General features: G+C 45.5%; 2 protein-coding genes across 3 annotated transcripts; one reads left to right on the top strand and one right to left on the bottom strand.

Moving 5' to 3' along the window:
- The first annotated feature begins 15,359 nt into the window (after positions 1-15,359).
- Positions 15,360-38,156, top strand: ston2 (stonin 2). 2 transcript variants are annotated; one of them, XM_030356782.1, is made up of 10 exons: positions 15,361-15,494; positions 16,258-16,376; positions 18,375-18,605; positions 19,987-20,127; positions 24,291-24,452; positions 28,001-29,349; positions 30,486-30,806; positions 31,914-32,166; positions 35,887-36,089; positions 37,000-38,156. In XM_030356782.1, exons 3-10 carry the CDS (start codon positions 18,512-18,514, stop codon positions 37,081-37,083), a joined length of 2,607 nt encoding a protein of 868 aa, XP_030212642.1. In that variant the 5' UTR covers positions 15,361-15,494; positions 16,258-16,376; positions 18,375-18,511; the 3' UTR covers positions 37,084-38,156. The 2 variants fall into 2 exon arrangements, with proteins under 2 accessions (XP_030212641.1, XP_030212642.1); XM_030356781.1 differs by lacking the exon at positions 16,258-16,376 and having other exon boundaries at positions 15,360-15,494.
- Positions 38,157-43,056: 4,900 nt separating this feature from the next.
- LOC115544030 (thyrotropin receptor-like) lies at positions 43,057-49,744 on the bottom strand. Its single transcript, XM_030356780.1, has 11 exons — positions 49,535-49,744; positions 49,318-49,389; positions 48,995-49,069; positions 48,476-48,550; positions 48,167-48,241; positions 47,994-48,071; positions 47,804-47,872; positions 47,619-47,696; positions 47,228-47,416; positions 45,936-47,022; positions 43,057-43,614 (listed from the first exon to the last, which is right to left on the bottom strand). Exons 1-11 carry the CDS (start codon positions 49,690-49,692, stop codon positions 43,474-43,476), a joined length of 2,097 nt encoding a protein of 698 aa, XP_030212640.1. The 5' UTR covers positions 49,693-49,744; the 3' UTR covers positions 43,057-43,473.
- Between the last annotated feature and the right edge of the window lie 22,345 nt (positions 49,745-72,089).

The following is a 72,089-nucleotide window of genomic DNA, read 5'->3' as shown; positions in this document are numbered from 1 at the left end:
AGAAACCACATTGATTGCAAGAGAAGGGCATGTTCAAGGTGGCTTATGGTAAATGAAAGCAACTGTTGTGCCTAACTGATGCACTGTGCATTTTTGCATTGGTTACCACTATTGATTTGCTGCTGGCTTTGTTAGCTTCGCAAATTAGCACGAATAAGAGATTCATTAACAGGCTAACATTGCGGCAGTTTGGAGATGGCAATGGTTGTTGGTCTTTCTTAAAACTTGTCTGTTTATATGAGTACATTTATTATATAACAATTTTTTAACCTCAAATCAAAACACCTGTATTTTGGAATGTCAAACATGGCAGTCGTGTCAAAAGTAGTGATGTTTATTTCCTGTTAAGGAAAGAAAAAAGGAAAGTAAGCACATCCTGGTTTCCAACACTTTTGAACTGCTTTTGTATTTGAAGCATCAAGGATGTGAAAAATTGTTAACGGTTAACCTGCCTCCATTATGTGGTTGAGCTTGGACGTGCTTCCCTTAAAGTAAAAACAAAAAAAAGTATAGTTTAATAATGATTCTCCTTATCTACCACCCCTATTTCAGTCAAAACCTTATTTCAGTTTACTTTTACTACAACAGAAATTAAGCTGGTCAGTATGTCATTGGCAGCATGCCCCACTTTGACCAACTTATCCCAAAGGTGAATACAAATATTGAAAACACCTATACACTTAATTGGAGTTTCAAATGGCAAACTAGATATCACAAATAGTACATGTGGATGTGTAAAAATTAAGGTTTTCATTTTAGGGTTATCCTCTGATTTGACTTTGTCTTAAATATTTTTTGTCTTCCATGAAATCCAATTTTGCTATTGTGTTTTTGTACTTCCTGGACAGTATACACCATACAAATGGACTGATTTGCCAAGTAATTGAACATCGGCCACGTTTTCTAGTTCTATCCATTTTTAAGGCGGTCGTCGAGCTAAGCCGTGTCACGTGCTCAAGCATGACGTGTTTAATGACGTGTTTAATGAAAGTCTACAGTATTTGTTGCACACTGTGTGGTGCACTATATGTCTGTTGCGCTGCCAAATCATTGTGTTTTCTCCTATGTCAAAAACACTTGTCCTGATGACATGACCTTCCAAATTCTCTTTCAATAATGGAGACATACGTTCTGTATCTTCCTTGCTCAGCGATCATATTGCCAAAGACAAACAACCCTTATTATTAAATGTAATTATCATCACTTCATCACTCTGGACGTAGGTTTGTTTCTTTGAGTTTTGTCTCCCTGTGTTTCCCCCCCCCAGACAAAAAATCAACCATATACTTTCTGTGCTGTTTTGTCTTCCAGTTGCAATAAAAACGGAACATGTGGTCTCTCTCTCCTCACTCATTGTTTTTGTTTTCAGTTGAATGGGAGCCATCACACTCTTCTAGTTTCTGATATAGGAGTGCTGCTTCTTACGCCTTCAACTCTGTCTAACTTGCCATGGTGGTGGTGACCACCAGCACCATCAGCATTTCCTTCAACACCACCCACCACCAGCACCACCTTCAGCACCACCACCAGCACCACCACTTCCAGCACCAGCACCACCCCTACCCCCTTCAGCACCACCGCTGCACCAAATCAGTTCGGCGCCCGTACACTTTCAGCGTCGCATGTTTCAGATGCTGGAAGGATGGGCAGGTGCAGTGTGTTACGCAGATGACATACTTGTGTATGGCGAGAACAAGACCCAGCAGGATGAGAGACTGCGTCAGGTCCTAAGAAAACTCAAGGAAGAGGGGCCGACACTAAATGGGGAAAAATGTGAGTTTGCAAAAGACAGCATGATGTTTCTAGGCCACAGTGTCACTGTGGACGGGGTGACACCTGCCCCAGGGAAGATTAAAGCAATAAAAGAGATGCCTGCACCAACAGATATCGAAGGGGTGAGTGATGGGAATGGCCAAATACCTCAGTAAGTTTTTGCCCCATCTTGCATCCTACCCACGACTGATCAAAGACCTGCTATGTGGAAAGAACGAGTGGTGTTGGGAAGAGCCACAGAAAGAGGCCTTTCAAAGGCTCAAAGCAGAACTGAGTTTCACACAGGTGTTGGCTGCATACTAACCGACAGCTGAAACGTGCGTGTCGGCGGACGCCTCATCGTTTGGACTAGGGGGGGTCCTAACTCAACAGCAGCCAGATAGAACATGGAGGCCCATTGTGTTCATCTCGAGAGGTATGTCTGATACCGAAAAACACTATGCACAAATAGAGAAAGAAGCTCTGGCAGCTACGTGGGCATGTGAGCGTTTGTCCTCCTATCTCATGGGACTGAAATTCAGATTAGAGACAGACCACAAGCCACTAATGCCATTGCTAAGCACCAAGGCTCTCAACAAACTTCCCCAGAGAGTGCTGAGATTTAGACTGAGGCTGCTGAGGTTTACTTATGACATTGTGCATGTGCCGGGTAAAAGCTTGATAACTGCTGACACATTGTCAAGGGCCCCTATAGAGCATACATACACAGGAGGAAAGAAAGAACGAGGCTGCGGTCACCGTGTTCGTGGATGCGGTCACTCAGTCTTCCTGCCACAGAGCCCAGATTGGAAGAAATTATAGAGAGACAGAAAACGGACCCGGTCTGTGTGAAACTGATCCGGTACTGTGAGATGGGGTGGCCAGAAAGACATATGCTCCCCCCAGAGCTGGCCTGAAAAGAGTAACATCACCCTGACTGGACAGCTACTTCTCAGAGGCCAAAGGATTGTGATCCCACGTGACATGAGATTCTTCATAATTTCCACTGTGGGCACCAAGGGATCGTAAAATGCAGAGCGAGGGCCCGCCAGTCAGTCTGGTGGCCAGGACGGTCTGTCCAAATCAGTCAGATGGTGGGAAACTGCAGCACGTGCTCACAGCATAGGGCAGAACCACGAGAAACGTTGCTGACCACACCTGTGCAAGATAGACCCTGGAAACATGTCGGCTCAGACTTGTTTTTCTGGGAAAATGAGACATATCTTCTTGTAGTGGACTATTTTTTACGGTACGTAGAGGTAGCCCGCCTCAAGGTAGCTTCAGCTGCGACTGTTGTAGCTGCCCTCAATGATGTTTTCTGTCGCCATGGACCACCAGAGACTGTCGTTTCTGACAATGGGCCGCAATACAGTTGTTCACTGTTCCGAGTCCTTTTCCATGGAGTAAGGGTTTACTCATGTGATGTCAGGAGTAGCCCCAGATACCCCCAGGCTAACGGAGAGGCGGAGCGGGCGCTGGCCACAGTTAAAGGATTGTGGAAAGGAGGAGGTGACAAAGCAAAAACGCTACTGACATATCGGGCTACACCGCTGGAGAGTGGCTACTCCCCACCACAACTTCTTATGGGAAGACAAATTCGCTCCGATGTACCACAACATCCAACAACGCTACGTCCTCGGTGGCCGAACATCAAGGGCTTCAGAAGGTCTGAAAAGCAGGCGAAGGAGGACCAACAACGCCGTTACAACTTGCGTCACAGTGTTCGCTCCCTGCCGCAGCTGCAGCCAGGTCGTGTGGCTGACAAGAGAGGAAGCAGGGCACTGTCATTCAGAAGGCGGTAACACCTAGGTCCTACCTCATTCACACTGATGAAGGACAGCTCAGGCGTAATCGCACCCACATGCGCGCAGTAAGAAAATACCAAGCCCCAGACAACACCAGACAGACGAAACACCTGATACAAGCCAAAATCCAGGTAACATAGACACACCCGCTGGCACTACTAGGGAATCAAAGAGGCACACACATACAGAGGCAAATAACACATATGTGACCTCTTCAGGTCGTGTCTCACGCCCGGCGGGGCGTCTGGATCTCTGAGGACTGTTGGACTGTGGTATGAGCTGGGGCGTCTGGATCTCTGAGGACTGTTGGACTGTGGTATGAGCTGGATCTCTGAGGACTGTTGGACTGTGGTAGAGCTGGATCTCTGAGGACTGTTGGACTGTGGTATGAGCTGGGGCGTCTGGATCTCTGAGGACTGTTGGACTGTGGCATGAGCTGGGGCGTCTGGATCTCTGAGGACTGTTGGACTGTGGCATGAGCTGGGGCGTCTGGATCTCTGAGGACTGTTGGACTGTGGTAGAGCTGGATCTCTGAGGACTGTTGGACTGTGGCATGAGCTGGGGCGTCTGGATCTCTGAGGACTGTTGGACTGTGGCATGAGCTGGGGCGTCTGGATCTCTGAGGACTGTTGGACTGTGGTATGAGCGGGGGCGTCTGGATCTCTGAGGACTGTTGGACTGTGGTATGAGCTGGGGCGTCTGGATCTCTGAGGACTGTGGTATGAGCTGGGGCGTCTGGATCTCTGAGGACTGTTGGACTGTGGTATGAGCTGGGGAAGAGAAGAAACAGTGAAAGGTTGTGCACTTTTTAGGTTTAAGTTCTGTTTATGTTTACAGCTTTATGTGATACCTGTAAGAGGGTTTAAGTTCTGTTTATGTTTACACTTTTATGCTTTATGTGATACCTGTAAGCGGGTTTAAGTTCTCTTTATGTTTACAGCTTTATGCTTTATGTGATGCCTGTAAGAGGGTTTAAGTTCTGTTTATGGTTACAGCTTTATACTTTATGTGATACCTGTAAGAGCGTTTAAGTTCTGTTTATGTTTACAGCAAGGGAGTCTCCATAGAACATTGGTATGGCACAAAATAACCCCCCCCCCACAGACCCCTCAGTCGCTATGCATCAGCAGTAAAGAAAAGGCAAAGACAAGCATTAATCTATCCAATGTAACAGCAGTGCCTTAAACAAATATAACTGTTTTCCTTTATCACACCCTGCTGTAATGAGGGCTTGCTATGAAACGTACACATTTATATATTATTAAAGTGTGCTCAGTGTGGCTCACCAACAGAGCAAGAAGAACTAAAATACAAGATGTTTGTGCATTATATTGTGGATTTCCCCAAATCAATTATAGGACAAAATCTACAGAAACAACAGATGATGATGGAGTCGGGGTCTACTTCTCTAGGGTTCTCGCCCAGGTTCTTGATCTGCCTCAGGTCAGCTCTGATGTCTCCTGACCCAAATCCTCCTGCAGCCCGTTGCCAGGGAAACGACCAGGTCTAGGTCAGCCTATAATTACAGCGGATTAAAGGCTATTAGTTACAGTGAACAAACACAATATCATTTAAACCCCTTTGCAGCGATATTTGCCAAAATGTAATTCATGTAGATCTCATGTTTATATTCACATTTTCCATTACTATTATGATAAAAAAAAAAAAATAGGAATAATTTTTACCTATATATTTTTAGGGCAGCATGTTGGACTGGCTGTGTCAGGAGCCGTTTTAAATTAAAGGCATTCCAGTTGGTAAATAAAACATGTTGAGCCATCATTAAGGTAGAACGGAGTTTGATCATATATGTATAAGTTGAACAAGAATTATGCATGGATAACTTTGTAAAGTGGCTTTATTCAGTATTGTGGTTTTCTTGCATGTTAATTACCTGAGCAATGCACAGAAGCCCAGCTGCTGATTGCCAAATTTATAGGTCAATATTTAAAGAATCTTGAAGAATGAAGGTAGGGCATTGTTGGAGAAGCAGGGGTTGACAGGAAAGGGCCGGTTATAGTAATGATGTAGAAGGGGTGGATGGAGGTATACAGGTACAGGACGATTAAACTGCAAAGCAATTATTGGGTGAACTGTAAGGATAGACGACTATAAAGAGGATAGGTGAAGGAGGATGAGAGGGAGACGCAAGTTAGCATGGGTCTTTCTTAATTCCTCATTCTACCTGTGAGGGCCCAAATATGTTAGGCATGAGACACACAAAACCCTAGGTAACAAACAATTAAGAGAAAAACAGAAGGCAAAGTTTGCACATTGAGCATTATGTTTGATCGTTTATTCCAATGCGTGTGTCTCCTGTGTGCCCTCACTTAAAAATATATTGCCGTTTTCACTAATATGGGGGGTTGAAAAGAATGGTCTAGAGTAGTCTTTGACTGTATAGAACTTGCCCCTTCTGAAGCACATTATTCAATCATTACTTCAAGGGTAATTAATTACAAGGGCTAAACCATACACTATTACCAGCTTCCAGCCTAGTAATTAGAAAATATACTCAATTTACAATGCTGATTGTTTGTAGCAAATGCCTCAGCGAGGCAGTCAGACCAGCTCTTACCAAGGCTTCGGCTGGCTTCGGTCGTTCCACACAAACTTCTCTCAAAGATATGTCTGCAGTTACTCAGCCCAGAAGGACATCCATCCATCTAGAGAAGGAGAGCTTTAGGAGGGAAATGATTTCCATCTCACTTAATTAACTTAAACATGGATTAGGTCAATTACTTTTTTATTTGCGTCTTCTTTTATTGACAGTGACTGGCCAGTCCACCACAGCAGGAAGAAACATATCTAAATAATCGAATGGAACAGTGTTTGACCAGAGGCCGAGGCAGAATGGGGACAGCTACATTAGCACAGGTGAATCCATTGCAGAGCATGAGGCGGTCATCATGTCATGTATTAAAAGAATGAAAACAACATTTTAACTGATGATCTGCAAAGATGCAGGAATATATTAGGGGCCCCATCTTGCACGGATCCTAAAACATTCCCAGTGCTAAACCCTTTGTCTTAGTGCTGTCTTGACTCATGCTATAATTTGTCCAACGCTGTCTTAACCCACCTGTGAGGTGTGGAGGAGGGTCAAGAGGTGTGCTCCAAATGTCCGTCCAAATACAGACAGGTCAGCAGCACACATACAGAAACGTCCCCGCCCTCTCTCCCTACACGTCTCCACCATTGAGATGGGTTTCATTTCATACAGATGTGATTGACGGGCAAGATGGACTCCCAGAACCAATCATGGAGGAGAGGTGCAGTTTACTCACTAACTACATATTCTCACAGCGCATTTCACTCACTAATAGCTGACAGATGGCTAGGTCATTTTTAACTAATTGCACCCAAATAAAAGCTCTTCAATCTTACCTACATCCCCTTTGAAGACAAGTAATGGAAGTAGGCCTGATTCAACAGTGATACTGCAAACCAACTCCACTACGGGAGCAGAACTCTGGCGAGTGTTTTAGTCTATGTCACACCCCGCCTCGGGTTAAGGTAATGTAACCTTAATACACCGGACTTTCAAACCCAAAGGATGGCAAGTCACACAGCTGCAAATAGGTTTTTAACATTTATTCCCCCAAAGTGTCAGATAAGTGCCAAACATAGAAAATAAATATCTGAAAATAGTAAAATAAAAACATATTCAAAACCAATTCCAAAATCAAATAATTCAATCAATTCAAATATTCAAATGATCAATAATCAAATATTCTCTAATAAATCAATCATATTCAAAATCAAATACCGGTACTTCAAATAATCAATGTCAATAAAACACATTAAACCATTAAGAAAATCAATGCAAATTAAACTCAATCACTGAGTGCATATAACCATACTTTACAACATAATGGAATAATCACCTCAGTAGTTATTTCGCATCTCGCACACAGCATACAGCAGACTGTAAGAAGGACAGCAGCTCACTCTTTTTATACCCCATGCCCCCTCCCACTGGACAGGCTCAATCAACAGGGGGATTATAATACTGTGGCCTTTTGCAACTCAACCATGAATAAACTCATCAAATATACAGCATGCATGTTAAAGTTCCTATCATCTTTTAGATCATTGATTTTCACTTGTGCATTTAGGCTTGTCGCTCATTAATGTCCAATGTCAATGATTGAAGAATTCAGTGTCCTCCTTTGTCTCAAGGGAAAATGGTTTTGCCCAATTTGGGCCAATCAGTGGCAGCAGGTGGTTCCTGACACCATATTTAAAGCCCTCAGCCCCACCCTGACTCGTTTAGTCTGCAGTACCGAGCCATGGTGAGAGGGAGAGATTGTTTGTGAGTTTGTTACTTGAATGAAGAGCTTGTATGTATATTGTATGCTGGAAGGTTTGCTGTTCATGCACTATCCATCAATGTGCGCTATTGATGGGCAGTTAAACAGACTGGGACAGTGGTCAAACTGTCAGTCTATCATAAAGCTTACTATGGAGAAGCTCTCTGCACTTTGATGCACCGGAAAGGCACAGCGTGGCAGACTGACTCCTCTGAGCCTCACACCAGCGCTGCTCAATATGGACTCCAACGCTCTGTACGAAGGCAGCGTGTTGACACCTGAGGGCTCTCAGACAGACTGTTGGCAGAGGGGCTTGGCCTCAATGCTGGGGTCAGATGCTATAGCTCTATAAAGAACACAGTATGATGCTATAGCTCTATAAAGAACAGACAGTATGATGCTATAGCTCTATAAAGATTATACAGTAGATAAGGGGCTATAGCTCTATGAAGAACATACAGTATAATAATTCATTGAATTTATTTAGCGCTTTTCTAGACACTCAAAGACGCCTACAGTGAAGGGGGGGGGGGGGGGACCTCACTAACCACCACCAGTATGTAGCACCCATTTGGGTGATGCACGGCAGCCAATCGGCGCCAGAACGCTCACCACACACCAGCTTGAGGTGGAGAGTGAGGGATGAGGTGGAGAGAGGGAAAGGAACATTTAAACACTATCGACCATAATTAAACACTAACGATCACATTTAAACACTATCGACCACAGTCCACATGCAAACACTATCGACCATATTTAAACACTATGGACCACATGTAAACCCTATCGACCACATGTGAACACTATCGCCCACATTTAAACACTATGGACCACATGTAAACCCTATCGACCACATGTAAACACTATCGCCCACATTTAAACACTATGGACCACATGTAAACCCTATCGACCACATTTAAACACTATCGCCCACATTTAAACACTATCGCCCACATTTAAACACTATCGCCCACATGTAAACCCTATCGACCACATGTAAACCCTATCGACCATGTTATGTATAGTATGATGCTATAGCTCTACAAAGAACAGACAGTATGATGCTATAGCTCTATAAAGATTATACAGTAGATAAGGGGCTATAGCTCTATAAAGAACAGACAGTATGATGCTATAGCTCTATAAAGAACAGACAGTAGATAAGATGCTATAGCTCTATAAAGAACAGACAGTATGATGCTATAGCTCTATAAAGAACAGACAGTATGATGTTATAGCTCTATAAAGACTATACAGTAGATAAGGGGCTATAGCTCTACAAAGAACATACAGTATGATGCTATAGCTCTATAAAGAACAGACAGTATGATGCTATAGCTCTATAAAGATTATACAGTAGATAAGGGGCTATAGCTCTATAAAGAACAGACAGTATGATGCTATAGCTCTATAAAGATTATACAGTAGATAAGGGGCTATAGCTCTATAGTGACTACGATTTCCTTGTCCTTGTTCCTGGTGTAGATCACTCTGGTGCTGACTGGTTATATGAAAGACGCTTGATGTCTTGCACAAAAAAAAGCAATGTCGAGATTTATTCATGAGTCGCTTCTAATTCTAATTCAAACAAATTCAAAGTAAAAATTATTGTTGAAATCATAACGTGACATGTGAGATCTGCAAGGTCTAAAACAGTATTCCAGCCAGCCCTGCCCAGGCTACAGGTCCTCTCCTCTGGAGAAGGACACACACAGCAGGAGCCAATCAATTAATCAGTCATCAATTAATATCACACACACACACACACACACACACACACACACACACACACACACACACACACACACACACACACACACACACACACACACACACACACACACACACACACACACACACACACAAATGAAAACAAGCTCTATGTAGAAATTACAGCAGGCTGCTTTAGCTCTATAAAGAACATACAGTATGTTGCTTCGCATATCGGTATGCAGCACAATATTTTCAGTTCTAGAACATAAATATTTATGTATATAATTATATACACAGTATATATATATATATATATATATATATATATATATATATATATATATATATATATATATATAAATATATATCAATAAAAATACTAAAGTATGAAAATTAATATTGATTCCAAATGGATTTTGGCAGCACTTAGAATGCGACAGCTTGAATACTAAAGTCTGATGGGCAGAATCTCTTTTTCACTGTGTCTTTGTGTGCGTCTTTGTATGTGATTTTGCACATGCACATTGTATGTGTGTGATAGCAATGCGTGTGCGAGACGCAGCACATGAAACGTGTGGCACATGGAGTTGAAGAATGTGACCGAGTTGAAAGTGAGGGTAATGAAGCCGGAATCCTCTACGCAAGCTGTGCTGACAAAGCACCTGGAAACGCCAACCTGTGTGACTCTCTCTCTCTCTCTCTCTCTCTCTCTCTCTCTCTCTCTCTCTCTCTCTCTCTCTCTCTCTCTCTCTCCCTCTCTCTACCTGTGAGTGTGTCTCTCTCTCTCTCTCTCTCTCTCTCTCTCTCTCTCTCTCTCTCTCTCTCTCTCTCTCTCTCTCTCTCTCTCTCTCTCTCTACCTGTGAGTGTGTCTCTCTCTCTCTCTCTCTCTCTCTCTCCCTCTCTCTACCTGTGAGTGTCTCTCTCTCTCTCTCTCTCTCTCTCTCTCTCTCTCTCTCTCTCTCTCTCTCTCTCTCTCTCTCTCTGCCCTTCTCTCTCGCCCATTACAAATGAGCCTGCGGTAAAATTAATACGCTGTAACCGAGAGGCTAACGGCAGGTAGCCCACTTAGCTTTCCGCCCTTAATGCCCTTGATCTTTCATTAGGAGTCTACCTATGGCACCTTTGGGAGAGAGGAGGGCCCAGAAGAGAGAGAGAGAGAGAGAGAGAGAGAGAGAGAGAGAGAGAGAGAGAGAGAGAGAGAGAGAGAGAGAGAGAGAGAGAGGAGGAGAGGGGGGGGGGGGGGGGGGGGGGAGGGAGGGAGGGAGAGAGAGAGAGAGAGATGGAGGGAGGGAGGGTTGGAGAGAGAGAAAGAGAGAGAGAGAGAGAGAGAGAGAGAGGGGGGGGGGGAGAGAGAGAGGGAGAGAGAGAGAGAGTTTGAGGAGAAGGAGTTTGCCCGTGTGCCACTTTCTAAGTGTTCTCTCTCTCCAACTTTTCAGCCGCCTTGGTTGATCCAGTCTCTATAAGAGAGCTCTCCCCCAAACTTTATTTCTGTACGCTCAAATAGATATGTCTACAACATACTGTGTAACGTAAGCCTCACTCGAAAAACAGTAGACCTTTAGTATTTTTCGTCGCCAGTGCAAGAATAAAAAATGTGAGTATTCCCAATATGAAGGTATGAAGCAGACCCAGACGGCTGCGCTCTGTAGCCGGTATGATCCGGAGCTCCAGTGAGCCACCTGCAGGCAGCGCTGCAGGGAGGGGGGGAGGAGGGGAGGGGGGGAGGGGGGGTGTTCACCGCGGAGGAGTCTTGATTGGGCTGGGGCTTAATTGGGAGGTTATTTACTTGATGAGGCCGTCCCAGGGGACAGCTGGGAACAGCCACGCAGGGCAACGGCGCCAACTCATCAAAGGCCTGCTTGGAATATCAAACATCAGACGTGTGCCCGCTTTGTGTGTGTGTATATGAGAGAACCAAGATCTGGTGTTGATCCAGCTCTAAGTGTCTTTGTCTTGGTGTGGGGGGGGGGGAGATGGAGGGTTCCCGGCGAGGCCATGAAATGGGGGGTCCTGGAGTTCAATGATAGCTGATGAACTACTACGGGATGATTTAGCAGCTTGTGGAAATGTACCATGTGCCAAGTGACAAAACAGGTGTTGACCTCTTCAGCCTGCAGGTCGGGGTTCAACAGGTGTTGACCTCATCACCCTGCAGGTCGGGGGTTCAACATGTGTTGACCTCTTCACCCTGCAGGTCGGGGGTTCAACATGTGTTGACCTCATCACCCTGCAGGTCGGGGTTCAACATGTGTTGACCTCATCACCCTGCAGGTCGGGGTTCAACATGTCCACACTTGACTGCAGGATGGATTATTTTAACCCTCATTATTTGAAACTATTTTTGACTAAGTTGATGGGTGGGGGTCGTTGAAGTGCTGGTTTAAATGAGTAATAACGGTTGTGGACCTTTTGATATTACCAGAGGCCTGTTTCAGGTAGCTGGTTTAACATACTCTGAGTTTAATCCTGCGCTCTGAGTTGGTTGACTCAGAGTTCAGGGTTGAAAAGCAACTCTGGGTTTTCGGTTTCAGAAAAAGTGATCAGCGTTGGGTTAATCAACTCTGAGTATGTTCACTCTGGGTTGGGGGCGTGCCTGTTGACTATGAAGAGCCATCATCAATGGATCTCTGATAACATGATCAAACATGGACCAAAAGCGTAGATCCACTTACTTTTCCCCCACGGAATTAGAAATTATAATGAACGTGTATGCCGAGCAGTTACCCATTTTAACAAAAAAAAAGCAATTCCGCCGCGGCAGCGAGAGCGCGAGAGAGAGTAAAATAAATTAGTAAAATAAAATAAAATAAGAGGAAAGTTTAATATCTTCCACTTATTCAATATGTAAATTGTGTGTGTGTGTGCAAATGAGCAAATGAAGTACAAAAATATAGTTTAAACAGGTAAACTAATGTTTAATTGAAATCAAATCAATTGTGCTGTTTTGCCTGCTCTACCTAATTTAACAGCTATGTTCAACATGTATTATATATTTGTATACTATATTTAAGCAGTAAATGTAAGTAGTACATTTCCCAGCCACCCCAACACTGCCAATATTTAATAGGATTTAGATATATTAGAAGGCTACACCTAGGCAAAATGCATAGGTGTAGCCTGGGCGTCAAACTCGGGGTTGCCTCAAAACCAGCTACCTGAAACTGGGCTCGGAGGCCTGTTTCAGGTAGCTGGTTTTGAGGCAACCCCGAGTTTGTTCGCTCTGAGTTAGTGGAAACTCTGGATTTTCCGTTTCAGGTAGCAGGTTCAGCGCAACCGAGAGTTAGTTGCTGCGGCAACATACGCCGTGGACCTAACCTGCTCGGGAGGTGGTTAGACCTACTCTGAGTTTGTTGTCTATAAGGCTGAAGGCAGCTCTCCGACAGAAGGAAGTGTTAGAAATGGCATGTCCTTTTCTACGAGAGCCTGTGTACGTAGTAGAGGCTTCGATCCTCAGAAGGAATCTCCGTGAGGAACGATTATTAAGACCCCGGTTGGATATACTTCATTTTCCTGATAATTTTCTTCACGAGCGCTATCGTTTTTAAGCGCAATCCATCATTTATTTAGACCACCTTCTCAGCCCCCATGTTAACTGTCAAACGCACCGGGGGCATGCTTGAAGTTTAAGTTTAAGTTTTTTGACGCAATTAACGCATGAGTAGAATGATCTGCCCCGTGCATCCCACCCGCTCTGTAGGCTACTACAGTCACTTTAACGTTGTGGCTTTCCCATGATCAGAGTAGCTGACTAACCACGGACCTATAACTGCTGCAAGTCAAGAAACTCATTTTAAGAATGCAAGGCAGAAAAGTCCCTGGTACTGCTTTTAACCAGATGCTGTTCTTCTCTACACGCACATGCTCAGCATAATCGTCTGCAATGTTCACTGAAGTAAAACCCTTTGAGTAAACTGTTCAACAAAATAACTTGTCCCACCACAGCCCGTGTTCTAATAAAGACAATCTACTTTTTATGAGGATTTCTTTATTTCCTGAAAGCACAAAGTCATTCATATTGGGTATGTTTTTAGAGCAGGGAACAGTATCCCAGTTTCCACCTCACCCACCTTTAACTTATGTTCCAAAATTTGGATCTCCCAAGCATCCTTTTGCATCTTTTGAATTGTTACAATTGCATGAAGGTTGGTGTGGGCATCTGGTTCAAGTAGCCTAGGGCGATGACGCCATCAGTAACTGGAAGAAGATGATTAGACAGTGAAATTATTACTTGAGCCAGAATCCCCATCTAATTTGTAACGTGCTGTGTTGCGTGTACATATTTAATTATTTTGAATAACCAACCTCTTATAAAGGCATTTCTATCCTGGAGGGTGGGGGGGGTCAGAGGAGCTCCCCCCAGGGATGCCCTCAGCCACAGGACGCATACTCTTACATTTACTGCTTAAATATAGGCCCATCACATGTTGAAAAGCAGGCAAAACAGCACAATTGATTTGATTTCAATTAAACATTAGTTTACATTTTTTAACTATATTTTTGTACTTCATCTTCATTTGCTGCCAAATCCTCTTGGGGCAACTTGGGGTTGCGTAAATTGACACACACACACACACACACACACACACACACACACACACACACACACACACACACACACACACACACACACACACACACACACACACACACACACACACACACACACACACACACACACACACAATTTATTGAATGAGTGGAAGATATTAAACTATCCTCTTATTTTATTTAACTAATTTATTTTACACAGGCATTGACTTGTTCAGCTATTTCCTGCCAAGCAATCTCTCGCGCTCTCGCTGCCGCGGCGGTATTGTTTTTTTTTGTTTAAAGGGGTAACTGCTCGGCATACGCGTTCATTAGAATTTCCAATTCCGTGGGGAAAAGTAAGTGGATCTCCGCTTTTCGTCCATGTTTGATCATGTTATCAGAGATCCATTGATGATGGCTCTTTATAATCAACAGGCACGCCCCCAACCCAGCGTGAACACACTCCGAGTTGATTAAGCCAACGCTGATCGCCTGTTCTGAAACCGAAAACCCAGAGTTGCTTTTCAACCCTGAACTCTGAATCAACCAACTCAGAGCGCAGGATTAAACTCAGAGTATGTTAAACCAGCTACCTGAAACAGGCCTCGGGTGTAGGAAGCGAGGAGGGAATAGATAGTTATTTGGCGCCATCTTTTGGTAGTAAGTCAATAATGCAGGTTTTTGGCATATAAACATTCGTATCAACGCCCTCTATTTTAAAAGAGCTTCAGACAGACTAAACTTTTTCAGTCACTGGGGTAGATAGTGAATATAAGAAATGTCCTAAATAAATCAATTTATAGAGCCCATCTATAGACTAGTAACCCAGAGTCATAATGGTCAAGCTTGCTTCGTCTGATAGCTCATTATTTGATTCATAGCATACTTGATATATTGTAATGGATCTTATTTTAACAAACAAACAAACAAAATACGAAATAACACAACAACAACAACAACAACAACAACAACAACAACAACAACAACAACAACAACAACAACAACAACACATTGAACCAGCCAAACAGCCCACGTGGTTCATAAACAGCTGGAAGCTCGAGCGGCTCCTCGATGACTCTTTATTTGTCGTGTAAACACAGGCAAATTCCGGGAGAGCCGTCTGGCCAATCACGGGCCGGTCCGGGAGAGCCGCCTGTCCAATCCCAGGCCGGGAGACCCGCCTGGCCAATCCCAGGGCCAATCCCAGGCCGGGAGATCCGTCTGGCCAATCCCAGGCCGGTAGGAGCGGCGGTCCTTGTGGGAGCTTGTCCAGTCACGCAGTGTGTAATCGGGTCTGCGTAGCGCGCACTACACTTTAGTTGAACTATCCTCCGTGAAAAAAAGCTGTAGGAGCAACTGGAACCCGAACAACTGACCCAGGTATGTGGACGCTACTTTGTTCTCAGTTCCAGGTGTGGACATTACTTTGTTTCAGTAGCGGCGGAGAGCCGCTGATCGGAACAGAGGTTTGGTTCCAGAGCGCTTCATGTTAAACCGGGAGATACTTGGTGGTGTGTGTGTGTGTGTGTGTGTGTGTGTGTGTGTGTGTGTGTGTGTGTGTGTGTGTGTGTGTGTGTGTGTGTGTGTGTGTGTGTGTGTGTGTGTGTGTGTGTGTGTGTGTGTGTGTGTGTGTGTGTGTGTGTGTGTGTGTGTGTGCGTGCGTGAGAGACGTGCTGCGGAGCGCCCTCCAGTTAGGGATCGATTAAAATGTTCTGGACTTTCTGTCCGTTCAATGCCGTCATTGGACGGGTTCTGGACGGGTTCAGGACGGGGTTCGACCTCCGGCTCTTCGCTGAGCGCTCAGCACGAGTCCCAGTAGGGTGAAGTAAGGCTCAGGGGGTTCCGGTAAACTCTTGATCTACAGGGGGTCACTCACTGTTGGGTTACCCTCACAATGTAGGGGAACTTATAATGAAATGATAGGGGCTCGAAGGATGGCAGACAGTAAGATAAAAGAGGAACTAACCTACAATATAAAGAAATAGATCTATAGGCCTATGTGTAACAATTCCTACTTAAATCTGTGCACAGTAGATTCTCAGCCACATGTGGGACTGCGACTGTCCATATGGGTATTTGCGTTGACACGAGCTTATCTGAATTCTCCTGGTAAAATAAGCTTCACCCACTCTCTTGGTTACAGACAAACTCCTGTAGCAACACGATGGTAATTGCTTCCGCTTCCAAATACCCAGAGACAGCCGCTAACTCCCTCTGGATGATTGACGGCATTCATTTCTCCTCTGCCAAACAGCGGTCACTGTGAGTCTAGTGCTGCGATGCAGAGCACAGGGGTGTTTTGATTACGTCCACGCTTTGGCCTGCTCACTGCTCCCAGGCCAACCCGCCCTGGGGGGGGGGGGGGGGGGGGGAGGGAGAGAGAGAGAGAGAGATTTTTTATCTCATCGAACTCTACTACACACAATTGTTTTACTAATAAAACTTATTTTGTCCTCCTCACTCGCTCCCTCTTGTTATTTCCTCTCTACACAGTTGGGACAATATGACGTTTGGTACCTCTTTGGCTATAGGAACACACCATGACAGTGTGTCTGACGGTGTGTGTGACGGTGTGTGTGCTATCATACAGTGGCAGCATGTCTTCCCATTTGGAGAACAAATGTTTCCTGTAGAATTTCTTGCTGATGCTCTTCCTCTTATCTCCCCCCACCATCTGCCACAACCGTTTGTCTAGTGGATGACACATGGATGTACCGCCGTGTGGATCTGACGGCTCCATCATCTGCCTGATTTAAACACAACTCTGGATTTGGTTTTTGAACAAAATATGCAAAACCATTTACTTCTATAAATATAGAGGTATATGATAGTAACCATCTCATATGATAGTAACCATCTCATAAGATAGTAAAGTCTCATATGATAGTAACGTCTCATATGATAGTAACGTCTCATATGATAGTAACGTCTCATATGATAGTAACCGTCTCATATGATAGTAACGTCTCATATGATAGTAACGTCTCATATGATAGTAACGTCTCATATGATAGTAACGTCTCATATGATAGTAACCGTCTCATATGATAGTAACGTCTCATATGATAGTAACTGTCTCATATGATAGTAACGTCTCATATGATAGTAACGTCTCATATGATAGTAACCGTCTCATATGATAGTAACGTCTCATATAATAGTAACGTCTCATATGATAGTAACCGTCTCATATGATAGTAACGTCTCATATGATAGTAACGTCTCATATGATAGTAACGTCTCATATGATAGAAACCGTCTCATATGATAGTAACCGTCTCATATGATAGTAACGTCTCATATGATAGTAACCGTCTCATATGATAGTAACCGTCTCATATGATAGTAACCGTCTCATATGATAGTAACCATGCTATAATATGATATTGTTCTGGTTGTCCTGGTCCTCTTCGTCTTCCTCTCTGTGCTCCTGGTTCCTCCTCGTCTTCCTCTATGTGCTCCTGGTTCCTCTTCGTCTTCCTCTCTGTGCTCCTGGTTCCTCATCGTCTTCCTCTCTGTGCTCCTGGTTCCTCCTCGTCTTCCTCTCGGGGCTCCTGGTTCCTCCTCGTCTTCCTCTCTGTGCTCCTGGTTCCTCCTCGTCTTCCTCTCTGTGCTCCTGGTTCCTCCTCGTCTTCCTCTCTGTGCTCCTGGTTCCTCTTCGTCTTTCTCTCTGTGCTCCTGGTTCCTTCTCGTCTTCCTCTCTGGGCTCCTGGTTCCTCTTCGTCTTCCTCTCTGGGCTCCTGGTTCCTCTTCGTCTTCCTCTCTGGGCTCCTGGTTGCTCCTCGTCTTCCTCTCTGTGCTCCTGGTTCCTCCTCGTCTTCCTCTCTGTGCTCCTGGTTCCTCCTCGTCTTCCTCCTGGCGGACAGCATTCCCTACGTGCTGGAAGGCGCCAGCAATTGCCACACCTTTGTAGCGTTTTGAGCTGCACCTGACAGCAGGATTCCAGATTGCAGCAGAAGCAATTATCGCCATTCTTATCACTAGTACCTGGGAATAGGGTACCAGTGAATAGATTGGCATCTGTTCACTAGTACCTGGGAATAGGGGACCAGTGAATAGATTGGCATCTGTTCACTGTGCCAATCTAGTGAATGGATTGGCATCTGTTTCCCGGGAATAGATTGGCATCAATGCCGCTCTGGAGGGCCAGCCGTACTATGAACCCAGCCTTACTGTGGGCGTGTGTTGTGTAGAGGAGACGGTTTAATTACTTTTCTGTGCACCTAAACAAGTTTGTACTTTTTCTTTTGTCTCCTCCAGAGATATGAGTGGAATCTGCTGAGCATGTGGGTATTCGGTGTTCAAGCACTTCCAGCACAGACACGCACACACACGCACACACACAGACACGCACACACACGCACACACACAGACACGCACACACACACAGCCTGATCATGGCGACAGCGGCCGACGGCTGTCCTCCGGACCGGCGGGGCTGGGTGGAGTTCGTGGAGAACGCCTCGGGACCCCGGACGGAGCCCCCAGCAGGTACAGCCTCCCTAACGCCAGCCCCACGTCACCATGGAGTCAGGTTATTGGGTCCACACAAGCACTTACCCCGACTAGGGATGGACAGCTCATTTCCATACACATATTATCCAACTGTACAAGAAGTTACGTCAAACTTTCAAAATAATTTGGATGTACTATTTATAAGTACATCCACAACGGAAGGTCAAAATATTTGATGACATTAACTGGCAGGCTTAATATCTGAACAGTGCATTTACAACAAACACAACGTCTTGTTTCTTTCTCATTAAAGCAAGACTAACGGGCGTACACTCGCCGAGGTGTGGGGTCAAATCCTGTTCCAGGCTCCTGTGTTGCTTCCTGCATGTTGAACACACACACAGGCCTTCTCCATGGGAGTGAGACGGGTGGTGGCAGTTGCATCTTCAGCTGCCAGTATTTTGATGTCTACTTTAAAGAGGGAGAGAAAACATTAGTCTGATCTGGTGTCTGATCTGGTGTCTGATCTGTTGTCTCAACAGGTGTCTGATCTGGTGTCTGATCTGGTGTCTGATCTGGTGTCTGATCTGGTGTCTGATCTGGTGTCTGAACTGGTGTCTGAACTGGTGTCTGATCTGGTGTCTGATCTGGTGTCTGAACTGCTGTCTGATCTGGTGTCTGAACAGGTGTCTTAACAGGTGTCTGATCTGGTGTCTGAACTGGTGTCTGATCTGGTGTCTGATCTTGTGTCTGAACTGGTGTCTGAACTGGTGTCTGATCTGGTGTCTGATCTGGTGTCTGAACAGGTGTCTGAACTGATGTCTGATCTGGTGTCTGATCTGGTGTCTGAACTGGTGTCTGAACTGGTGTCTGATCTAGTGTCTGATCTGGTGTCTGATCTGGTGTCTGAACTGGTGTCTGATCTGGTGTCGGATCTGGTGTCTGATCTGGTGTCTGATCTGGTGTCTGATATGGTGTCTGATCTGGTGTCTGAACTGGTGTCTGATGAAGAGCAGGCTGGGCTAAGGGATCATCTACGTCCAGAACCATGGAGCCCTCTCTGGCAGCTTCAGACTCCTTAAACTCGTTAAAAGGCGGGGTTGTGGTACGCTGTTGAATAGCAGGCAGGATTTACATGCCACAGACGTGTATCTCGAGGCTTTGATAACTAATACATAGTATAGTTAAACTGTTTTTTGTCATGTCTTTCGATGGGCATACACACACAATTTTGTAAACAAAACTGAACGTTCGACCTCCAATCCATATATGCACATATTACAACCCTAATTGAACTTAACCATGGAATACACCCTATCTTACAAACTTGTAAAATAAAACATGGAAATGTATTTCCTTTGCCACATAGCAGCCATTCACAGCCGTCTGAACTGATCGTATTGTGCATTATTTTCAGTGGCTCATGGATTCTTGGAGTCTAGCTCCGCCCCTGCTGATCCTTCATCAGCTGGCTTGGCTCCGCCGGCACCGCAGAACGCCTGGGTTCTGTTCGATGAGAACCCCTGGGCCTCCCCTCCACCTCCACCTCAGGTAAAAGGTACGGCACGAACCCCCCTCCCTCCCTGTCACTCAGCCGTCACCGTCGGCACAGCCTCCCCCCGTACAGGAGAAATGAGACACCACAACATGGTGCCTTGCATGAAGGAGACAATGCAGTGCGCTGGTTAATGAAGCTTTCACATCACTCAGCCTTACCTCACACCTCATGGCCTCACTACAGGTGACCATCTGAAAGGCTTTCAGCAAGGGAGCCGTCTTTAAGGAAGCTTGTGCCCTAAAACAATTTTTTTATGTTTCTCACTATTGTTGCAGAGACAACTCTGCAGCAATAGTGGCATCTGAATGACATATAAGATAGATATAATTACACCAACCTGTTTGATGCACTCAGCTGAAGTCAGCTGGCACAGCATTGGCCTAACCCAAATTTAAAGTGCATTGGAATCAGATGTAATACTGAATGCACTTGCACGCTATCAAACCCTTGCTTTGCCTTCCATTGCTGTTCTCTAGTAAAACACATTTCACAAGACTGTTCACAACCACCAACGAGACCTGCAATGCTTTCCTAGGATGCACCGTTTAGCCGTGGGAATGCATTCCTTCTAGTTTACCCAACAAACCTACTGCGTCACTTACTGTATTAATATAAGTGATAGTTCGTAGTAAGTCCAAACCACCAAACACCATCCCAACAGGTCATTTCACGCCCATCGGTGGGATTGTTATGAGATCATTGATTATTGGCATGCGTGTTTCATGGGGCGGCAGCCTGCTGGGCAGTCAGTGTGAACAGGAACACCGACGTGATAGCGAAAAATGCGCGTCGATTCGAAAAACCCAAAACAAAGATGGCGGCGCCGGAGCGTAGTAGCAACGTGAGTTGCTCCCCAGACTTTCATAAGTGCCAGGCGCCACGCACTCGTTCCTCTAAAGTATGGGAATTCTTTAATGTAGAAGGAAACGATTCTGTGATATGTCGTATTTGCAAAATGGAGATGGCTTTCCATTCTAGCACCAATAAACATTTTATTGCAATGTTAAGGAATTCATGTTATTTTCATTCAGATATGTAAATCAACATGTATAAATTGCTATCAGTCAATTAATGTGGAGATAAGCGATAATCGAATCGAAATCGAATCGGACTGAAAAAATGAATCGTTAGATTAATCGATAAAAAATAATGGTTTATCCCAGCCCTAATCTGAAACCCCCCCGATGACCCCTCGGACCTTTGTCCATGGGACACCGTTGGTTTAGTGGCAGAACCAGCAGGAACTGGAATCCACTGGGGTGGGGTGGGAGATCAGAGTGGTGTCCTGGGAGCCCCCTGAATACGAGAGGGGGGATGGTCATGATTTCAGCATGAATGAAATACTGGTCACGGTGTCGGCGCTGAAGCAGGAGGTCGCTCACACGCTGAGTTGTGTATGTGTGTGCATGTGCTTTGTCGGATGATGACACCTTTTTTTCCATAGTCTGCAGGGGGGGGGGGGGGGGTGAACTAATTGTGTGCGAAAGCCTCTTCAAACTGGCTACTTGAAACAGTATCACTGTAAATGGTATTTTGATGCTGTAGGATGTTTCTTCACAGTGGATGTGTATCAGACATGTCCGCCGCATTTTGTCAGTATTTTTACATCAGGAGATTAGATCCTGAGGGTGATTCCCACCTGATGCTTTATATGCGGACATCGGTGTCGTTCAGACATCAGGAGAATCGATGCTGGGTTTAGGGGGGTCGGCTTGCAAGGGGCAGGGATATGCCGTAAGACAGGGATGGGCAACTTTCATGATAAAGAGGGCCACTGTTTCACCATAACCATCAGAGGACAAGACTGCGCACTTCAACTAAACGTAAGCTGAGAGAAGCTAGAACATTTTGAATTTGGCAGATATGCTTTCCTGTATTCTGGTGCATTTTGGGGATTGCCACTACCTAAAAAATCTTCCAGAATCATAACCTATGTACGGTATGTTATTTGAACCAACATACATTAATTTCATGATTTTCATGCTCAAACAGCCACATGATTGGTTAGTATTTTTATCATTGCAAAGGGCTCACATACATCCTCATTCAATGATGTCACAAAACTGAGAAACCGTGGCCCAACATTAAGTGCAACAACTCAATGAACTCAAACCCAACCCGCATGATATTCACTTCAGGCTAGTTGTAGTAGTTGTAGTGGCGACTTAAGTGGAAATCTTTCATGACTGATATAGTTTCTAAGCAATCTAGATGCATGGGTTTGGCTTTGAATTCTATGAACAGATACTCTGATTTGCATCTTTTTTTTAATATAATTATGTGCAGGCCTGACTGAACGAGGCCGTGGGCCGTATGCGGACCGCGGGCCCCCAGTTGCCCATCCCTGCCATAAGGTCTAAATTCGCAAGAGGCAGGATAAGTGTGGCTGCTGTCACTCTAGTTTGTTTTGGTTTGACCGCAGACAGCACGGAAGCAGAACGGGCAGAACTCATCGCGATCATCTTATATGTTATGATATAATAATATTTTTTTTCAGGACAATTTCAGGGTACAAATCTCAGGATATGTTGCTGTCAGGAGAATATCAGGAGATTATCAGGATTCACACGTTTGTCTGAAAGCAGCATTTGTTTCGTGATTTGAAATGGGATTCTGCATCTGCCGTTTGCACTTGTTCCATTGATTACAACAGGGACCACAATGGAAATAAGTCCATGTTCTTATTGTTTTTCCTTTAATTAATGTGTCAGTATGTTTATGATGAAGGCTCCAGTAAGTTAGTAGTCTTGGATATACCAGTCCTACTGTGTTATAGTGTTGTGGGGGCTCGGAGCCTGGACTGGACAGAGTTAGCCTTAGTCCTTTGATGGTTTGGGAGATATTCTCCTGAGGCACACATTAACGTGGATTCAATTGGAATGAGAATGTGATTCGATTATGTGTATTCATACACAGTGTTGTTTTGATCCTTTTTTCAGCGCTTCGACTGAAAAAAGATTTAATTTTAGACATTTAGGAGCCGGTGTGACCGAGTCGTTTTTTTATACGGCCTGATAATGGCCAGACAGAAGGACATCCCGGTCGTTATTAAACCGTCCATTTATGGACGTAGAAAGAGGGAGTTGGAGATTAAACTTACCACGGCTTCCCAAGTTTTTGTGCCAATAACGTGTTTACTAATCAACAAAAAATGGTCTAATCAATGGAAATGAAAGACTGCAACACCCTGTCACCCAGAGTTGAGCTTATCTGCCATCAGACTTTAATTTGTGAGACTACCAATAAATATACTAAACAAAGCTTTAAGTTCTTGTCCAAGGTCAAGGGACTTAAAGCTTAGATGAACCCTTACAAATTGCGCAGACCCTTCTAGATTCCAGTTGGGACACAAGGCGTGGTTTGAGGCCACCTCCTGGTTCGGCTTTGTCTTTGTGAAGACTCCAGCCGGGTTCAGGACATCCTAGTGCTTCACACGCTCCCAGCTTCATTCCCGTTAGTTAACGTTGGATGTGTCCATCTCTTAACCTTTGTTACTCATAGCTCTCAACTTGTTGTTTTCCTAGAGATAAGAGTCAAGGCGCTTCTACTGATGATTAAAAGGTTTCATTTTAGACATTTAGGACCCGGTGTGATGACTCGTTTTTATACGGCCTGATAACGGCCAGACAGAAGGACGTCCCCGTCGTTATTAAACCGTCCATTTATGGACGTAGAAAGAGGGAGTTGGAGATTAAACTAAAGACACCAAGACATGGGGGATTTAGGGTAAAATGAAAGTGGATAAAGAGATGGATGGATGATGGCAGGAATACCTGAAAAGTCCTCCCTATTCTGAGTAGGCAAGCTGTCTCAGGAGAAAGAAATTAATCCTGCATTTGGTTTAAGAAGTGAGATGTGTTTATTGATATGGTTGGCATAGTTCCAGTTGTTAAATGCTGCCATGGAGCTCTGACCTTCTGTTCTTTAACAACCATAGCATTATGTATAATGTATTATGTATAATGTATTGTATTAGCCAACGTTACATACCTAAGTTAAGGGCAAACTGTTAAATCAAAGCACATAAAATAAGGCAGGGAGTTAAATATACCACAGCTTTCACATGTTATACACAACTGTGTTTGGGCGTTCTCTAAGTGTGTGTGTGTGTGTGTGTGTGTGTGTGTGTGTGTGTGTGTGTATGTGCGCGTGTGCGTGTGCAGCCCGCCACAGTGTTTGCTCAACGGCCAGCTTCTGGAGCACTGCACCCACTTCAGAGAGCAGTTGGACCGGCCAATCGGAGCAGAGCTTGGCCAGCAGTGGGGCGTCGCCCTGTGACCTCAGCTCTGTGGACCCCGGCCCAGAGGAGCCGTCACTCACAAGCGGTAGGTGGAGCCTGGCCCAGAGGAGCCGTCACTCACAAGCGGTAGGTGGAGCCTGGCCCAGAGGAGCCGTCACTCACAAGCGGTAGGTGGAGCCTGGCCCAGAGGATCCGTCACTCACAAGCGGTAGGTGGAGCCTGGCCCAGAGGAGCCGGTAGGTGGAGCCGGTAGGTGGAGCCGGTAGGTGGATAGTGGAGCCGGTAGGTGGAGCCGGCAGGTGGAGCCTGGCCCAGAGGAGCCGGTAGGTGGAACCTCAGACCAACGGCACAAAGCTAGAAGATCGTAAAGTGTCATTCGCAAAGATCTCTTCCCCTTCATCGATTAATATCCCGAGAGGAGCAGTTTGTGACGCGTTCTCCATCCCAGATTGGTTTCAGGAGAGCGGTGGTAACGCGGCTAGCGCACAGTCTTCAGGCTGGCGGCGGATGGCTTCTCTCCATCTTTGCCAAGGGGCCGTAACGCAGCTCTGTGAGATTGCCACTTTAGGAGTATGTCAGTATCAGCCGTAATATTAATGGTCAGACAGAAACAAAGGGTTTTTATCTGTAAATGTCACGCAGTAATGGGTATTTCAAGTAAGATAACGATAGAAGTTTCCTCTCCTTTTGTGTCCGAGGGCGATGTTGGATGGGTGGATACCGGACTCCCAGAGGACGAGATTAGATAGCACAGTGTACGTGCGTGTGTGCTTGCATGTGTGTGTTGTTCTCAAGATTTATCCGTGCTCTTTCTATTCTGTCAAAGACACAAACGTCAAGGCTAGGAGTCAAAACTGTGGGTTCAGACTTTTGGTTTAATGTGTTCTAATAAGTATGCCATTTGTTTTAAACAAATGGCATACGGAAAAGACTAAGGAGGGACTGCTCTTTCTTTCTAAGATAAGCTCAGCTACTATTGATCCATAGGAGGGATGTGGGTGTTCAAGGCGTTGCCCGCGTAGCTCACAGCGGCAGCGGGGCCAGCCTCGAGGCGTCGGGTTGGCAGCAGCTACCAGCAGAACCAGACCAGCTGTGCATTGAGACCAGAAGACGTGAGGCTTGGCCAGGGCTCCCCTCATGCTGCTGGGGACACACTGACACGCGTGGCGTGGTCTCCATTGATATGTTCAGGGTCACCAAACTGTGATCCAGCAGCCAGATCCACACTTTGACAGCACCCTCCCAGGACTGTCCCAAACCAAACGTCGTGTTTCTTCTTTCAGTGCTTGTGGAAACACGTACACACTGTATTACAGGCCCCTTCATACAAGGCCTTTGAATGTCCCAGCTCTGTTAAGAGCAGTCAGCTGTCATCCTTGCATCTGGATGAGGGCTCTATATTATATTATATTATTATTACACTATATAAGTCTAGGGAGTGTCCGAGAGTAATTGATAGCAACCATACTTTCTTTCAGTTCTATCAGATCAACAACATCTGCAGCGGTTTGAAAATAAATAGTTGTGACACGACATTAATAATATTAAACATTGTTACTGGCACGTTCATTGGAAAAAATATCAAATATCAAACAAAAGAAAGAGTTGGGAGAATTGACCCCCTCCTGTCAGCATCTTTATGTGGTTGCCTCATAAACTCTGAATAATGTGGGCAGGAATAGAGATCTGGTCAGAAAAAGATTAGGTTGTTCTTTTCTCAAACTTCCTGTTTACATCTCAATGGAAAATTTAAAGTCATAGATTTAGATGTGAAAGTAGGGTGGGAAGAGGGGGACGGCTTCAGGTCCAGACAAGCCCTACAAAGCCCTAGGATATTGGAAGGATAGCTTATGATTGGTCAGAATTACACACACACACACACACACACACACACACACACACACACACACACACACACACACACACACACACACACACACACACACACACACACACACACACACACACACACACACACACACAGCCCTAGCCTCCTTGTGTCTTTTGTAGCGTTAAGCGCACTCCCTCTCCCTGGAGCTCTGTCTGCTACTCTCTGCCTTGTCACGGTTTAGGGGGTTACTCAGTTATTGTGTTTGCATAGAAGTGATAGCCAAGGGCGGGGCGTTTGTTTCCTTCTCACTTCCTTAACACATGGTTAGAAATATGACTCGCATGAAGTCACTGAGTGTGCTGGAATCCATTTATCTGGGTTGAAATTAGGGAATGACATGGAAGGCGTGACGAAAAGGGCCTGTTGGCCAGGAAACATATATATATAAAAAATAAATTACATAGACATTTTGAAAAAGAGAGAGTTGAGGAAAACTAGAAAACCGTGATAAAACCTGAGCTTCCATAAAATCCAAGTGTGTGTTTGTGGGGGTCTTTTGAGTGTTTGTGTTTGTGTGTGGGGGGGGTCTTTTGAGTGTGTGTGTGGGGGGGTCTTTTGAGCGCGTGTGTATGTGCCCATTTTTGATTGTTGAGTCAGGGTTTCACCTCTCCGCATCGGTGTTCAGTGGCTGCCAGCTGACTGCTTCTAGAGCGTACCACATTCCCTGGAGGTGCTGAGTGCTCCCACTCCTGTTGGAGCAGGAATGAGCAGGTCTGGACTGGACCCGGTCCCGGGGCTGAGGCCCTCTCCTCTGAGCAGTTACATATGATTACCTCTTTCTGACACATTCTGTTCAAATGCGATGTAACGTGAAACACAATTTATTTCCTGCTCTTTTCATTCGTCATTTCTGATTTAAAAAATATGTTGTTTTTAAGTCTTAAGGGCAACCTCATTTTTAAAGAGGTTGAATAATCAAGCAAGTCCATTTTTTTTATTTAAATTAAGGAAAGATTGCTACGATTCACCCTGGAGAGGTGTGTGTGTGTTTGTGTGTTTGTCTGTGTGTGTGTGTGTGTGTGTGTGTCTCTGTGTTTCTGTGTGTGTGTATCTCTGTGTGTCTGTGTGTCTCTGTGTCTCTCTGTGGATTAGGTTTTTGCTTCTGTGTCTTTGTTTGGTTGTCCTTCTCTCTGGGCAATTAGTATCCCGCCCCGAAAAGCAATTACTTGCCTTCATTACAAACTCTGCTGCATTCATTCACTTCTCTGGAGCGCTCTGTTCAACATGAAGACATTGAATAAAGACAATGTGTAGGATTGGCACCGAGGGACACAGGACTGCTTCCCTCCCTTTCCTGGGTTCCCTTTCTTGAGGAATACTGCAGTGGAACAAACAGAACAGAACAGATATGAGATGAGGGTCCAATAGTCGTTACACAATGAGGCTTGTTCAGTGTTTGGTGTGAGTCCAGTTTGGTGGGCTTGACGTTCCAAGGAGATGTGCTCGGTGCTTCCCGGTATGCCGGGTTTTCAACCACATCCTTTACACTTTTTATGTTAGAGTAACACAAAACAGATCTATGTTATTAGAACCACTGCCACGCTCTGCAGACGGGTACTGTTGGTAGTGCTGTTGGGGTTCCACCCTGTCTCAGTTCCCTCCCTGCTCGTGGTGTCTTCATGTGTTGACTGAGCCGCTCATGGAGTCCTTGCACCAGGCGATCACGTGAGGCAGACACACACAGAGGTGCCGATGATCAGCATGTTTTCTGTGCACTTCCTTTTCCCGGTTCCCTTCCTCAGCCGACGCGTGCACGTTCTCCAAAGACGAGGGCATCGACGTGGACTCGCTCAGCTGCAGCTCCGGCGGCCGGCAGACGAGCAGCAGCCCGTCGGACGCGGCCGGCCGGCTGACCTCCTGGGTGACCTTCGATGACGACGCCACCGGCCCGCAGCCGCCCCTCCCTCCCCCCGGGCCGCCCCCTCCTCCCGGCCTCCAGGATGGCAACGGTAACCACGTGGTCGCCCGGGCTCGGAGCCAGAACCGGGGGCCGAACGACGGCCTCACGCAGCCCCCCCGGGACCCCCCGCTGGCGGGCGCCCAGCCTCCGGGGGACGGCAGCGCCTCCTACGCCAAGAGGAACCCGTTCATCCACGAGGCGTTCAGTGACGTCAAGCCCTCCAGCCTCAACCCCTTCAGCTCCTTCTTCGGGGGCGGGCAGGAGGTGGGGCAGGGGTCCCCAGCAGGCGGTCGCCACCCTGAGCCCGGCTCGGACTCACCCTCCCCCGCACGCCAGACACAGAACCCCCCGGCAAACCTCCCCTTAGGGGGAGGAGGAGGAGGGGGAGGGGACCTTTTCCAGGACGGCCCCATCACTAACGAGCTGCACTACCTGCGGAGCCTGCAGCCCTCTGACCCCGACGGCCCCGGTGGTGGGGGTCCCTCCGACGGAGACGAGGGCGTGGAGGAGGGCGAAGAGGCGCTGGAGCGGCCGGAGGAGGAGGAGGAGGAGCCCTACCTTCCTCCCCACATGGTCCCCCAGGACGGCTGGGCCATGCTGCTCCGCATCCCGGAGAAGAAGACCATCATGTCGTCGCGCCACTGGGGGCCCATCCACGTGCGCCTGTCGGACGACGGCTTCCTGCGGCTCTTCTACGAGCGCGGGCTGGACGCGCCCTTCAGGTCGCTGCGCCTGCTGCCGCAGCACCAGCTGTCGGAGCCCCGCCTCCAGAGCTACGAGGACGCCGGCCGCGTGCACACACTGAGCGTGGAGCTGCTGCAGTACCGGGAACGCCGGCGCTCCAAGCTGCCCGCCGCGCTGTCGCCGCTGCCCACCGTCCTCACGCCGCTGCGACAGCAGCTGGTCAAGCTGGCCACGCCCTGTTACCACGACTACCTGAGCTGCAGACACTCGCTGCTGCAGCTGCTGAGGCGGCTGCCCGGGCCCCCCCCGGGGCCCCCCGCCCCCCCGGGGCCCGCCCCCCCCCTGCCCTCCGAGGAGGAGATGCACGTGGAGGTGAGGGACGAGTTCTACGGGGCGGCGGCGGCGGCCGGCGGGCGCGTGGAGCAGCAGCTGGTCATCACCCGGGTCAGCGTGCTGGCGCTGGTCTCAGGCCAGCCGCGCTGCCAGCTGGGGCTCAACGACCTCCAGGTCAGTAGCATGGGTGGTAATGGTTAGAGGGTTCATGTTAACTAAGGTTATATATGTTAACTAGTGGTGTTCATGTTAACTAGTGGTGTTCACGTTAACTAGTGGTGTTCATGTTAACTAGTGGTGTTCATGTTAACTACGGTCTGAGTGTTCATGTTAACTAGTGGTGTTCATGTTAACTAGTGGTGTTCATGTTAACTAAGGTTATAGTGTTCATTTTAGCTAAGGTTATAGTGTTCATGTTAACTAGTTGAGTTCCTGTTAACTAAGGTTATAGTGTTCATGTTTACTAGTGGAGTTCATGTTAACTAGTGGTGTTCATGTTTACTAGTGGTGTTCATGTTAACTAGTTGTGTTCATGTTAACTAGTGGTGTTCATGTTTACTAGTGTTGTTCATGTTAACTAAGGTTATAGTGTTCATGTTTACTAGAGGAGTTCATGTTAAATAGTGGTGTTCATGTTAATTATGGTTATAGTGTTCATGTTAATGAGTGCAGTTCATGTTAACTGGTGGAGTTCATGTTTACTAGTGGAGTTCATGTTAACTAGTGGAGTTCATGTTTACTTGTGGAGTTCATGTTTATTAGTGGAGTTCATGTTAACTAGTGGAGTTCATGTTAACTAGTGGAGTTCATGTTAACCAAGGTTATAGTGTTCATGTTAACTAGTGGAGTTCATGTTTCCTAGTGGAGTTCATGTTAGCTAGTGGAGTTCATGTTAACTAGTGGTGTTCATGTTAACTAGTGGTGTTCATGTTTACTAGTGGAGCTCATGTTAACTAGTGGATCTCATGTTAACTAGTGGAGGTCATGTTAACTAAGGTTATAGAGTTCATGTTAACTAGTGGAGCTCATGTTAAATAGTGGAGCTAATGTTAACTAGTGGAGTTCATGTTAACTAAGGTTAGAGTGTATACCTAATTGAATGCGGTTGGGTTAACCCTAACTAACCCCCCTACCCGGACCTATGTTAACTCTATCTCTATGAATATGACTGTATGTCATGTACCCTGTGATGACCCCTGACCCCTGACCCCACCCCCAGGGGAAGGGGGAGGAGCTGGTGCGTTCCCTGATGTCATGTGCCCTCTGATGAACCCTGACCCCTGACCTCTGACCCCTGACCCCGCCCCCAGGTGAAGGGGAAGGAGCTGGTGTCTCGCCGGGACATCGTCCCCAACAGCACCGCCCGCTGGATCCGTCTGGACGGCCCCGAGCTGCACCCCCTCCACGCCGACTCCGCCCACTTCCTGTCCACGCGCGCCGTGACCTTCACGCCCCCGCCGCGCTGCCGCTTCGAGCTGCTCCGCTTCCGCACGCCGTTCTGCGGGCGGAGCCTGCCCTTCAGCCTGCGGACCACCGCCGCCGTGGCGGGGGCGGAGGTCGTGCTGCAGTCCTGGCTGCTGATGGCGCCCGGGGGGGAGGAGCTTAACGCCGTGCCCTGTGAGGACGTGGCGGTGAGGCGCCGCCCCTTGGTTCATTAGATATTCACTTATTTAATAACACAGAATGAATGATGCCTTCAGTATTTTGAATTAATCGCAAAAATGAACGTTTTAATTTTTAACGTTGAAAACGCTAATGTTTTCATTCATGTTAGAAACATCTAGAGCCACATCTGTATTCATTATAGATACAGTTCTAACTATATAAATGTATATCTGCATGTACAAATATCTAAATGTACAAATATCTACCTACATACATATCTATGTATAAAAATATCTACATCTATGTCTACGTATATGTATACATCTATAAATATCTACATGTACATATCTTATGTATATATATCTACATCTCTATATCTCTGTATCTCCGTGTCCTCCAGATCTTCTACCCCATCCCTGAGATCTATGTATATATATCTATATATCTACAGCTATATATCTACATCTATATCTACATCTCTACATCTACGTGTGTGTATATATCTACATCTCTATATCTACGTGTGTATATATCTACATCTCTATATCTACGTGTGTATATCTACATCTCTAAATCTACGTGTGTGTATATATCTACATCTCTATATCTACGTGTGTATATATCTATATCTATGTGTGTGTATATATCTACATCTCTATATCTACGTGTGTATATATCTACATCTCTATACCTACGTGTGTATATATCTACATCTCTATATCTACGTGTGTATATATCTACATCTCTATATCTACGTGTGTATACATCTACATCTCTATATCTACGTGTGTATATATCTACATCTCTATATCTACGTGTGTATACATCTACATCTCTATATCCACGTGTGTATATATCTACATCTCTATATCTACGTGTGTATATATCTACATCTCTATATCTACGTGTGTATATCTACATCTCTATATCTACGTGTGTATATCTACATCTCTATATCTACGTGTGTATATATCTACATCTCTATATCTACGTGTGTATATATCTACATCTCTATATCTACGTGTGTGTATATATCTACATCTCTATATCTACGTGTGTATATATCTACATCTCTATATCTGCGTGTGTATATATCTACATCTCTATATCTACGTGTGTATATATCTCTATAGATCCGGTACCCCATCCCTGAGATCTGGGCCAAGATCTTCCGGCGGGAGGGGGTGGGGGGGGAGCGCTCCCTGAAGGCGCGCTTCAACAAGGGGGCGGGGCTGGGCTGGGCCAGCCCCTCGGGGGCGGGGCTGGGCTGGGCCGGCCCCTCGGGGGCGGAGCCTGCCATGAGGGTGACGCTGGGCACGGCCAAGTACGAGGCCGCCTTCAGAGCGGTGGTGTGGAGGATCCCCCGCCTCCCCGACAAGAACTCAGGTGACTGGACCCCCGAACCCCAGAGTCCAATGACCCCCCCCCCTCCAGAGTCCAATTACCCCCCCCATAGAGTATAATGACCCCCCCCCCCTCTCTAGAGTCCAATGACCCCCCCCTAGAGTATAATGACCCCCCGCCCCTCTAGAGTCCAATTACCCCCCCCCCTAGAGTATAATGACCCCCCGCCCCTCTAGAGTCCAATGACCCCCCCCTAGAATATAATGACCCCCCCCCTCTAGAGTCCAATTACCCCCCCTAGAGTATAATGACCCCCCCCCCCTCTAGAGTCCAATGACCCCCCCCTAGAGTATAATGACCCCCCCTAGAGTATAATGACCCCCCTCTAGAGTCCAATGACCCCCCCTAGAGTATAATGACCCCCCCTAGAGTCTAATGACCCCCCCCCCAGAGTATAATGACCCCCCCCTCTAGAGTCTAATGACCCTCTTCTAGAGTCTAATGCCCCCCCCCCTCTAGAGTCTAATGACCCTCTTCTAGAGTCTAATGCCCCCCCCCTAGAGTATAATGACCCCCCCCCCCTAGAGTCTAATGCCCCCCCCCCAGAGTATAATGACCCCCCCCCTAGAGTATAATGCCCCCCCCCCCTAGAGTATAATGACCCCCCCCTCTAGAGTCCAATGACCCCCCCCCCTCTAGAGTCTACTGAGTGTCTGTTGGATCCCCCCCCCCCTACAGTCTACTGAGTGTTTACTGCCCCCCCCCCCCCCTCTAGAGTCTACTGAGTGTCTGTTGGATCCCCCCCCCCCTACAGTCTACTGAGTGTTTACTGCCCCCCCCCCCCTCTAGAGTCTACTGAGTGTCCCCCTAGAGATGCGTGGATGGGCTTTTATTTCATCCGCAACCGCACCACAAACGCACCATCCAACAACGTTTTTTGCTGATGCGAGGCTAGATATTATATATGCCAAAAAATAAATAAAATAAAAATCCTATAACTAAAAAATATAAATATCCTATAATCCTATAACCAGTGGTGCCCCCTGCTGCAGAGCGTGTTTATTGGAGTAACGCCGACAAGAGGTCCTGCGGAGAGACCGGCCCCCACTCCCGTTGGTTTCTGGGTTAACAGAGGTCTGCCCCGCCCCCCCCCCCCCCCCCTCAGGGCTCAGGGCTGCCCCCCCCCTAACTGTGGAGGTCTGCCCCCCCCCCCTCACTGTGGAGGTCTGCCCCCCCCCCCCTCAGGTCTGCCCCCCCCCCCTCAGGGCTCAGTGCTGCCCGGTGGACCGCTGCCCGCTGGGACCACACAATGCCCGGCTGTCACCATGAGTTACCCATAGCCCAGAGGAGCCACACAGCCCTCTGTGCCCCCCCCCCCCCCATTCAGCCCTTCTATTATTACACCTCCAGTGCTGCCTACTTATGCCTCTCTTTGGTTTTGCTCTCGTCAGATTTCTTGCCCTCATTCCCTCTCCATGATTCTGCTTTGTGTCCACTATGTTGTTCAGTCTAATGCTTCTCTCATCCACTAGAGTTAATGCTAAGTTAATGTTAACCATTAACACCGTTCTGTAACATTCACACATTTCCATCCCAGATTCTGTAAAGCTGACCCCCACAGTACTTAGCCTACATTTGAATATGCTTCTTTATTTGCCTTCCCTGCAAACACCGTCCCTCCACTCTTAGTGAGTCATTAGCATCACATTGAGTCATGGACCTTTTACCAGTGGGAGACAAGCAAACCACAGAGCTTAGATCGCTCTATTCATGGGGAGCGTCTGTTGTGTGTGTGTGACACCAAACTCTAATAATGAATAGAGATGAACAAATACACATGGATCAAGGGGAGGATAACATTTTCATTTAATTTGTTTGCTGACTAAACTCTATTTTGAAGCTATCTTAGCTCTATTCGGATGCTATCTTAGCTACTTTTGGATGCTATCTAAGCTCTATCTGTTTATCTAAGCTCTATCTGGTTATCTAAGGTCTATTTGGATGTTATCTAAGCTTTATCTTGTTATCTAAGCTCTATCTCAGCTCTATCCGGTTATGTAAGCTCTGTCTCAGCTCTATCTTGTTATCTCAGCTCTATCTGGTTATCTCAGCTCTATCTGGTTATCTAAGCTCTATCTGGTTATCTAAGCTCTGTCTCAGCTCTATCTGGTTATCTAAGCTCTGTCTCAGCTCTATCTGGTTATCTAAGCTCTATCTTGTTATCTCAGCTCTATCTGGTTATCTAAGCTCTGTCTCAGCTCTATCTGGTTATCTAAGCTCTTTCTCAGCTCTATCTGGTTGTCTAAGCTCTGTCTGGTTATCTAAGCTCTATCTTGTTATCTCAGCTCTATCTGGTTATTCAAGCTCTATCTGGTTATCTAAGCTCTGTCTCAGCTCTATCTGGTTATCTAAGCTCTGTCTCAGCTCTATCTGGTTGTCTAAACTCTATCTGGTTATCTAAGCTCTATCTTGTTATCTCAGCTCTATCTGGTTATCTCAGCTCTATCTGGTTATCTAAGCTCTGTCTCAGCTCTATCTGGTTGTCTAAGCTCTATCTGGTTATCTAAGATATATCTGGTTATCTAAGCTCTATCTTGTTATCTCAGCTCTATCTGGTTATCTCAGCTCTATCTGGTTATCTAAGCTCTGTCTCAGCTCTATCTGGTTGTCTAAGCTTTATCTGGTTATCTAAGCTCTATCTTGTTATCTCAGCTCTATCTGGTTATCTAAGCTCTATCTGGTTATCTAAGCTCTGTCTCAGCTCTATCTGGTTATCTAAGCTCTGTCTATGCTCTATCTGGTTGTCTAAACTCTATCTGGTTATCTAAGCTCTATCTTGTTATCTCAGCTCTATCTGGTTATCTCAGCTCTATCTGGTTATCTAAGCTCTGTCTCAGCTCTATCTGGTTGTCTAAGCTCTATCTGGTTATCTAAGCTCTATCTTGTTATCTCAGCTCTATCTGGTTATCTCAGCTCTATCTGGTTATCTAAGCTCTGTCTCAGCTCTATCTGGTTGTATAAGCTCTATCTGGTTATCTAAGCTCTATCTTGTTATCTCAGCTCTATCTGGTTATCTAAGCTCTATCTGGTTATCTAAGCTCTGTCTCAGCTCTATCTGGTTATCTAAGCTATGTCTCAGCTCTATCTGGTTATCTAAGCTCTATCTGGTTATCTAAGCTCTATCTGGTTATCTAAGCTCTGTCTCAGCTCTATCTGGTTATCTAAGCTATGTCTCAGCTCTGTCTGGTTATCTAAGCTCTATCTGGTTATCTAAGCTCTATCTGGTTATCTAAGCTATGTCTCAGCTCTATCTGGTTATCTCAGCTCTATCTGGTTATCTAAGCTCTATCTGGTTATATAAGCTCTGTCTCAGCTCTATCTGGTTATCTAAGCTATGTCTCAGCTCTATCTGGTTATCTAAGCTCTATCTGGTTATCTAAGCTATATCTGGTTATCTAAGCTCTGTCTCAGCCCTATCTGGTTATCTCAGCTCTATCTGGTTATCTCAGCTCTATCTGGTTATGTAAGCTCTGTCTCAGCTCTATCTGGTTATCTCAGCTTTATCTGGTTATGTAAGCTCTGTCTCAGCTCTATCTGATTATCTCAGCTCTATCTGGTTATGTAAGCTCTGTCTCAGCTCTATCTGGTTATGTAAGCTCTGTCTCAGCTCTATCTGGTGCTCATGAAGCCTTTCTTTGGATGCTCCCTCTTTGAAACACCAACATGTTTTAACTCGACTGCTCCTCCTCTCCTCTTCCTCAGCGCTGGGTCACCCGCACACCTTCTTCCTCCGCCTAGAGCTGGGCTCGGACCAGGAGGTGCCCCGGGTGCTGCAGCGCCATCTGGAGGTGGAGTTCGACATGCCGGCCGCCGCCGCCTCTCAGGCCACGGTGCGCTCGCTGTCCGTGGACGACCGGCCCGACGTCAGGAAGTGGATCAACTACAAGGCCCACTTCTTCTACCAGGTACACACACACACACACACACACACACACACACACACACACACACACACACACACACACACACACACACATACACATACACACACACACAGTGGTGAGTCCCAGTAGTCCTCGGTCTGCGAGCTCCTGTCCCAGCATGTCATTATCCACCTGAGCTCCTGTCATTATCAGTTCATCAGTGGAGCAGACAGGCTGGCTGTGGTCGTTCAAACACACCCCCAGCTCCCACTCACTAAGAACGCTTTGAAGCTTGTTTGTATAGGTCAGCCATATCAGAGGCGTCTAGGCTAGCTCCAACCTTTCTAACACGTTTTTTGTTTCATACATGAAATTATTTGCATTTACTTACAAGCAAACGTTTTCGGAAAATTCTTTGGTAAGTTGATTTGTCCTTTGGAATCCATATTATCCATTGAAACAAACCCAGGTGTCTTTGTCCTGTGGAGGTTTTGCTGTTGGATGTTGTATGAGTGTGGGGGACCGGTCGGGGCCCCGTGGGGCTGGAGACCCAGGGTATGGGGGGGTAACAGGCGGTGGTGGACGGGGACATCGCATTGAGATGGTGTGAGAGGAGAAACAGATGAGCAGTCCGCCGGTTATCTCCCCTGAGAAACCACAGTAAACCAAAGCACGGAGACAGTATGGAACAGTAGCTCTGGTTTGAATTTATTTTAGTTTTCTCTGTTGTTTATGAAACAAACATTCATTTGAAATGCCACTTTTAGTAGGCGTTAAACCGTAAGAAAGAATTCTACTGAGAGGTATAGATTTTCTTTCAAACACAGTGGCTCCATTGAATTACTGAAAAAAGAAATCACAAACCGAGCGTCAATCGCCACCTAGTGGTGAAACGTATTTACTGCATCACCTCAAAACAAAACTGAACATAATTATGTATTTTTTTTAACAGGTCCCCATAGAGCAGAAGAGGGAGGATATCCCGAACACAGGGAACACGCCTGCGGACCAGCCGGGAGAATGTGCACATCAGTGACGAATGGCCCAGTGGATCCACTGACTGAACTCCTTAGAGCGATGTGGTGGAAAAGAGATACAGGAAACAGAACAGGGAAACTTTTTGCACTTTGAATCAAAGCCACCTGTTTTATGGCAGGGCTTGTCTTTAGGGCCGGGTTTAGCTTTAGGGCGTGTCTTGTCTTTAGGGCGGGGCTTGTCTTTAGGGCGGGGGTTTTCTTTAGGGCGGGGCTTGTTGGTGTTACCTTCACAACGAGGTTGCTGGCGTCTTGTTTAGCACGATTTCGGCTCACATGTAATACCATAAAACGAACGGCTGTTTTTTGCCTGTTTGAGGTACATTACTAACTGATTTTGGATTATTAATCTATAGCATTATCGTCAGGGTGGAATTCTATTTTTACTTTAATGTATGTAATCTAAGGGACAAACTGAGTGGGTTAGCTGCCTATCTAATTTGCTATGTGCCATGTGAGATTACAGACACACATTTTGTACTTTTCTATCGGAGGGTTGCCCACTTTGTTATTGTGGCCTTATTGAGTGTAAAATGAGCTGCAGTGGTCTGCAACCAAGCGGTACATGTTGGCTTTGTTTAACTGGATTGAACTGGATACTGAAAGTGGCGTTATAAGGACCCTGTTGTTCTATTATGAATGAATTAAGTATCTTTATGAACATGCTTGAACAACAGTGTGGTTTCAAATGTGCCTGCAGAGTAAGGTATGGATGTATTCATTTATTCTGCTACAAATCAATATCATCTCAATTATGATGAGGATTACATGGAAATGTGTCAATATTAATACAATTTGCTTTCAGTATATAAACCTTTGGTTTGGTCAGTATTTGGCTTACATTCTCAATACGATACATTATTTGGTAATGCTAAACATAGCTTTATGATGTCAAGATCAAAACCGTTTTGTGTCTTAAATGTTTATTTTTCCTCTTTTTACTTTATGTGAACCTCATGTCCAATGTGCACCTGTACTACTAATGTAAATGGACAGCAGTGGCAGGCTGACTAAACAAGCTGTACTGATCCTGATCTGTTGATGAATAATAGATTAAAGTGTTTTCTAGCTTTAATGGTCTGTGGTCTAGATCCAGGTTATATGTATATGACTTCTTCTACCCCTCCATATGAATGTCCAAAATAAAAGTGTAGCCTCTAGTGTGTAGCTCAGGCCAGCTGGGGGCCACTGAACCCACAGGACCGTCAGCCCAGCACTAACTTTGGGATGATCTTTTTTATCTTTTTATTTGTAAAATGACAACCATGTATTCTACACTGCAAGTTCATGAGCTAATGCAGTTTGGCGTGTCTTTATTGTTTGGAGAGTCTTAACCAGCTTATGTGCTATCTGTCCTTCACACTGTCTCCGTCTTTAAAATGCAACTCCCAAGATAGAACAGATTTTATCATGGTTCTGGTCAAGGGGTTTGTGCAGAAGAGGTTGGGTAGAATTTAGAACACTTTTGAGTCGATCCAGTTAGTCCGCTTGGTCCCATTGCGGCAGCACGCTGTGTTTCATACCTGGGATCCTGGGCTACTTGGAGAACAGGGAGTTACAACACGGGCCCGGCCAAAAAAACAAAAACAAACAGATATTTAAAGGGAGAACATGCTGGAACATTGGTATTCATAACCAACGACTCTCTCTACTCAATCACAAATAATCTCAAGGACATGGTTGGAGGAAAGATTTGACATTCAATTCACCAAACACTTTAGTTTAAAAAAACACTTATTAATTATTAAAACATCAAACCGTAAAACAACTTAAAAAATCAATAAAAAAAAACGTTCCAGTTGTAAAATAATTTCGTGGCATTTCGAGTACATTGTCCTGAGTTCATGGATCTGCCTGAGTCATGGATAACTAGTGGTGTTCATGTTAACTAAGGTTATAGTGTTCATGTTAACTAAGGTTATAGTGTTCATGTTAACTAAGGTTATAGTGTTCATGTTAACGTTATAGTGTTCATGTTAACTAAGGTTATAGTGTTCATGTTAACTAAGGTTACAGTGTTCATTTATAGTGTTCATGTTAGCTAAGCTTATAACCCTGTCTGCGTCAGGTTCAGGTCTCAGAGCTCTGCGGGGCTCGGACCGAGGCGGATCTATGATCACAGAAGAGGGGATATTACTGAAAAGGTTTGCGTAATAGCGTGTGAGAGCATGTGAAGGTCATTCAAGGCCCACACCGTGCGTGGGGGGGAGCTCTGATTGAGTCAAATTAGGCCTAATTAAAAACCTTTATTGAAAGAGCATGACCATATCGACAACAGCATTTTAGTTATATTTTAGTTACAGTTATTACAGCTATTTAAACATACTATTTAAATACAATGAAAACTGCAAACCCAAACATTTCACGACCCAATCATGTCATATCAGGGTGTTTTGTTCGTTAATTATAATATTCAAGTATTTTTTCTTTTGAATTGTTGGCTAATACAATCCAAGCTGACTATGACTCTCACACTTAGCTATAAAATAATTTAAAAAAATCATGAAATATCAAAAACATTGGCCTATTCTATGTGTAAAATACATTTGATTCATTGAAAATCAAAAGAAGCCGTAAACGATATTGACATAATGGTTAGGGGAGGCTGGATGTACTATAGAGGTGGGGTTGATCTAGCAGTGCTCTTAACTCTCCAATAGAGGGCGACGCTCATAACTCTCCCTAGAGGACAACGTTCATAACGCTCCACTAGAGGACGACGTTCCCCCCTCTTGTTCCGATACCGGTTTGGGCACATGATTCTCACGTACTACTATTGACATGTTAAGAGGGCACAATTGTGTTTTTTTCCTCTTAAACGAATTATGGAACTTTGATTAAATGCTGGCTACATTGAGGTAAAAGTAAAAAACAAAAAAAAACAATAAGCTAGTTAGCAAATTTGTTATATTACAGTAGGCCTACAGGACATTGCAACAGAAAAGCAAACTTAAGTATGACACATTAAAGTCTTAAATTGTATATATCCACTGAGAATTCATACCTCGAAGTATGGGTCTGTAACTGCAATTAGGGCATTTAGCAGACACTTTCATCCAAAGCGACTTACATCGCTTAATACACACATTGCACACCGACGGTTGAGTCAACCATGCAAAGCGACAGCCAGCTCGTCAGGAGGGTTAAGTGTCTTGCTCAGGGACACTCAGCTAGTAGGAGCTGGGGATCGAACTAGCAACCTTTTGGATACAAGACAACTGCTCTGACTCCTAAGCTAAGCTGACCCTGTATTGTTACTGTATTGGGCTACCATAAACACAACTATTGAGGTAGCCACTCATGTTCTGGCAGGGTTTAATAAGCGAGTTCAATATTCATGTTTCATGTTAGCTTTCTAGTAAATGTGAAACATTTTCTGATTCAAAGCTGCACCAACCATACTAATCCAAAGACAAAAATGCCTGAATATATAAAAAATCTCTCAATCTGGCTTAATCTCACAGATGTACACAGATCACAAGATGGATGAGATGTATAATTGGGTACATAATTGCTTTCAATCAAATGATTACCTCTGCTAACTAAAAGAGATTCCATCCGACTACAAAACAGAATCCTTCTAGTATTCACTTCGGGGACAAGGCTCAACTCATTTGTCTTTCAAGCAAATTAAAATTCCAAGATGGAAGAGTATTGGGACGATATGTGAACCCCTTTATTAGAGATAGTGAGATAGTGTCCTGCTGACACTAGTTACTGTAGGTGAGATAGTGTCCTGGTGACACTAGTTACTGTAGGTGAGATACAGTCGTTACTGTTGGTGAGATAAAGTAGTTACTGTAGGTGAGATAGTGTCCTGTAGAGACAGTAGCTACTGTAGGTGAGATAGTGTCCTGTTTACTGTAGTTGCTGTAGGTGAGATACAGTACACTACTGTAGAGAAAATAGTTCCTGTAGTTTAGATACAGTACACTGCTCTAGAGACAGTAGTGTACTGTATATCACCTACAGTTACTACTGTAGACAGTAGTTACTGTAGGTGAGATACAGTACACTACTGTAGAGACAGTAGTTACTGTAGGTGGGATACATTACACTACTGTAGAGACAGTAGTTGGGTGAGATACAGTACACTACTGTAGAGACAGTAGTTAGGTGAGATACAGTACACTACTGAAGAGAGAGTAGTTACAGTAGGTGAGATAGTGTCCTGTAGATACAGTAGTTACTGTAGATGAGATACAGTACACTACTGTAGAGACAGTAGTTGCTGTAGGTAAGATACAGTACACTACTGTAGAGGCAGTAGTTAGGTGAGATACAGTACACTACTGTAGAGACAGTAGTTACTGTAGGTGGGATACATTACACTACTGTAGAGACAGTAGTTAGGTGAGATACAGTACACTACTGTAGAGACAGTAGTTAGGTGAGATACAGTACACTACTGAAGAGACAGTAGTTACAGTAGGTGAGATAGTGTCCTGTAGATACAGTAGTTACTGTAGATGAGATACAGTACACTACTGTAGAGACAGTAGTTGCTGTAGGTAAGATACAGTACACTACTGTAGAGGCAGTAGATAGGTGAGATACAGTACACTACATTGTAGTGTACTGTAATCAGCGCTGCTTAGAGTTTTTAATGATATATTTTTAGCTACTGACTCTGGCCATAGTGTTGTCCTTGTGCTCCTAGATTTGACTGCAGCCTTCGACACAGTAGACCATGACATCCTCATTGCTCGTCTGGAGCAGTGGGTGGGTGTCAGTGGCACAGCACTAAAATGGTTCAGGTCTTATTTAACCCAGCGGTCTTTCTGTGTTAGCCTTGCTGAGCATGTGTCCTCCACTGTCCCGCTATTACATGGGGTTCCGCAGGGTTCGGTGCTTGGCCCCCTTTTATTCTCCCTTTATTTACTCCCACTTGGCTCAATTCTTAGGAAGCATGGTATTTCTTTTCATTGCTATGCTGATGACAGCCAGATTTATATTCCTCTTAGAAAGGCAGAAGCATACAGTATTAAGCCTTTGTTAGACTGCCTGCAAGACATTAAAGCTTGGATGTCCCTAAACTTTTTAAATTTTAATGAAAAAAAGACAGAGGTTATGGTTTTCAGTGGCTCTGGTGTGTCCCCCCTGGTTGACCTAGGCTACCTGGAACAGTTCCGTAGGCCAATCTTAAATAACCTGGGGGTTAAGGTGGACACTGACCTCAAATTTGACACCCAGGTAAAAGCTGTGGTGAAGTCCAGCTTCTTCCAGCTAAGGCAGCTGGCCAAAATTAAACCAATGCTTCAGAGACAGCATCTTGAAATAGTAATCCATGCGTTTGTGACCACCCGGCTGGACTACTGTAATGCACTTTACATGGGGATTAGTGAGGCCTCCATTGCCCGCCTCCAATTAGTTCAAAATGCCGCAGCTCGTCTCTTGACTAACACTAGAAAGTACGACCACATTACACCTATTCTGGCGTCATTGCACTGGCTACCTGTACGTTTTAGGATTCATTTTAAAATACTTTTATTTGCGTTTAAAGCCTTAAATGGCCTTGCCCCACCATACCTCTCCGAGCTGCTAATACCCTACACTCCTAGCCGTTCTCTTAGGTCAGCTGACCAGCTGTTTTTGGCCACACCCCGTACCAGGCTAAAACACAGAGGAGAACGTGCCTTTGCGGTAGCAGCCCCAAAATTGTGGAACACTTTGCCACTCCATATTAGACAAACTACATCCCTGTGTCTCTTTAAAACCTTGGTAAAAACGCACCTTTTTTATTTGGCCTTTGGACACTAGATGGCGTGTTGATGTGATGTAGAAGTGTTGGGTGGGTCATGTGTTTTTACTTATTTTTTTTTAACTTATTTTATCTCTTTTTATCTCTTATTTTATCTATTTTTCTCTTGTGCAGCACTTTGGAAACCTTTGTGTTTGTTTAAACTGTGCTATATAAATAAAGTGGATTGGATTGGATTGGACTACTGTAGGGACAGTAGATGCTGTAGATGAGATACAGTACACTACTGTAGAGACAGTAGTTACTGTAGGTGAGATACAGTACACTACTGTAGAGAAAGTAGTTGCTGTAGGTGAGATACAGTACACTACTGTAGAGGCAGTAGTTGCTGTAGGTGAGATACAGTACACTACTGTAGAGGCAGTAGTTGCTGTAGGTGAGATACAGTACACTACTGTAGAGACAGTAGTTGCTGTAGGTGAGATACAGTACACTACTGTAGAGGCAGTAGTTGCTGTAGGTGAGATACAGTACACTACTGTAGAGGCAGTAGTTGCTGTAGGTGAGATACAGTACACTACTGTAGAGACAGTAGTTGCTGTAGGTGAGATACAGTACACTACTGTAGAGACAGTAGTTGCTGTAGGTGAGATACAGTACACTACTGTAGAGGCAGTAGTGTAGCCGGGCTTCAGCAGAGCGGTGCCTGCGGCCTCCAAAGCCCGACCCGGCTCAGCATGGCCGCGGCGTCCCACTGGAAGGCCCGGGTCAGCAGGGCGTACAGGAAGGGCTGAGTGCAGGAGTTCAGAGGGAAGAACAGAACCAGCAGCACCTGGGGGACCAGGGTTAGCATGGACAGAGTTAGCACGGACAGGGTTAGCACGGACAGGGTTAGCAAGGACGGGAGTTAGTGTGGACAGGAGTTAGCATGGACAGGGTTAGCACGGACAGGGTTAGCATGGACAGGGTTAGCAAGGACAGGGTTAGCAAGGATAGGGGTTAACACGGACAGGGTTTGCATGGACAGGGTTAGCGCGGACAGGAGTTATCATGGACAGGGTTAGCACGGCCAAGGTTAGCATGGACAGGGTTAGCAAGGACAGGGTTAGCAAGGAAGGGGTTAGCACGGACAGGAGTTAGCGCGGACAGGAGTTAGCATGGACAGGAGTTAGCATGGACAGGGTTAGCATGGACAGGGTTAGCATGGTGTACCCTGACATTAGCATGTTGCACCCTGGGGTTAGCATGGTGAACTCTGACGTAGCATGTTGAACTCTGACGGCGATACGAGGTGAAATCTGTTCACCTATTTAAGAAAACATTAAAGTTGATTTAGGAGCCATTATTTCTTTGCAATTTGCTAAAAATGGAATAGCCATCCTTCAGCTATCATTGAGTGAATTGTGTTGTGAAAATATAAGTTTTGAGTTGACGGCCCCGGCCTTTGTGCGAGGCAATTTGGATTGAGAACACTCCCAGCATAGTTGTTTCCAATCAGAGCATTTCTTCACTGATGGGTTACTGCATCTCTCCTGGCCTCATTAAAACATAAATTACCAAAGTAATTAGGCAATATGAGTAACTAAATGACTCGCCACCCCCACAACGGTACAAGGAAGAACATTTCCACTGAGAATCCAGTGGAGGCGCTCCGATGATCTGACCACAGACATCCATATGACCATGGAGTCAGTGATGGTCTGATCACAGTTCTAAACTCACCTTGGAGTCAGTGATGGTCTGATCACAGTTCTAAACTCACCTTGGAGTAGGTGATGATCACAGGTCTAAACTCACCTTGGAGTCAGTGATGATCTTTGGCCTAACTCACCTTGGAGTCAGTGATGATCACAGGTCTAAACTCACCTTGGAGTCAGTGATGATTACAGGTCTAAACTCACCATGGAGTCAGTGATGATCACAGGTCTAAACTCACCTTGGAGTCAGTGATGATCACAGGTCTAAACTCACCTTGGAGTCAGTGATGATCACAGGTCTAAACTCAGGTCTAAACTCACCTTGGAGTCGGTGATGGTCACAGGTCTAAACTCACCTTGGAGTCAATGATGATCACAGGTCTAAACTCACCTTGGAGTCAGTGATGATCACAGGTCTAAAATCACCTTGGAGTCAGTGATGATTACAGGCCTAAACTCACCATGGAGTCAGTGATGATCACAGGTCTAAACTCACCTTGGAGTCAGTGATGATCACAGGTCTAAACTCACCTTGGAGTCAGTGATGATCACAGTTCTAAACTCAGGTCTAAACTCACCTTGGAGTCAGTGATGGTCACAGGTCTAAACTCACCTTGGAGTCAATGATGATCACAGGTCTAAACTCACCTTGGAGTCAGTGATGATCACAGGTCTAAACTCAGGTCTAAACTCACCTTGGAGTCGGTGATGGTCACAGGTCTAAACTCACCTTGGAGTCGGTGATGGTCACAGGTCTAAACTCAGTTCTAAACTCACCATGGAGTCAGTGATGATCACAGGTCTAAACTCACCTTGGAGTCGGTGATGATCACAGGTCTGAACTCACCATGGAGTCAGTGATGATCACAGGTCTAAACTCACCTTGGAGTCGGTGATGACCACAGGTCTAAACTCACCTTGGAGTCGGTGATGGTCACAGGTCTAAACTCAGTTCTAAACTCAACATGGAGTCAGTGATGATCACAGGTCTAAACTCACCATGGAGTCAGTGATGATCACAGGTCTAAACTCACCTTGGAGTCAGTGATGATCACAGGTCTGAACTCACCATGGAGTCAGTGATGATCACAGGTCTAAACTCACTTTGGAGTCGGTGATGATCACAGGTCTAAACTCACCATGGAGTCAGTGATGATCACAGGTCTAAACTCACCTTGGAGTCAGTGATGATCACAGGTCGAAACTCACCTTGGAGTCGGTGATGATCACAGGTCAAAACTCAGGTCTAAACTCACCTTGGAGTCGGTGATGGTCACAGGTCTAAACACACCTTGGAGTCGGTGATGATCACAGGTCTAAACTCACCTTAGAGTCAGTGATGGTCACAGGTCTAAACTCAGGTCTAAACTCAGGTCTAAACTCAGGTCTAAACTCACCTTGGAGTCGGTGATGGTCACAGGTCTAAACTCAGGTCTAAATTCAGGTCTAAACTCACCTTGGAGTCGGTGATGGTGATGAGCGGCCGATGGAGCGCCGACAGCCCGTAGAAGGAGATGGGCGCCACGCACAGGAAGTTGGTGAAGATGAGCACGGCCATGCGCTGGGCCATGCTGGCGTCGTGCCGGCTGGACTGGTGCCGGGGGTTGTGCACCATGCAGTAGATGTGCAGGTAGCAGGCCACCACCACGGTGAAGGCCAGGATGTTGAAGCTCAGCACCAGGACCACGTAAACGCGGGCCGCGGCCGTCTCCACGTCCATGGGGAGGCAGACGCTCACCCGCTGGTAGCTGCTGACGCCGACCAGCGGCAGCAGCGCCAGCGTCAGACACAGTAGCCAGCCGCCCAGCATGGCGGCGGCGGCGTGGCGGAGCCGCAGCCGGCGCTCGGGGCTCATGGCGAAGTAGATGGCGTGCCAGCGCTGCAGCGTGATGGCGGTGAGCGTGTAGACCGACAGCTCGCAGGAGAAGACGGACAGCGTGCCCGCCAGCTGGCAGCCGGCTCCTGTCTGCCAGGCGACGGCGTGCTGGTAGTAGTGGGAGCGCGTGTAGACGTCCACCGCGGCGATGAGCAGCAGGTAAACGCCCATGCAGAGGTCGGCGAAGGCCAGATGGCAGATGAGGAAGCGTGTGATGGAGAGCCGGCGGCGGCTGGTGAGCAGGACCAACAGGACCAGCAGGTTGGCCAGGATGGCCAGCAGGCTGACGGCCCACACCGCCATCCGGAGGAAGCCCTGGCTCATCACGTCCTCGCAGGGGTTCAGCGCGTCCGGCTCAGGCACACAGGCCACCGCCCTCTGGTGGGCGAGCGGGTCACTGCACAGCGCGTAGTCTAAGCCCTCCTCCGGCGGCTCGGTGGGCAGGTCCACGAAGTAGGGCCCCTCGTTGGGCCACAGCTCGGACGGACGGAAGAGGTCGGGATGGAGGAAGTGGTGGTAAGGGTTTGCAAAGGTCTGGAGACTGCTGTTGTGCAGAAAGTCCTCCTGCTGGGTGATGGTGTGTCTCCCAAAGCGCCTGGAGGAAACCCCCTGGGGAGACCTCAGTCCCAGAGTCTTCGTCAGGTTGCAAATTACTTCTTCTGTTTGTCTTTGATATTAAAAGTGAGGGTAAGAGGCCGTTAAGTGCTTATTTCGTAAAAGTATAGACAATAAATCCCAATATTTATGGTTTGTTCAATACTTGATTCTGAAAAAACAGAGTTGAGTGGAGCTTTTTTCTTGTAGAAAATACAATATTGAAGATATCCAGTTAGTACTGTGAGTGCGAGGAGCAGAGCTTGTTTCTGACTCACCCTCTCCAACGCGTCAGCTTTGAGAGGCCACAGCAGTGGCTGGGGAAGGTCAGCTCAGCACTCTGGAGATGCAGAAACGCTGTAAGGGGGGGCAGTTGCTTGAGGCCCCAAGTGTTTTTAGCTTGGAATGTCTCCACGGCCCCCAGTCCCATTGAGGGTAAAGTGGTCACTCTGGTCTCTGAGAGGTCTCTGAGGATCCACACAGAGTTCACTTCAGAAGGAGACAATGCTGAGATTACTCCTGGAGGTTGTTTGTGTTCAATGGAACACATTGAACTTTTTTTGTGGTAGGCATTGGGGAAACTATTTGCATGCTGCACTAACATTCTTTAGTTTCTTGTAGTAGTAAACATGTTGACGTTCAAACACACAATATATTTCAGCATCTTACAGAAGTGTTGGACCGTGAATGACTCCAGAAAAGGCCAAAGCGTCAACTGTTTCCAAATCCACATTCCTGTTGAGATACCTAAACAAATAGAAATCAGAAAAGAGTGAGTCCCCCATTCCAATATTCCTGTCATTTGTTAACGTTCTGTAAGTGCTCACTAAAGGGACACAAGGTGGAGAGCTTACACTTCCTCCAGGCGGCTCTCGTTGAAGGCATACGGCTGAATTCTCCGCAGGCCGTTGCCATTGAACATGCTAATAGGAGATAACAGAAGATGTAAAAGTGTTACAACTCTTTAAACAAAACAAGAGAATAAGCTAATTAAAATGCTATACTAGAAGCAAAAGACAGGGAAATGGCTGAAAGTGTACTTACATCGTTAAATAATTCTCAGATAATCCATTGAAAGCATTAGCAGGTATCACTTCTAATAAAGTATTATCCACGATCTCCCTGGAAGAAAAGATAGAGATAAGGTCAACACGACAACTGAGTATCAAAAGTTTAACATTAAATGTGTACAGTGCGCAGTTTATTGCTTTCCATACAAAACAAACTCCGCTTGCACTGATAGGATGAGTTTAAGGGCAGGGAAGGAGCTGAGACCTGTGTTAAGTATGCCGCTGTAAAAAAGACAAACATATGAGTCCAAATGAAAGCAGATCACCAGGACATGGCTAAAGCAGTTAGCTTTGTGTTATGTTGAATGGACGCTTTATGTTCTAACAACCAGAATAATAATAATACATTTAATTTAGAGGCGCCTTTCAAGACACCCAAGGTCACCTTACAGAGCATATAGTCATCATACATTTTTTTAAAAAAAACAAGACATTGTGGGAATGCTGGGTCCTTACAGATACTGCAGGTGAGGTAGGTCCTGGAATGCCTCTGGGTGGATGGAGGACAGTTTTCTGAGGCTTCTTAGTTCTCTGCAAAAGGGAGACACACACACAAACAAAGACACACACGCACACACACACAGAAACACACACAAACATAAAGACACAGACGCACACATACACACACAATCACACCAATGCATGCAAACACACACACACATACATACAAACAAACAGACACCCATGTATGCAAACAGACCACGACAGACAGACAGACAGACAGACAGACAGACAGACAGACAGACAGACACACAAACACACACATATAAATGGTCAGCTTTATGCCTTCTAAAATAATTTCCACTTTTGCATGCAGCATGCCTTCAAGATGCTCCTATCTTTTCTAGATCTATCTATCCAGTACATATTTTAAGTCATGTCAATTGTATTAATCGTATAGCAACAAGGTCAAGTAGGACGACCCAGGGGTGAAGCATTGGTGCCCCCATCCTGTCTGAGAGAGGTGGTGCTCACATGTGGCTCATCCTGGGACTGTTATAGAAGGAGTGTCGATCAAGGCCTCTTAAAGTTTTATCCTCAGAGATGTAGCTGAAAAAACACACACACACGCAAGCACGCATGAATATATATGCCGGAAATAGTTAATCATGCAAGCTTAATGATTTAGCTTTTTTTAATATTTCGAACACATTATATGATAAATCATCAAGAAAGAAAATAATGCACAGAGAGGCACATGAAACATGGGAAAAAATATTAGGCTACAAAAACATAAATATTGATATTCAGGAGATATTTCACAAAACAGACAAATAAATATTTGATGAAATACTTACATGTGGGAAATGTTGACTAACTTTGAAAAGGCCTCATGCGGGATTGAGGACAGACGTGTTCCTTCAAGCCATCTTAAACGCAAAATAATATACATGTTACCTCATTTTCATATTTTCAATTGTATTAATACTAAATAAGGAATGTTTTTTCACACGCCTATAGGCATCATATTTAAAAACAAACGTAGATTCCAAAATGTCCCGTTTGGTGACTTACACGTCCGTGGTGCTGGGGTGGAATGCGGGCAGCAGCTGGAGGTCGGAGCAGGAGACGCTCCAGGACGCCCAGTCGCACTCGCAGTAGAGAGGGCAATCCAGGTGAAGCGTAGCGTCGACAATCGTTACGAAGACGATAATACCAGCTAAATAGAGCATCTTCAGCGTCCGTTTCGATCCCGCGTTAACAGGCAGTAAGGCAACGCAACAAGTGCACGTTGTGGTAAGAGGAGTGGGTCGCGCGCGTCGATCCTCCCCGCACCCCCCGCCCCGCCCCTCCCCCCTCTTTCTCAAAGGTCCCTCTTTCTGTTCGTCTTGTCATACATAAAATAGAATAGGCATACTTGTAGATCGCTTTTGTATTTCTCAAAAGATAATCAGTGTATTTTTTATGAATTATATTAAAATGATAGGTCTCAAAATAAACTGCTACTGAGATGAGTGTGAGAGGTTCATGTTTTGCATCATTGGGTCAGGGGTTTGATGAGTGGGGGGGGTTTGATGAGTGGGGGGGGTTGATGAGTGGGGGGGGTTTGATGAGTGGGGGGGGTTTGATGAGTGGGGGGGGTTTGATGAGTGGGGGGGTTTGATGAGTGTGGGGGGTTTGATGAGTTCGGGGGGTTCATGTTTTACGGGGTTTCCAGGTGTTTTAGGATACAGTTATGTATCCTAGGGTTAGGGTTTGGGTTCTAATGTCATTCGATAATGGTGAAAGTGGTGGTGTTTCAGTTTAAAGTCCCGTGGCTTGATACTTTATGGATGCTTATGTATAGGTGTTAGGGGCCCTTAATACAGTATTTGAAGATGCTCAAGAAATTCAGCCTTGGAGCAGAATTACAGCCACTACGAGCCAGTCCCACAATGAGCTTTCCACAAACGTGCCGTTTTTTAGAGGCGGGTCAAGGAGGAGGGTGGGGGTGTGGCCCTGAGCAGCTTGCGGCCACGGCACCATGCGCTCGTGTTAACAGAGGATGTATCGCAATGGCGAGACGCACACAGTTTTTGGCCGTGTTCTGTAAATAATCTAGAACACTCCGGTCGCTCCGGCGTCCTGGAGCTCTATATCTAAATAATTTCATATTATACATAGATATCTATATTTTATATATTAGCACGGTCAAAAGCTGTGTGCGCCTCCGGACGATATTATGAATGTCAAACGACTGTGTTGGGTTCTCCGACGTTTCTGGTTCTTCCACGTCCACATCAATCGGAAGTAGACTGAACCGCGACATGGAGGAGAAATGGATTGCTGCCCGTGATTGTCTCCAACTGGAGCCTCGCTGCCCGCTGCCACTTGGCAGCGTGCAGCGTGCAGCGTGCAGCGTGCAGCGTGCAGCGTGCAGCGTGCAGCGTGCAGCGGGCAGCGTGCAGCGTGCAGCGAGCAGCGAGCAGCGTGCAGCGGGCAGCGTGCAGCGGGCAGCGTGCAGCGTGCAGCGAGCAGCGTGCAGCGGGCAGCGTGCAGCGTGCAGCGGGCAGCGGGCAGCGCCGAGGCAGGTGGTGCCTCGCCAGGTTGATGCGGGCAGCGGGCAGCGGGCAGCGCCGAGCCACCACCACCACCACCGCCGCGGGGCGGTGGGGCTCCGGCGGGAACAATCGTGGGCAACAATCCCTTTCTCCTCCATGTCGTGGTTCATTTACTTCAGGGAGTCAAAGCCAAAGTTCCTTTCCCCCCAATTCCTTCTCAACCGTGGCTGACATAACCCCCACTACTTGGGGAGACAAACATTTTCCGTGGTGGTACGCGGTATAAAAAGTTTGAGAACCACTGGTGTACAGAGTACCAGATTGGGCTAACTAGCGCGATGATTTATCTTACCTGTGCCTCACTTTTATTTTTTTTAATTGCAATGACATTTCCATCAAATTACGTTCAGATAATGGTGCTTGAGCTACAGCATCTTCACGAAAACACATCACAAATTCTGAAGGGTCGGTTTTCAGAGACTTCAGAGAAGTCGAGGAACTCTCGAGAAGCTCTCGATTTAAAAAAAAAGTGCCCTCATTAAACGCAGAGGCGGACAGAGTACACAGCTTCCTTACTTGAGTAAAAGTACAGATACCCCTTGCTAAATTTTACTCAAGTACAAGTAAAAGTACTACAGTCAGATGTCTACTTAAGTAAAAGTACTGAAGTACTTGTTTTTAAAAGTACTTGAGTATCAAGAGTACAAGAGTATGTTTTCTAAATATTGCATTACTAATGCCACAGTGCTTACATATATTTTTTTATCAATCAAATCAACAATCGTCTCTCATCTAATTCTGACCATGGAGTTGGCTTTGGCGGAAAGCGAAGGTGATTGCTGATAGGCTGAAGGCTGTCCTAATCAGTTTGAGAGGGAATCACGTTTGAGAGGGAAACAACAAATTGAGGGTTTCCGTGATTTTTCTTTTCTCCTTTTATTTTTCAGAAGGAGTAACGGGTACTTACTCACGGTTATGGATAGAAATATAACGGAGTAAAGAGTACAATATTTGCCTCTCAAATGTACTTGAGTAAAGTCATGAGTACTCCCAAAAAATGATACTCGAGTAAAGTACAGATCCCTCAAAATTGTACTTAAGTACTGTACTCAAGTAAATGTACTCCGTTACTGTCCGGCTCTGATTAAACGCTATAAACAAAACCTCCAATAGAGCGCGCCACCAACCAGAGCTATGTCTAGACATCGTATACCCTATGTCTCGATGTCATACACCCTAAGTATAGATATCATATACTATACCCTGAGGAGACCGCTTCAACTGAAGACAATGAAACAGATCTTGTTTTAACAAAAATTATATGTTAATAGTGAATAGGCGCCCAATACATGACGAAAGTCTACCGGATCCCAGCTATTCACAACTATTCTATGTCACATCATGGCTAACTATTTTTGTCTACGATTCTCATGCAGTAGCATGAAAACCCCCTTGGACAAATGTGGCATTTTCATGTTATCAGAAAGAAAGCTAGGAGATTATTCTCTGACAAAAGGTTATCAATACATAATGACATAACACTATATTTTAGGGACAGGGTGTTGATGGCTCAATGCATTCAAACGGCCATTTTCCCAAACCAACCCACAAGACGTTAGCAAACCTATTTGCCAAATGCAACCAACTTAATAGTAATTGCTGCATTGGAAATCTTTATGTAGAAAACAAGTTGAACGACATTGAAACATTTTCTATGACTACGTGTCATAACACTGAAATCCTTCTGAACCAAACCTGCATCACTTCCTTGTTTGGTTAAGTACAGATAAGTTCCTCTAACAAAGAGCTCAACCCAATACCACGTAATGTTATTTTTTTATGACCGTGATTATGGTCTTCTTCTTTTGGTGTTTGTACCGTTCTGATGCCCTGCTGTATAGCGGTTACCCACGGCAACACATGACCACACGAAGCATACCATGAGCACCTCTCCACAGGTTCTCATGTCTTATTATATTGTTCAAATACATAATTTAACTACCATATATTTAGGATTATTGGAATAATTGTTCAACAAACTTTATTTTCTATTGTCACATTGCAATATTCGTTGGTCATATTGTAATGTTTTAATTATATGTGCAATGTCCCCGGATGGGAGCCACTTCAGTTATATTGAAATATATCTGTATGCATGTTGTATAATAATAATAACATTTTTTTTACAGCACTTTTCTTGGTACCCGCTTTACGCTTTACAGAAAGTCTTAAGTTAAAAATACTTTATTGTCCCCCAATGGGGCAATTTGTTGTGCAGTAGATAGTATACAAATCCAAGTCACACATAATCACACACACACATTAAAAAACACTATACAATCAATAAATAGTAGTAAATAAATATATAAAAAAAATAAAAAAATAATAATACATATATGCTATATATATTGTGGCAACCCGGCTTGGTGAGTGAGCCACCTACTTCCAATCAGCACACGAACTGGAGCTTACTTAAAGCCAAAATTGCACTTTTATTCAAACAGAAATTATATATCTATCAAACCAAACAAAACCCAGCTTTGGAGGAATCCACAGTCTTGTTCCACCGGGTGGAACCACATCACCCACGGAGACTAGTCTCTCCGCACACGCGAACCAGGAGAGCCCTGAATTAGTGTAGAAGCATGCTTTTTAAAGCATGCTTCCCCACCTGCTCCTCAGGTGCACCGCATTTCAATGATTGGCATCAATACTCTTACTGGCGGCATCTGATGAAAATCTGTGGTACACCGCCTCCACAACCTGCCCCCTTGGTCTCCAGGGGCGCTGTGCCAGAGACGGGTTGCCACGCTCCTCCACCCTTTCATGAAGGCTCGGGGCACCTCTGACTGACCAGCACCCGCGTCACGGCTGCTGGTCAGTCGCGATAGGGTGTTGGCGTTGGCCCGCCCCGGCCGGTGACCCCCCTGGAACCTGTAGGACCTCTTACCGGAGCGGTAGTCCTGCCCGAAGCGTAGCTGCTCCTGCTAGCGGCGCAGCTCGACCCGCTCCCGCTGGATCCCATACCGCTCACGCCGGCGCTCAAACCTGATGCGCTGCCGCTCACGCTCCAGGAACTGCAGATCCATGCAGTCGGCGTCCAGACGCCGCTTCTCCACCTCCAGCCATTTCCTCTTGCAGATCAGGTGCTACCGTTCCTCCCCCTCTTGGAACTGACGGATGCGATCCCGCCTACGGGACGTTGAAGCTCAGCTGTTGGGCGACCTGCCGGGTCTCTTCCAGCTCCTTCATCAAACCCAACAGCTGGGCCTTCAGTGCCTCCCTCTCCCGGAACCAGTCCATGCTGTGGGCCTTGTGTCTGGCGGCAGTCTCCTCCAGGGCCATCTTATGCTCCACCTTCATCCTCTCCAGCGTAGTCCTGCTGGCCACCAGCTCCTCACCTTTCTCCTGGTCATCCTGGAACCCTTGTTCCTTCAGCCGCTGGATGATATGCTCCTTCTCAGCGAGGGATTCCACCAACGTGGTGAGGGCGCTGTCTGTGTTGGAGGTGTCCGCCTGCAGCGACTTGACCCTCCCTTTCAGGCTGCCCATCTGCTTCTCCTTTTCCTGAAGCTGTTCCTGCAGGTTCTCCATCCTGTTCTGTAGATCATTGACCTTCCGCTCCTTAACCTCCAGCGTGTCCTTGAGGTCCTGGATCTCCCTGTTCAGGGTGCCCTTCTCCTCGGGCCGTTCCTGGATCTGCTTGATCTTCTCGTTGAGAGCGGCGCTCTGCTCGAGCCGTTGGACCGCCTCTCGGAGGAGGAGGAGTTCAGTTTCTCTCTGGTTGGCAGCCGCAGCTCCGTTGGGGCTCTGCATCAGGGTTCGGGCATCCACTGAAAAAACCTGTGGCTCGGTCGAGGCTCTGCTTTGGGGTTCGTCCATCCATTGAAAAGGAAAAACTGTAATTTGGTCGAGCTGCCTCCATTGGAAGTCGGGCGTTTACTTAAAAAATGGTCCGTAGGTTGGTTGAGTTTCCGTCTACCCCGCCTCCTCAAATGAACACAAGTCCCTGATGCTCAAACACTGCCAGCAAAGGCACGTTTATTAAATCCGACAAAAGAAAAATGATCTCCCGATCAATGAAAACTACAACTGAAAGAGTCCGGGCTCCGTGAGCCACTGGGGACGCCGTGGTCCTTCCTCACGTGCTGACCCGGTATCCTGATGCGGACATCCGTCCGTCGAGTCCGTCGGTCGGCGGTCGTCTCCCGACCGTCTCCTAAGGCAAAGGTCCGTCCGGGTAAGGTGTCTCGGTCCGTTCCCAGCTCCTGCATGGGTCACATACCTTTCCCCCTAGACCACGTCTCCGCTTCTCTTATATAGCCCTGGGTCTGATTGGCCTGGTACACAGGTGTCTCCCGTTGGCGTTAAGTGGAACCGTGCTAATGTGGCCCTTGGCGCCCTCTGGGGGGAAAGGGTGGTAGACTGCTTGTACTACCAGCCCTCTGGGCTTCCAGGGCCGCCGTGTCGTGCCCGGGTTGCCACAATATACATCTATATATATGGAAAGGCAGAGGCTCAGCATATCCAAAAGTGTGAGTTGGGGGGGGGGGGGGGGGGGGGGGGGTGTTATCTACGGTCCTTTATAGAATTTAGAACTAGAGTGGCTGCGAGAACAAAAGAGGGTTAATAGCTGTTGGTTTTGAGTCGTGGGAGTTTAAAGCGTGATCCGAATGGCAACATCTGAAATTCAGCCTGTAGGGGATGAGAACTATTTGACCGGATAGATTCAACCCTTTTTAGCGTCTGCTTCTGATAAAGTTGCTCCAGGTCTTTCTGCTTCGGACCTGGGATACGGCTGCTCACCTTAATTAACTTGGAAAGGGAGTTTTTTTGCTTTACGGTGATAGACCCATACCAGCAGATTAAGGAGAAGGTGACAACTGACTCAACAAAGGACCTATAGAAAAGGGTCATCAGGGTCTTTTCCACATTGAACTTGGCCAGCTTCCTAAGGCAATACAGGCGCTGCTGGCCTTTCTTGAAAAGCAAGCTGGTATTTTGCTCAAAACACAACTTGTCATCAATAATGGATCCTAAGTATTTTCGCTCTTTAAAAACCTCTATTTCCTGACCAATCATACTAGTTTTTACCTTGTTAATGACATTACGCCTAAAGTCAATAGAGCAGTGGTTCTCAAACTTTTTATACCGCGTACCACCACGGAAAATATTTGTCTCCCCAAGTACCACCATTATGCCAGATGTTATAGAATATAACAAAATACAGTAGCGTAGGCCTGCGGCACAATTCAGCTACGCACAGCTCATGTAGGAGGCACATTTATTCTTAAACATAATATTATTTATTGTAAGCTGTTGTCAGCTTTACAAACTGGTAGTACTAGAACAGACTCAAGGAAACACATGCACAAACACACAAAGCAAGTGAGAACATGATCTCATGGTAAATGTATTTCCATTCGTAGCCTACTAGTATTTTGATAGTACGGGACATGGGGTAAAGAACGTTTCTCGTGAGCACGAGAAAGAATCTGGTGCTCACGAGAAAATATCTGGTGCGCACAAGAAAGTATTTGGTGCACACGAGAAAGTATCGTACACATATCCAAGTTAGTGTGTGTCGCGCAATGGGCACGAGCACCAATTAAATACTCACGTGAACCTCTGGAGCACACGCGCACTTCTGACCTGCCTCCACGTTATTCACTTCAGAAGTTCCTAACTTTTACTCACCTGACCATTTTTTACAGTAGGCTGGTTTAAATGTGAATAAGCGCACATGTAAATCTAGATTTTTTTTTAAGTCTACGTAGTGATTTTGGGTTACGTCTGTTAAGTGTCCCTACCAAATCGGAAACCAAATTTCTCCCTTGGAATAAAGTAACCAGCCTGTCAAGAATCGGTCGCTGCTGCATTCCGACCATATTCCGACCTGTAAGAAGACCCACTGCCGGTCAAAGTGAAGGGTGTTGCCCCCAAGAGAGCATCGGCCCTGGAGGGAACGTCTCCCCTGTGCTCCTCGGTCTGGGAGCCGACAGCAGGAAAGGTGTAACTAACCATCTCGTATTGGAGGTGGAGTGCGAGAGTGTATACCAATGATTTTAGCTTGTGCGTGATTTATCACAGGCACGGGGAAACACCAGCTAAAATCATTCAAATGAATGTGCTTTATTTTACTCTCTTGCCTCCAATACGAGATGGTTAGTGTTACACCTTTCATGCTGTCGGCTCCCAGACCGAAGAGTACAGGGTACCATAGTTTGAGAACCACTGCGAATAGAGGCATCCTGACGCCATGTTGCAAAGTGGTCGATTATCGGGCCGTGTGAAGTTTCCTCATTGTTCAGTAAGCTCACAATTACCATATCATTAGCAAACTTCACAATGTGTCGTCATCAGTCACAGAGCGACAGTCATTGGTGTACAGAATGTAGAGAAGGATGAGGAGAACACTCCCATGCGGAGAGCCAGTTGATGTGAGGGCCAAGTCAGAAAGGTGACCATCTAACTCGCTGGGATCTATTTGTGAGGAAGTCTAATATCCAGCCCACATGGTTGGCCTCCAGTTTGAACTGATGCAGCAGCTTCTCAACCAGCAGGAGGGGCTGAATGGTGTTAAAGGAATGCATACAGATAGCACGGATGCTCTACTAGGTATGTTTCATTTACGTTTCTGTGTATATTCTTTAGTTGAATTATTTAATGTTTATTCCCGACTTTAGTTGTGTGTTTGTTTATTCTTGCTTCAATGTGCATTTGGATGAGGTGTGTTGGGTCGTGCCGGCTCCTACCCTTCCCTGTCATGTAAGGGTTAGAACAATTCCCCTCCGCCTAATCTGATTACCAGTGTGACCTTGATTCAGACAGCACGCCCCAGTGGACAGTAATGTGTGTCCTGATCTCTGTCAACCATCAGGCCTGTGTTATCATTTATTATTGAAGCGGTGAGGGAATGAGGAAATGGTGGAATGTATCCCGTTGGAATGTGTCCCTCACCCTCACCCTCACCCTAACCTGTTGGGTTTCTCCATGCAGATTCAAGTGACTGTATCCTTCGTTAAAGGTAGCAAACAGAATTATTCCATGTTTGTGTGGAAAACGGATTAGGGCATACTAACATATCAGTTGTAACCATTCTAATCCAGTTCTAATCCACCATTCTTGATCTGATGCTAATCCTAATTAGAACTGGTCCAGAGCCGGGTCGCCCGGAGTACAAGGGGACTGGTGCTCATTGCTGCCGCTCGTTCCTCCATTAAGGGGTGTGGCCAGACCAAGAGGCCGCCCTCTATCGACCAATCGGAGGGAAGAGAACTGGACGGTAGGAGGAGCGCTGACCCCCCCCCCCCCCCCCCCCCCCCTCGCCACATCTCTGTTTTGCCGGTCCCTGGCTCCCCCCTCTTGACCCCCCAAGCGGTACGATTCCTGGTAATTCGGCGAGCCAGATGTGTAGATCGATGGGTCTGTCTGCAGGGGACCAAACCTCTGGAGGGACAGACGGACTGCAAACAGAAGACCGACACAGGCAGCGCATGGATATAGGAAGGCCACATCGGTTCAGAATGGACACTTATTAGTTTCCACAGAAAGTTTGGTTTATATTTGGTTGTTGGGAATTATGATTCCTATAAGGGATAGCTGTGGAAGCTCTAAATAAATCCTAGTTTGTTCAAATTGCACCAATACAACTACATACACAAATTGATATGGAGCCAACATATCAAATGTAAAGCAATATACTTTCCGTCTGCTGCAACTATGTAACAAGGCTCCATGTCAAGGTACAAAGACAACGATAAGATGCTAGATAAAACATTTCATGAAATGTTTCCACTACAGGATTTTATTGGGTAGGATAGTGGGCTGGCACGATGCCAACATCAACACAATCGACATTGGCAATCAATCATGCTTACGTTTCATTTCTTGCTTTGGTCCTGGGATTCCAGGGTTGGTGAATAGACCGCTTAATTAAGGTGTAAGGCAAGGGCACACCCTGAATGACAGGCGTCAGACGCCTTCAAAAGGTCACACAGACACAGACACAGATGCAATCTGTACAGGTGGAGCTGCCTGGCTACATTAGCTTCTCCTCGAGAGGCATGTCCTGGCAAGACGAGCTGGCAACACCTTGGTGTGCTGAAGAGCTATCGGCACCCCATGCCTCACACTGAGGCCGGCATCATAGTGGAGGACTGTCCAATGACGACGCCGGGTTTATGTAACCCTCATGACAAGGCAGAACCCTTCTGACTGGCTTCCATGGGTCTGTCTGTGTGAATGGAGACCAGGCAGTCGTCATGGGGGTTAGCTGGTGGGGACCCCCCGAGACAAACCCTTCTCTTTGACAGTCGGATTGGCCTGGGAACATATCGCCATCTCGAGGGACAAGTCGGGGTACAGGACCTCTGGTTTGGACCACAGCTCCATCGAGTACAAGGTCTCTTTCACTCTTCCAAAGACAATTAAAACACATTCACATTTCAGACAATGAGATAGTGATAATAGATCAAATTTGATCATTCAATAATAACTAACCAGAGCAATCAGAGTATTATATATATATATATAAATAACATAAAAAGATTCAATTAAAATAATTACACTCCGCAGTAGGTATAGCTGATTTAGTAAAGGAAGGGGGAGGGATCAGCTACTGCAGGAACCAGATGGAACTGGTCCCTGGTTGGCCCACTTTACTGTCACCATCTGCACTGCTCTGGTCGTCACCTTCTCCTCGTACCGCATCCACATCATTCAGAGAGACTCAGACTCTGTTGACACTGAATGGTTGTCACCACATGGACCCGTAGAGGTCATGTGACCGGTGTATTGAAGTCCTTTGTCCTTATGCAGACATTCGTATTGGTCATTTTGCAAGTAAACCCATGTGTTCTCTGGTCGAGGTAAATCTCAGGGTCATCTTAGTAGAAGTTTCTTAGACTTGAGTAAATAAGATTGTAGTTTGAGAAGAACGTTGTCTACATACACACAAACATACACACACACACACACGCACACACATATGCACCCAAGCACATTCTCACACACACACACACACACACACACACACACACACACACACACACACACACACAGAGACACACACACGTGTACACACTCGTGTACACACACTTGTAGGTGCCATGTTTGCATTTTTTTTCCAGACGAGACAGGCTGGCACGATGCCCGGTCGGATCCAATATCAACTTTATTTATAACAACCTTTGGGTTATCGCCCACGGGAGCAAACACAACACAACACAAACACAAACACACACACACACACGCACACACACACGCACGCACGCACGCACGCATACACAGAAACACAAACACACACACTCGCACACGCTCTCTCTCTCTCTCTCTCCCACACATACATCCACACTAATAGGACACATTATCCTACTCAATAAACCTGTCCATTGATGTTAGAGTGTAACACGGCACAAAGGTCACTTTTAAACAGCAGAGGACTATGGTCAACGGCCGGGAACATTGAGAGTAGACCATAAAGGAGTGATTACAGCTGAAACAAAAGTAGATATTATGCATTTGAATTAAGTATGCATAATCACATTCACACCATACAAAGATATTGCTGGTGAGAATAATTGGCTGAAATACCCTTTCCGGGTTGTGTAATATTTATTAGATAATATTTGCTCATTCCAATGTAATATAATGATGGGAGATGGCTGTTTGCACATGGTTGTGTGAGAAGGACACCATGTCATCTGATATTGATAAGAACATTCGAGTAGCACGTCCCGGTCACCCCAGCCTGAGAAGCAGTAGGGAGCTCATGTTTTATTGGCTCTGGCAGATGGTCTGCCCCCCCCCCCCCCCCCCCCCCCCTCATTAGGCCAGGTCTCCAGACAACCTGGCCCTGGCTGATCACACCCGCTCATACCTGGCGGGTTCGATACGTTAGCACTTTGAGGCCTTTTCGTAAACGACTAAGATGGCTGCCTCGGACATGACCGGTCTGTTGAATCCGCTTTGTGACAGTTTAAAACCAAATGGACTGGATGTTCTCTCTATAAGAAGAACAAACAATTGCACTGAAAGCGTTTCTTGATAAGAAGGATTGGTTTGGCAAAGTTTGGTAATTGCGACAGGATTTGGTCAAAGTTGAATTTCAGCCCAGGGTTACATCATACATTTCATTGCTCTGATTGGGTTAGGGGTGTTTTAGTGGGTGCCCGATTATAATTCCCCTTGGGAATATAAAATGAGTTGCTTCCACTAACAATTATGCATTTAAATCCACTATCAACAAAGTGGTTATGCATACACAACTTTATTTATGAAAACTGTCTGAATGCTGTAAATCATATAGTGCAATGTGAGATGCAGTAGTATCAAATAAGAAAAGATAAGATAAAATACAACTTTATTAATCCCCACTAGGAGAAATTTGTTTGTTGCAAAAACAGCCCAGCAGCGGTGGAAGGACACAGGATAAAATGACAATGCAATAAATACAACCAATACAAAGTGCTAATGCATAAGTAGACGCTTATAGTTAAAGTAGGGACAAAAACAAGACAAACAGAACCAACATCATGATGGGTGATGCATATCCACATACGTATATATACGCATACTTAAACACACACACATGCATATGCAAACACATAGACATACACAAACACAATCATCAGGCACTGTTGAACAGCCTAATGGCTGCCGGCACAAAGGAGCACCTGAAGTGCTCCGTCTTGCACCACTGCTCAGCATGGAGGGGATGGGAAAATACTAGATTATTATCATTGTAAATTCACTTTTTTTTTTCCTACAACTTTTATAGACGCACTGTGGTCCCAGATCAGGAGAGGGTTTCAGTGAAGGTGAACTGAATATACTAATAACAAGACTATTATATTATGATAATGTAATATGTTTAAAAGGCAATAGCCCATTTACACAGGGACATTAACATGGATGAATGGTGCGGCCGACACAAGATAGTTCATATCTTGTCTACCGATCTGTAGGACAGAGTAGAGAATATTCATACTCATTCACCAGTCTCATATGTTGAAATGAAGTCTTTATCCTGATCCTTTTTCCCCATTTTAGGTTGATTGCATTTGAGTTAAATGCAATGTGCATCCGATGACGCAGTCGTGGGCAAACATTAAAATGTATCTTGAGCCCCTGTCGTCTCTCAACTCCCAAATATAGTGTTTATGTTCTATTGAAATTACTATTATCTACGACTGATTCATGTTACTTGAGTTGTATGTTCATTTAAGGGTTGTTGTTTTGTATTATTACCATTAAATTATGTTGACCGAATTGAAATATGTTGCTAAATGTGCCCTCACTTTCCTAAGGTGGGAGATCTGATGGGGAAAGGCTTAAAAAATAAAACCCAATCCCGGTGGCCAGGCTGGGTTCTAATGTGATTGGGTCTGCCTGATGAAACGACAACGCCTTAATGCGCCTCTTAGATACTGTGGCCGTGCTTCTTGTCCTTTTGCTTCATGCAGGCTGTATAAACAACCCAGTGGAAAAACAAGGTTGGAATTTATTTAATTATTTTAATAACCATTTATTAATAGCTGTCACATTGAGAATGGTTGCTCAGGCACACGCTTAGTAATGAACCTTCCTAAGCAAAATACATTTGACTGCAACCTTTCAACCTAAACCTCCAAAGGTTCCTGAAGCGCACATGCAACTTACCCACATGTAGGCAATTACGTTTTTAATTAGTACATGTAGTACTTGTACATGTATATCGTATTATATATAATGTAGTCTAGCTGTTGCGAAGAAGCATCCATTTAACGGTTCAATATTGTTCCTTTGTTCAGTCCCCGAGGGTGTTCCAATGTTTTATAAAGTCTGTAAATCAACAGAGAGCAACATATGACGCTTGATACAGTGGTTGGGAGTTCATTTAAAGGACAATATTTTATTTTGCCTCCACTGTCTTAAGGAGGTAAAATAACATGATGGTCAAAGGTTAGAAAAGTGTGCCAGACTTAAGGATAATGTTTTGGAGGTGGATCTCCTGTTCCCTGTTTCCTGTCCAAGGCCCCACAACCTGCCTAGCTCCACTGGGGACTCAAGCTACCGGGAGCAACACCACACACCAACCAGCAGGACCTGGGGTCAGGAGACAAAGACACGCTGAGACACAGCTGGATGTAGCGATGGAGTCAGCTCAGACACAGCTGGATGTAGCGATGGAGTCAGCTCAGACACAGCTGGAGGGTAACGATGGAGTCAGCTCAGACACAGCTGGAGGGTGACGATGGAGTCAGCTCAGACACAGCTGGAGGGTAACGATGGAGTCAGCTCAGACACAGCTGGATGTAACGATGGAGTCAGCTCAGATACAGCTGGATGTAACGATGGAGTCAGCTCAGACACAGCTGGAGGGTAACGATGGAGTCAGCTCAGACACAGCTGGAGGGTAACGATGGAGTCAGCTCAGACACAGCTGGAGGGTAACGATGGAGTCAGCTCAGACACAGCTGGAGGGTAACGATGGAGTCAGCTCAGACACAGCTGGATGTAACGATGGAGTCAGCTCAGACACAGCTGGATGTAACGATGGAGTCAGCTCAGACACAGCTGGATGTAACGATGGAGTCAGCTCAGACACAGCTGGAGGGTAACGATGGAGTCAGCTCAGACACAGCTGGAGGGTAACGATGGAGTCAGCTCAGACACAGCTGGAGGGTAACGATGGAGTCAGCTCAGACACAGCTGGAGGGTAACGATGGAGTCAGCTCAGACACAGCTGGATGTAAGGATGGAGTCAGCTCAGACACAGCTGGATGTAACGATGGAGTCAGCTCAGACACAGCTGGATGTAACGATGGATTCACTTTCTTGGCCGGTCATGGGAACGTGTTAGGGCTCATAGAGTTCAGATGGATAGGTTCCTGACTGACTGTTTTCATTGACTGTGATGCCCCAGAATCAGGACTGGAAACTGGACATCCATTAGGCCTGGTGAAAAGACATTTTGGGGACGTTGGGTGTTTAACACCACATCAGCTGATATAGAGACCCGACCACTCCCAGGGATCCATCCACCCTGCAAGGTTCTCATCACACTCAAAGACAAGATTGTGGTGAGATCATCAGACAGGAAGAACCAAGCCAGGCATGGCATGCCAGTTTTAGTGGTATCAGACAATGGAGCACAATTTGCCAGTGCAGAATTCGGCCAGTTTACAAGTGAATGGGAATTCCATCACGTCACTTCAAGCCAAGGTTAGGCACAGTTGAACGGATGCCCCGAACAAACTGTTCAAACTGTCAAGGATCTATTCAAGAGGGCTCAGTGCAGCAAAGGTGCCTTACGCTTATACCGAAACACACCACTAGATGGTTTCTCACCAGAACAAGTGCTAAAAGGGTGTCTGCTCAAAGATAAACTTCAACAAGCTGCTGATACCTGGGAGAAGAATCAACTGAAAGAGGGACAGCTGAAACAGAAAAGATACCGAGACCAACAAAGAATCGACCTGACCTTCACCGTGGAGAGTTAGAGAATTCAAATGGGAGATGAATGGCAACCTGCAGTCGTCTTGAGCAAAAACTATGTTCACTCTTCATCGAAACAGCGGATGGAAGAACATAGAGAAGAATCAGATAGGACATTCTGAAGACAGGAGTAGGAGATACCAAACCAACCCGAGAAGTGGGCTTACGTATGAACCCTTAGTTCATCTGACTTGAGACACGTAATGATGGAGTCATTTTAACATAGCAAACATTACAGCTAGCACGATATATCTAGAAGCAAGCCTTTAACCTTTCATACATTGCATCTTAATATGTTTGGCTCCCAGCAGTAGCTGGGTAATGCTGTGGTCTCCAGCACAGCACTTCATTGTAATGCTAGCATGGGGAATTGAAATACATCTGTCAACTCTTCCTCCGCCAAAGATACTTTATCTTATATTCGGAAATGTATAAGGTCCAAATCTTCATTTTTGACTTTTTACAGTCAAGTAAGCTTTTAGAGTTTAGCTGACTGCTTGTGGTCACTGTCACATTAGATGTGGACATTTTACATTAAACCTTTTGTCTTGATATTTGAAAATGTTTAATTAACTGGATTGAAGGTGTAAGAACTTTTGATGATTCAGAAGTGAATACTAATATAAGGGTTCATAAATGTAATAACACTAACATAAAACACGAGAAATTATTAGACTTCAAATCATGGATGTGATAATCCTATCAATATTTATATCGACGAGTAGGTGTAAGGCAATGAATTCACTAGCAGGGCTGTCTGCCTGTGTCAGACTGTCTGGTGTGGCGTATGATGGCTTCTGGTAACATTGTCTGGAAAAGTGCAGACTTTGATCCCAACAAAATACACTGACTGACTGACTGACTGACTGACTGTCTGTCTGTCTGTCTGTCTGTCTGTCTGTCTGTCTGTCTGTCTGTCTGTCTGTCTGTCTGTCTGTCTGTCTGTCTGTCTGTCTGTCTGCCTGCCTGCCTGCCTGCCTGCCTGCCTGCCTGCCTGCCTGCCTGCCTGCCTGCCTGTCTGTCTGAAAAGCCAGTTATTTCCATCGTTGTTTGTGTGTGTTCGTTTGCGTGTGCGCATGAGTGAGTGAGTGAGTGAGTGAGTGAGTGAGTGAGTGAGTGAGTGAGTGAGTGAGTGAGTGAGTGAGTGAGTGAGTGAGTGAGTGAGTGAGTGTGTGTGTGTGTGTGTGTGTGTGTGTGTCTGTGTGTGTGTGTATCAGAATAGCTGTGCATCATTTCCAATGTCAGCCGAACAAGCTAGCTTAAACACGTATATATTGTTTTCGGCTGGGCTTGAAATGATGTCGCAAGCCGCCAGTCGATAGTCAAACACAGGCCAGACAACCTCTGTCACCTCCAGCTGTCGTTACATAACGTTATGCATGGCACACTTAAAGCCTCATGTGGGAGCAAACAGCTTCGCCGGGAAAACACCACCTGGGAAAAACACCAACAGGAGAAACACCATCAGCAGAACCACCATCGACTGGAGAAATACCAGCACATACACAAACAACAACACCAACACCCACACCCACACCCACACCCACACACACACACACACACACACACACACGTGAAAAGACCAAGACAAAATCATTCCATTAATTGAAGGTTGAGTGCTGTCTGAAATAAAGGACCACCTCACAAAACCGTCCAGTTAAACATTTCACAGAAAGGAAATGATACAAATAATTAGTTTGGCATGAATGAATGACTTAGACTTAATGGATGAGTAAACTTTATAGTATATCTAAATCTATATCTATATATTAACATATATAGATATATATATATATATTATCAGAACAGGGGATTTTTGTAGTAAATTAAGTCATTTGAAAGTAGTTCATATTACTTTCGATTGCAAGCACATATTTAGGAATAATTTGTGTGTATTTTATAATATATAAATGTATATATATATATATCATTATACATAGGCTATGTATATTATATATTTGGTGTATTATTTGTAATGTTGCTGCGAATATTTTAAATGTTTCCTGATTTTTATTGGCTACTAACCCTGTCTGAAACCATTGCATTCAGTGCGACTTGATGATGACTTTACAAGTAAAGAGTGTAGTAAGGTCAAAGACACAAACATCCCATCGTCCTGCCTGTGTGCGGCAGACCAAGGACGTTCGGTAATATTAATTAATGCGTGGAGGAACAATATTTCCACTGTCGTGAGTTTCTGTAACGATGACCCAGTATTTGTTCAATGAAATGGTCTTATTGTCTGCCTACAACAACCAGTCCTGCTCTCCGCAGAACATTAATTAACAGCTAAAGGCTTCAGTAGTCTGCGGCTCCCCTCGGTATCTTCCGGCTGGCTGCGGTCAACTCTTGCTCAATGACCCATTTCAAGCCATGCTCATGATATTATTGTCGTTGTTTCACAGATTGTATCGGTAGACTGCAAATAAGTTCAGAGATTTTCCCCAAAGCTTAATATCCTACCATAAAAAAGATATGCAATAGATTATTCATGTTTTAATATTTTACAATAATATGTGTACTTCATAAATAACATTTACTTATACTATTATACAATGGATAAATATTAGTTACACATTTGACATGTTGTACATTACATATATTAATGTATAATTATTTTTTTCCTAAAGTAAACCTGTGCTGAAAAGTTTTATTTTATTTTTTCTAGCTGAATAATTCTTAATTGAGATGAAATACATCATCTGATGAAGTTTGATTCCTGAAAGAAATATAAACAAATATCTTATTCAATAACGACTGTTATTGAATTTAAGATCTATCTAGATTCAACATTTGTGTGAGGCCATTGTAATAAGCACCCATGGTTAGGGTTAGGGGGTAGGGTGAGGGTTAGGGGGTGGGGGGGATGAAACCGTGTCCCCTCTGATCCCCAAAGAAATACAAACCTGCTTCATTCATTCTCCCTACACTTTTATCTGTTAAACAATATGATTCTCTAAATGCAAGAAATAACAAGTTCTGGCTCCATGTACTCTAGGCTTTACCCCCCAAAGCATTGACGAGGGTTGGACCACAGAAGCACGGACAGGTGTTAACGTGCCAACAGAACTCTCTGAGCAATGAGCACCTGGCCTAGTGAGGCTATGGATTTAAACCAAGAAGAACCGATATGCTAATTTGGCCTTTGTAATGTTGTCAACCTGAATCTGAACATTCCTGGAAATGTCAGAGTAGATCTTTCTAGAAAGTAAAAACCAAAATGATACTCAACCAAATAGATCAATAATTGGCTCCTGACCCAAACAACATCAACAACATCGCTCTGCCCAACTGAACCAAGACATATTTGGCAACAGCTTGACCACACTAATCGACCAATGTTATGCCCCCGTGGGTCACCGGCCCCTGATCAATGCACATTCTATCTGCTCAATGATATACACCGAATGTCCCGATGTATGAACTCATCCTTGTTAAAGTACATTTGTGTTAAAAGATCCTTCATCTTTCTGGGGGTCATTGAGGTCATCCTGAAGAGGGAGAGGAGAGAAGGTGAACGTTAGGGTTAGGGTTCACTTCTTAGAGAAGAAGGTGAACATTGAGTTAGCTGCTGGTGTTCTCTGTGTGTGTGTGTGTGTGTGTGTGTGTGTGTGTGTGTGTGTGTGTGTGTGTGTGTGTGTTTGTGCCTGCCTGCCTGCCTGCCTGCCTGCCTGCCCGCCCGCCCGCCTGCCTGCCTGCGTGCGTGCGTGCGTGTGTGTCTGTGTGTTAGTGTTTGTGCGTGGGTTTGTATGTGTGTGTGTGTGTGTGTGTGTGTGGGGGTGTGTGTGTGTGTTTGTGCGTGCGTGCGTGCCTGCGTGTGTGTGTGTGTGTGTGTGTGTGTGTGTGTGTGTGTGTGTGTGTTTGTGTGTGTGTGTCGTCCTGGGTTTTAAAATCGGGAACTGGTGAATGTCAGAATGAAAGGTTGTGCTGTTCCACAGAGAAACAATAATAATCATCACCATGATGTCTTCATCTCCTTATAGAGTGGCGAAGTCACGCCCCTTCCGGTAGAGCTCATGGGACCTATGAGATCGAAAAATATGAATGGGTGTCAATGAAGAGAAAATAATTATTTTCTGGTCCCAGTCTTTATATGCCCTGGATTACACATATGTTGTTTGTGGATTTGAATGATAATTTTTCATGCAAAGAAAACTAAAAATTTTCGTGAAGAAGATTGATAATTTTAGGTTTTATGTGAGGCCGCTTTGTGAACTACAGCTCTTCGCTGCTCTCGACGCATATGATATACGTCACAACACCCGCACTTGGAACTCGGCACAGAGATGGCGATCTCTCTTCCCGACTTCACCGCTGTTTCCAAGGGGAGGATAAAAGCATCGAAAGAGGTGAAAACCATCATAAGTCGGGGCACGTGCAGAATTTCAGTTATGCCGATGGGAAGATTATCGGTCTTCTCCACGCCAGTCGCAGGGAGCGTGACGTCACATACGAGCCGTGTAGTCTTTCTCGTTGTGTTTTCTCTACAGCCTTTATCTGAACAATTGCACAATAAACGGTTGAACTCTTTGCATGAAAAATTATCATTTAAATCCACAAACAACATGTGTGTAATCCAGGGCATATAAAGACCGGGACCAGAAAATAATTATTTTCTCTCCATTGACACCCATTCATATTTTTCGATCTCATAGGTCCCATGAGCTCTACCGGAAGGGGCTTGACTTCGCCACTCTATTCAAATGTACCAATCCCGCCCCTTCCTCCTCACACACACGCATGCACATGCACACGCACACACACGCACACGCACACACACACACACACACACAATTACAAAACCTGCAAATATCCACACTCACACACACACCCCTTTGATAGGGAACCATCCAGGTCAGTCTTGCATCAATGGATATTTGACCGTCTGACTCACTGTTTATCTTTCCTTAAAATAATTTGGTCTGTGTGCACATGCACCGTAGTGAATGTCCAAAGGTCACAGCCTTCCCCAGATGCTATGAAGCCATTAAGCACCCAGTTTAGATTTTTGCAGGCACTTTATTTTCATGAGTACAATGTATACAATATAAAGCACACATATTTTCTAATTTCATGAGAAAATATGTGTGCTTTTGTGTGTGTCTGTGTCTGTGTGTGTGTGTGTGTGTGTCTGTGCGTGTTGTACACACACAGACACACACACACACACACACACACGTAAACTGTGTTGCTTGTTCCATTACATTTCTATAGGTCTATTGAAGCAGCCAATGCGCTCCTAGGTCATCAGGAGCTCTTCCTCCGAGTGCCGAGGGCTAGGGACTGCACCTTCCTCCGAGTGCCGAGGGCTAGGGACTGCACCTTCCTCTGAGTGCCGAGGGTTAGGGACTGCACCTAGGTCATCAGGAGCTCTTCCTCTGAGTGCCGAGGGCTAGGGACTGCACCTTCCTCTGAGTGCCGAGGGCTAGGGACTGCACCTTCCTCTGAGTGCCGAGGGCTAGGGACTGCACCTTCCTCTGAGTGCCGAGGGCTAGGGACTGCACCTAGGTCATCAGGAGCTCTTCCTCTGAGAGCCGAGGGCTAGGGACTGCACCTTTGATCCCAGGATATGCAATAACAATTGAACTGGATAACTGCACAAACTAATCCATTAACTTAATCAAAGGCATTATTCTATTCTTGAATATCAATGAAGAAACGTAAGGAGGCTTTCAATTCAATAACTTGAACCTTTCAATGAGTGAGGGTGTAGTGACCGAGCGAGACACCAGGCCACAGGGAAGCTGGGAGGTATTCCGTTTCACTCTATTGTTGTCTGATTTCACCCTTTGTCTTCATTTTCTCTCATGTTTAGTTCACAACTATACCTATAGCCACCTGGCAAGTCTCACTACGTCACTGCCCACAAAAAGCAGGTTCATTTTGAAGAAGAAACAAAGGCAGATAAAATATGAATTTCCCTATTTAGGAACTGACCAGCAGCACAGTTGTTCTCCTGCTCGAACAAACAAACAAATAAAATAAGAATAAATATGACAAATATCTGGCAGGCCAACCAAGTGGTCGGTACATGTATTGTTTGGTATCGTGCAGTACAATGACGGAGAGATAGGAAAGGTTGTTCAACGGATAATGTTTAGTTGTAATGTGGGCCAAGTCTTTCGAGACTGTTCCTGTGGTGAACGGCTTTACAAACACATTTAACTTGAAATCCACCCAGTACTGATCAGATAATGGACAATGACACTTCCAACTGCAGGACTGAGGGAGGGAATCTTAGTGGAGCGATGCCACAAGGCATTGTTATGACTTTGATAGCACAAAACTGGACATTGGAACTTAAGTATGAGTAAGTTATAGTTATTATACTTTGACAAATGGAAGTCCATCCATCCAATGTTTATTCTTATACTAGGGTGCGCTATTTGCACGATTTTAATTTGTGCAATTGTAAATTAATTACGTTAATATTGTTGACCACCCTTTCTCAAAATTATAACACTGAAATAATATTTCTTCCTTTCAGCACCATGTTAACCCACAAAGCAGCAGACTGTGTAACCCACTGATGCACATGAATGTAGCCTCAATCTGATTGATCTAGGCCTTGTGGCTTTCAGTTTCTAAAACAGTTCAGCCTTTTCTTAGTGCCAATATGATCATCAAATTATTAGACAATAAAACATAAATTATAATTGAAGTATGTTTTTATCTCACCATTGAGCAACTGAATTAAATTAATACATTAATTGGACCTATGATCTAAGAGTCAGTGTTACTTGCTCAGTAAGACTGTGCCCCCTCCTGTGAGGTAGGGTTTCCCGCTTCTTGTTTGGGGGGTAGAGCCAAGTCGGGCTACAAGGCCCTCAAAATGGAGACTTCTCAGAGGGAATATTGGAGCGAACGCTGTACATGTCAGGCAACAAACTCGTTGAAAAGCGAACGGAACTCGAAACGATGGGATGGGGGAAGAATAAGAAATGGGAGTGGGCCAGTGACTTCCCTTGTGGAGAATAAGTTCACTTAAAAGGATTTGGGATATAAAGATTGATTACTCCAGTGCAGCAGCCTACAGGATGAGCTCCGTGGGAGCGATGCCATTTTGGTATTCTGACTTTGATTTCATGCTAACTTGAGAACCAGATGAATCTGCAAGCTCATGTTTTATGTTCTCTGGCATCTATGTCTGGCAGAGAGGGGACTTGAGTTTGCGACTTTGACTCGAGTCGCACTTGAGTCACACACATAGTGAGTACCACACCGTGTGACTCGCACAAGTGCACTGTGTTATTTTAGTTATTGCTGCTTGTTTGCACGATGTAGAGGCATTGTGTGCCTTTAGGAAAAGAAAAGATGGCAGGTCAACACAGAGCTCTATGGAGTTTAGTTTGGACGAGTTAATGAAAGGAGCTTTTATGGACGACAAGGATATCTCTGTACGTATCAACATAAGTAGACAGAGATACGGCCGGCTACACTGTTCTCGGTCCTCTACCTCTATTGTGGTCACTAAGCTTAGGATAACAAATAATGACATGCTCATTGATGTAATCTGTGTTTATATAGAATAAATTGTTCAACACATTTGCCTGCATGATTCTGGATTGGTCTTAAAAACTTTGCGAACTCCAACGTATGTGTGTGCATTC

Source organism: Gadus morhua, chromosome 5, assembly GCF_902167405.1.
Source record: "Gadus morhua chromosome 5, gadMor3.0, whole genome shotgun sequence".
Lineage (NCBI taxonomy): Eukaryota > Metazoa > Chordata > Actinopteri > Gadiformes > Gadidae > Gadus > Gadus morhua.
This window is presented reverse-complemented; position numbering and strand designations above follow the sequence as displayed.

Excerpts from the sequence above, each read along its gene's own strand:
- LOC115544030 (XM_030356780.1), bottom strand. The coding sequence starts at position 49,692 with ATGCTCTATTTAGCTGGTATTATCGTCTTCGTAACGATTGTCGACGCT. Across the intron at positions 49,070-49,317 it reads TTAGTCAACATTTCCCACAT|CTACATCTCTGAGGATAAAA; the intron begins GTAAGTATTTCA and ends GTGTTTTTTCAG. Across the intron at positions 47,873-47,993 it reads TCTGAGAATTATTTAACGAT|CATGTTCAATGGCAACGGCC; the intron begins GTAAGTACACTT and ends ATCTCCTATTAG.
- ston2 (XM_030356781.1), top strand. The coding sequence starts at position 18,512 with ATGGCGACAGCGGCCGACGGCTGTCCTCCGGACCGGCGGGGCTGGGTG. Across the intron at positions 18,606-19,986 it reads CCGGACGGAGCCCCCAGCAG|TGGCTCATGGATTCTTGGAG; the intron begins GTACAGCCTCCC and ends CATTATTTTCAG. Across the intron at positions 36,090-36,999 it reads AGGCCCACTTCTTCTACCAG|GTCCCCATAGAGCAGAAGAG; the intron begins GTACACACACAC and ends TTTTTTTAACAG.